General features: G+C 43.3%; 2 protein-coding genes, 1 non-coding gene and 3 pseudogenes across 7 annotated transcripts in view; all 6 read right to left on the bottom strand.

Annotated features, from left to right (window-relative positions):
• The window catches only part of STX12 (syntaxin 12), a 49,182-nt gene extending 36,247 nt beyond the window's left edge, over window positions 1–12,935 (bottom strand). Inside the window, exon 1 of one of the 2 annotated variants that reach the window (XM_032301045.1) lies at window positions 12,670–12,935. In XM_032301045.1, coding sequence (XP_032156936.1) covers window positions 12,670–12,787 — 118 coding nt within the window. In that variant the 5' untranslated portion in view covers window positions 12,788–12,935. The remainder of the gene's footprint in view (window positions 1–12,669) is intronic. The other variant, XM_032301046.1, reaches the window with a different exon arrangement.
• Window positions 12,936–23,441: 10,506 nt separating this feature from the next.
• FAM76A (family with sequence similarity 76 member A) lies at window positions 23,442–58,256 on the bottom strand. Of its 4 annotated transcripts, XM_032301040.1 has the most exons (9): window positions 58,052–58,256; window positions 56,677–56,741; window positions 53,496–53,550; window positions 52,029–52,181; window positions 42,033–42,190; window positions 38,406–38,492; window positions 32,476–32,611; window positions 26,933–27,034; window positions 23,442–26,035 (listed from the first exon to the last, which is right to left on the bottom strand). In XM_032301040.1, exons 1-9 carry the CDS (start codon window positions 58,130–58,132, stop codon window positions 25,949–25,951), a joined length of 924 nt encoding a protein of 307 aa, XP_032156931.1. In that variant the 5' UTR covers window positions 58,133–58,256; the 3' UTR covers window positions 23,442–25,948. The 4 variants fall into 4 exon arrangements, with proteins under 4 accessions (XP_032156931.1, XP_032156933.1, XP_032156934.1 ...); XM_032301042.1 differs by lacking the exon at window positions 38,406–38,492; XM_032301043.1 differs by lacking the exon at window positions 52,029–52,181.
• Window positions 43,714–46,200, bottom strand: LOC116566556 (annotated as a pseudogene).
• On the bottom strand, window positions 46,330–47,466 carry LOC116566557 (annotated as a pseudogene).
• Window positions 51,539–51,645, bottom strand: LOC116566692. Its single transcript, XR_004275974.1, has one exon. It is a non-coding gene; the product is annotated as a U6 spliceosomal RNA (small nuclear RNA).
• A 209-nt stretch (window positions 58,257–58,465) lies between the features above and the next one.
• LOC116566209 lies at window positions 58,466–65,058 on the bottom strand (annotated as a pseudogene).
• Window positions 65,059–71,534: the final 6,476 nt, after the last annotated feature.

Below are 71,534 nucleotides of genomic sequence, written 5' to 3'. Positions count from 1 at the left end.
ATTGTTGCATATGAGCACAATGAGGCTCGTGAGAGTTACAGAACTCACTCACTCATTCATTCATTCATTCATTCATTCATTCTGAGTAGAGTACCTACTCTACACTAGGACACTAAGTGTCCTAGAAGACACTTGTTTCAAGAGTCTTCTAAGGAAAAGAAACGGATAATAAACATATCAGGTAGTGATAAGTGGTATAAAGAGAAATAAATTCAGGTAAGGGCTGAAGTGACAGTGGTGGGCAGAGGATACTAGTAATATAGAGTGGTCAGAGGGACCTCTCTGATAAGGTGACACTGAGCAGAGATCCAAGGGAAGTGAAAGATCAAGCCACACAGCTATCGGGGGGAGTATTCTAGGAGAAGACGGTAGTCAGTACAAGGTCCCCAAAGCAAGAGTGCTTGGGCCAGGATGGCTAAAGCAGAGTGAGCAAGAGAGGGTTGAGAAGTGGCCAAGGAGGTAGTAGGGACACAGATTATATAGGGCCTTGCAAACAATTATTAGGACTTTGAGTTTTAATGAAATGGGAAATCACTGATAGGTTTTGAGAAGAGTGTCATTATAACCAGAATTCAAACCCAGGGCTAATGCCAATGGAATGTGCCACATTATATTCTCTCAAAGGCTGACTCTTACAGGAAAAAGAATGTAGTCACACAGGGCAGGCCTAGATTTCCCAGTGTTCCACTTAGCCCCACCCTACTTATCTGATACCTCCCTAACTTAATAGCTCTCTGCTCCAGATAGGCTGATGTCCTGGCTCTAACCTGCTCCCTTCCCCAGCTCCCTGGCATCTATGGGAATACTCCTCTATACTTACCAGAGTTCAGCAGAGTGCCAGGTACCCAGGTGATACATAATTAATTATTGATTGAGTTAGCCTCCCTTTTACATTTATGGCAATGTCTTTGAGGCAGAAGATTCGAATGAAGAATATAAGCTAGGAATAATGAGGACTGAAATCTAAGCCAGCCTTGATGACTAACTACATGCATGCCTCTAGGCAAGTCATTTCATTTGACTGGGTCTCTTTTTCACCAATTACAGATGATATTCAGATTTCACTGACATTTACTGAATACTTCAACTATTTGTGTCAGGTGTTTATTTTCTCTCATTAAATCCTTACAACTATGTGAAAAACTGATTTCTAAGTAGTCCCACCACTGCTCAATTCTAAAATTCAGTAACAGTGAAATCGCTCTAGTCCCAGAATTATGCTGTGTAACCAAGGAATACTTCTGCAACCCAGAAGTTTGGCTTAGAAAGGTTCCACCTGTGACTTAAAACTTCGCAAATGCAAGGACAAATAGGACTGGACTGAGTATATGCCTCTAGAAGGCAGGGACTGTATTCTACTCATTTTTGTGTATGTATAATCCCTCCTAACACACACATGCCCATCCAGAAAATGGCTGAATATATGATGACACATAACGGTAGATGTGACAAAAAAGTCAAGGAAATAGATCTCTTATTGACTGTCTTTAAAAAGTAGAGCATTCCTTAGAAACTCTCTAGAAGTATGCCAAAGTATCAAGTTATTAACTATATCAAAACTTATTAAATAAGCTACAGAGCTATGGGAATTTTATAGAATATGAAAAAATCAATTAATAATCAGCTGTTCTCTGTGTTTTCTCAGTGGAGCACTCTTCTTCATCTAGACTTTTCTGATTTCCTTCATTGTTGAGATGACCTGAATTTGGGGGGTGGAGATAGAGAGAGGTTGAGGAAGTGGGGCTGTTGGGGACATTATAGGGTCATTTGCTAGCTAAACACCAGAATTAATCTAAGCCTTCATTAACAGTTTCTAAATTCCTAAATACTAACATATTTTCTTTAAAGTTTCCAGCAAGACTTAGGTCAGATACCTTAAAACTCAAATCATAAGGACAACAGTGTCGTAGTTTACTGGAACCTAGAGAAGCAGAACTTTTTGTATTTTGCCCTCTAAAACCACCAACATCAGGGATTTGTTCAAAACCAGTAACTCAACGACTCATATATTTTAAATCTAAGAGATGTAACCTTCAGTAAACTTAAAGCACACAAAGGAACAATGTGTTTGCACATATATTTATTTGCCCTTGAGCATATTTAAAATATCAAAAAGAAAAATGAGGCCAGGCACAGTGGCTCACACCTGCAATCTCAACACTTTGGGAGGCTGAGGTGGTCAGATTACTTGAGGCCAGGGTTTCAAGACCAGCCTGGGCAACATAGTGAGAACCACCTCTACAAAAAATTTAAAAATTAGCCAAGCAAGGTGGCGCACGCCTGTAGTCCTACCTACTCAAGAGGCTGAGGCAAGAGGATCACTCAAGCCCAGGAGTTTGAGGCTGCAGTGAGCTATGATCATGCCACTGCACTCCAGCCTAAGCAACAGAGCAAGGCCCTGTCTGAAAATAAATAGACAAATAAATAAAAATTTAAAAAGTAAAGTGATGTTTTTTGGAAATATGTTTACCAAGATGAGTTGAATCTTCTGGCTAACTTGGTTAATGAGAAAACTCCCTTTCCAAGCATTCTAGTAAATGAAGGTTTTACGTTAGATGGATGTGTTACAAGTTTTTGAATGAAAATAATTGGGTATTTCCTATGAAATGTTATATAATCCTAGAAACCAGATGACTAGGCCAAAGGTAAAGACAAGTCCTTCAGTTCTATATGAGCAATTCTGTTCTTTTTAAAGCTATGCCTCATGGTGGCGGGTATGTGCCACAGGCATGGTGGCTCATGCCTGTAATCACAGCACTTTGGGAGGCTGAGGTGGATGGTTCGCCTGAGGTCAGGAGTTTCGAGACTAGCCTGGTCAACATGGTAAAACCTGTCTCTACTGAAAATATAAAAATTAGCCAGGCATGGTAGCATGTACTTGTAGTTTCAGCTACTCAGGAGGCTGAGGCAGGAGAATCGCCTGAACCCAGGAGTGGAGGCTGCAGTGAGCTGAGCTGGAGGCATTGCACTCCAGCCTGGGCAACAGAGCAAGACTCCATCTCAAAACAAAACAAAACACCAACAACAAAGCTAGGACTCCATTTATCCTATCACTGACCTCTCATTTTAAAAAGCACATCCTGGCTAAAACTTATAAAAGAGCATGAAGCAAATCAAATTGTTATACATTACAGCTAACATCCACACTAGGAACTACTCTAAACTGAGAATTCCTTATGTGCTTTTAGCTGATATCAGCAGAATCTGCATCTCCAAATGAACCTTCATCCAAAGCAAAGTGAAAGCAAAGTCAAATTATATTGAAAGTGACTACCACAGAGGTGGGAAAAAGATTTCTCTTCATTTGACAGGATCTAATGCTCTAATTCAGTATTTAAAACAAAACAAATTCAACAACAAAAAATATTATTTACACCAAATGAGAAAATGATAGCCTATGTGGTGCTTATGAAAATGAAGTCATCTCGGTGTTTTACTCTGAAAATTAGGTTTACATTCTGTTTTTATATCACTACAATGAAAATTATCTTTTTAAAATTTTTTTTATTTTTTTTGAGATGGAATTTTGCTCTTGTTGCCCAGGCTGGAATGCAATAGTATGGACTCGGCTCACTGCAACCTCTACCTCCCAGGTCCAAGAAATTCTCCTGTCTCAGCTTCCCAAGTAGCTGGGATTACAGGCGCCCGCTACCACGCCCAGCTAATTTTTGTATTTTTAGTGGAGATGAGGTTTCACCATGTTAACCAGGCTGGTCTCAAACTCCTGACCTCAGGCGATCCGCCAACCTTGGCCTCCCAAAGTGCTGAGATTACAGATGTAAGCCACCATACCCTGCAACCCGACTTTAAAAAATAGCCACTGTACCATAATAATAAAGATCTAAACTAAAGTGAACATGGATATCAAGTATCAAAAGTATAATTTTCCATTATTTCAGCTTCAGAATATGTAATGGTTCTATGTAATTCAGATCATAGGCTCTGAATTAAGACGGCCTATATGGCCAGGCATAGTGGCTCATGCCTGCAACTCCAGCACTTTGGGAGGCCAAGGTGGGAGGATCACTTGAGCCCAGGAGTTTGATACTACCCTGAGCAACAAAGTGAGCCCCTGTCTCCACAAAAAAATTAAGAATTAGCTAGACGTGGTGGCATGTGCCTGTAGTCCAAGCTACTCAGAAGGCGGAGGCAGGGGGGAATCCCTTGAGTTCGAGGTTGCAGTGAGCTATGATGGCACCACTGTACTCCATCCTGGGTGACAGAGTGAGACCCTGTCTCAAAACAAAAAACAAACAAAAAACCACTTCCTATGCCTATGCTTGTCCTGGTTCCGCCACTTCCTAGCAAAGTGATCTTAAGTAAATCTCCACTCCTCTATGCCTTAGTTTCCTCGCCTAAAAAATGAGAATAAGAGAGTCTTCACATGGTTGTTGCGAGGATGAAATGAGATGATACGAAGCTAAATTTAGAACAATGTCTGGCACATAAAAGCACGCAATTAAAGACAGCTATTATTATCAAACTCAAGACCACGAAAAATGTACTTAGCAGTGACAAAATCAATTAAGTACATATTGAATGCCAACTACATCTCCACTGTTGTTCCAGGCACTGTGGCTAAAGAGAAATGTATAATGCAAGGTCTCTCTGTCTCCACAAAACTAACAGTGATCTCTCTGCTTGGGATGACAATGTCAGAAAGCTTGAATTAATTAAAGAATACGTGAGTAAATGCATAACTGTGAGGGAAAACTGCTTGTATTATACATTCAAAGGAAAAACACCAAAATGATAGCTAACATTTCTTCAGCACTTACTATGTAGCAGGCACTCTACATGAATTATCTCATCTAATCATCACAACCCTATGAAGTAGGTATTATTAATTCCATTTTAACAATGAGGAAACTGAGAAATAGGTAAGGCAATGTGTTTATACAGCTAGTAAAAAAAATCTAGCATTCAAATTCTGGCAGAATGAGTCCTAAGCCTGCCTATCTATAACTACTTAACTATAGTGAGGCTAGGGATTCAACAAGCATTAATCATGCCACCACTGGGGCCAGGTGTGGTGGCTCATGCCTGTAATCCCAGCACTTTGGGAGGCCAAGGAGAGTGAATCACCTGAGGTCCGGAGTTCAAGACCAGCCTAGCCAACATGGTGAAACCCTGTCTCTACTAAAAAATACAAAAACGAGGCAGGGCACAGTGGCTCACGCCTGTAATCCAGCACTTTGGGAGGCCAAGGCGGGCGGATCACGAAGTCAGGAGATCGAGACCATCCTAGCCAACATGGTGAAACCCTGTCTCCACTAAAAACACAAAAAAATTAGCTGGGCATGGTGGTGAGATTGCAGTGAGCTGAGATCATGCCACTGCACCACAGCCTGGGCGACAGTGTGAGGCTCTCTCTCAAAAACAAACAAACAAACAAACAAAAATTAGGCTAGGCATGGTGGCTCACACCTGTAATCCCAGCACTTTGGGAGCCCGAGGCATGTGGATCACAAGGTCAGGAGTTCAAGACTAGTCTGGCCAACATAGTGAAACTGTCTCAATTAGAACTACAAAAAATTAGTCAGGTATGGTGGTGTGTACCTGTAGTCCTCCCTACTTGGGAGGCTGAGGCAGGAGAATCACGTGAACCTGGGAGGCAGAGGTTATAGTGAGTTGAGATGGCGCCACTGCACTCCAGCCCAGGCAACAGTGTGAGACTCCGTCTCAAGAATAAATAAATAAATAAAATAACAATAATGTCATCCGATTGCCTACTATGTGCCAGGCAGTATAGTAGACACTTTCAAATATCCCTTTTTTTTTTTTTTTTTTTTTGAGACAGGGTCTCACTCTATTACCCAGGCTGGAGTGCAGTATCATGATCTCGGCTCACTGCTATCTCCACCTCCTGGGCTCAAGTGATCTGCCCACCTCAGCCTCCCAAGTAGCTGGGACTACAGGCACGTGCCACTGTACCCAACTAATTATTGTATTTTTCGTCGAGCTGGGGTTTCACCAAGTTGCCCAGGCTGGTCTTGAACTCCTGAGCTCAAGAGAACCACCCGCCTCAGCCTCCCAAAGTGCTGGGGTTGCAGGTGTGAGCCACTGTGCCCAGCCTCAAACATCCCTTTTTAATAATTCTACTCATTTTATAAATGAGGTTACAGGGAAAATAACCTGCTTGAGGTTAATACATGGAGGAAGAGGGATTCAGTCACAGATCCGCTGACCCCAAAGAGTCCATCATCTTTCTGACTTCACTTTATCTTTCAAAAGTAAAGGAAGCCTGGGTGCCTGAAATCCCAGCACTCTGGGAGGCCAAGGTGGGCAGATCACCTGAAGTCAGGAGTTTGACACTAACCTGGCCAACACGATGAAACATGTCTCTACAAAAAATACAAAAATGAGTCAGGCATGGTGGTGCACACCTGTAATCCCAGTTATTCAGGAGGCTGAGGCAGAAGAATCACTTAAACATGGGAGGCAGAAGTTGCAGTGAGCTGAGATCGCCCCACTGCACCCCAGCCTGGGAGACAGAGCAAGACTCCATCTCAAAAAAAAAAAAAAAGGAAGACTTACTTGCTATGAGCAGGATTTATGCACAACTCAAAGGATTTGTATAATTTAGATAACCAATGAGGTAGGGAGAGGAAAGATACTTAAAAAAGGAGGAACCAAATGAGCAAAATATAAACCCAAATATAGAGTTGAGGAACGTGAAGAAAATAGCCTGCCTAGCAAAGAGTGAGGAGAGTAGAAAATATGGCTAATTTGTGTTAAAATCACAGAGAGTGAAAGCAAGGTGGAATGTTAAGATCTGATTCAGCAGATGAGAGAGCGCCACTGTAGGCTCTTGAGGAAGTGAGCAGTATAATGAAAACAGGACTTTAGACATATTGCTGATAGCATTATCAGTATAAACTAGAATGGGGTGAGACCATAATCAGAGACACTATGAGTATGCTGTTGGAATACAGATGTTGAGCTGATGAAGATTTAAGAGGATGAAAAAGAAACAAAAAATAAAGGGCAAACATGAAAATAACTTTGAAAGTAGGACCTCAAGGATTTTATAATAATCCGTTTTAAAATTTCACCTCTTCTTCCTTTGGGAGACCGAGGTGGGAGGATGACTTGAAGTCAGGAATTCAAGACCAGTCTGGGCAACACACCGAGACCCCCATCTCTCAAACATGTTTACAATTTGCCAGGTGTAGTGGCATATACCTGTAGTCCTAGCTACTTGGCAGATTGAAGTAGGAGGATCGCTAAAGTCCAAGAGTTTCAGGTTACAGTAGGCTTTGATTGCACCACTGCATTCCAGCCTGGGTGACAGAGTGAGACCTCGATTCTTCTTATTTTGTCAGTAAACAAGATCACATCAATTAGCAACATAAATAACAGAAATGTTGTTTTTTTGTTTTGTTTTGTTTTGTTTCTGAGATGAAATCTCGCTCTGGCGCCCAGCACTCTGGAGCCAAGACCTCAGGTGATCTGCCTGCCTCGGCCTCCCAAAGTGCTGGGATTACAGGCATTAGCCACCACACTCGGCCAGAGATGCTGTTCTTAATCCCTTCAGAGTTAACTTTGAGGCCAATAGGTTTCTAGCTATATCTGCCTCAGCATTACTTGCCCAGATGCTTTGTTCCACAGTAAGTCAAATATTTTTCCTCTGTACCCAACACATACTGATAACCACCACTTGTACCAGGCAGTCAACCTCAGCTGTACCTGTAACAACCCACACAGTGAACTGCCATATCTCAGGCTGATGTGCTCAGCAATTCCAACCCCACATCTGTAGTTGCACAGTTTAGAAAAAAGAGTATTCTCTCAAACTTTTAACGGGTACAATTCCTTGCAGGGCTATATGGGCATGTGGGTATATATATATATATATATATGTCTGTGAGCTTACATTCTAAGGGTATATTTGGGTGTGCTGGCTTCTTGGAGATGTTTGGGGATAGGCACTAGCTTGATAACTGAGTAGATGCAATGTCATCCCATCGATTTCAAATTCCCCATTTCTCACCAAACAATTCCAAGGGGAAAATTTCAACTCACACTGCTTAGGGTCATAGGATATGGTAGATACCACACAGTACAAGGGGAAAGAGGCAGGAAGAGTTCCAAAACGGTAGAAATGCCTCATTCATTCAAATCAATTGGATACAATGTATTATGCATCAAGATCCTATGTGATATAATCCCTGGTTACCTCTCTGGCCTCTTTTCCTATTCTGCCTCCCTTTTCTAACTGTACTCCAGCCACACGAGCCTCCTTCTTGCTTTTCTTTGAACACAAAGTCTTTGCTCTTTCCCTCTACCTAGAATGCCTTCCCCAGCTACTCACACAGCTCTCTCACTCACTTCATTCACATCTACTCACTCAAATGTCACCTCCTCAGAGAGGCCTTCCTTGATCAACTAAAATAGTACACCCACCCTCCCTCTTCCCTCACTCTCTATCCACTTTCCCTGCTTTTTCTTCAGAGCATTTATTACTTATTTTTGTGTGTATGTACATATGTGTGTACACACACAAACACAGAGACACACATACATACGCAGTCAGGAAAGGGATTTTATCTCTTGTTCACTGCTTTACCCCAGCACACAGCAGGTGCTCCAAGAATATTTGTTGCATAGTGGATCAACAGATCTTTCATGTTTGGGACTGAGATAAGTACTGGAAATATAAAGATGAATAAGTCATGTCCCTTGCCTCAAAGGAGCTAAAAATCTGGCAGAGGAGATGAACACACCACAAGAAGAGAAAGCACCACAGCTTCAGGTATTTCCCCCACAGAGTGTCCTCTGGAGAGTGAAAAAACAAGTTATTTGCATATTTGTAAACCTGAAATGTTAACTGCTATATCACTGTTATTTATTTATTTATTTATTTTTAATTTATTTATTTAGAGACAAAGTATTGCTCTGGCACTCAGGCTGGAGTACAGTGGCATAATCATAGCTCACTGCAGCCTCCAACTCCTAGACTTAAGAGATTCTTGAGCCTCAGCCTCCTGAGTAACTGGGACTATAGGCACATGCTACCATGTCTGGTTAATCTTTAAAGTTTTTTGTAGAGATGGGGTCTTGCTATGTTGTCCAGGCTGGTCTCAAACTCCTGGCCTCAAGTAATCTTCTCTCCTCAGCCTCCTGAAGTGCTGGGATTACAGGTATGAGCCACTCAGCACAGCTCAGAACTGTAATAACAATCAAAAATTATAAAAAGAAATTGTTGGTCATAAAAGACAGACTAGTTCCAATCCATATACTGTCGTTTGTTAGCAGGGCAACTATTTAACCTTTCTCAGTTTGTTTCCTAACACATAACATGGAAATGATGCCGGTGCTTCAGAGTTGTTATAAAATAATGCAGGTAAAGCATTTTTCATACTGCGGGCACATAGTATGTACTCAAATGTTAGCCATCAATATTACTCAGAGCTGACTTCAATGATCCCCTTGGGCCCAATGCCCAATCAATAGCTAAATCTTACCAATTCTATCACCAAGGAAACCTATCCTTTCCTTTCCTTTCATTTTCACAGCCCTAACTGGTATCTCTGATTCCGGTCTCTCTCCCCTTGAATTCAATTCACACTTTCCTAAAGAATTAAATCCAAGCTCCTTAGCTTAGCATTTAACATCCTTCATGTTTGGGCCCCAATTTACCTTTCAATTCTTTTTCTTCCCACTACTTTCTGGAATCTACCACTCTAGCCAAATTAAACTACTCTTCTAGATATACCCTACGCTTTCCCACTATGATGCCTATTCATTTTATTCCCTCCTGGAATTTTCTTGTTCTCTTTACCTTCAAAGGTCCAAATCTTTCTATCCTCTTTCCAGACATAACTCAAATGCCACAACGTCTTCTCAATTAAAAACGATCTCTCAGCCGGGCACAGTGGCTCATGCCTATAATCCCAGCACTTTGAGAGGCTGAGGTGGGTAGATCACGAGGTCAGGCATTCAAGACCAGCCTGACCAATATGGTGAAACCCCATCTCTACTAAAAATACAAAAAAAAATTAGCCGGGTGTGGTGGCGCACGCCTATAATCCCAGCTACTCAGGAGGCTGAGGCAGGAGAATCACTTGAATCTGGGAGGCAGAGGTTTAATGAGCTTAGATAGCTCCACTGCACTCCAGCCTGGGCAACAGAGCAAGACTCTGTCTTAAAAAAAAAAAAAAAAAAATCTCTCTCTCCCCAGAATACCTGCATGTTATTTATATCTCTTCTATAGCACCAGTCCCTTTCAACTTTATATTTTGGTTATGTGCTCCACAGGTTCCCTGTTGAAAGATCCATGCCAGTTCCAATACTTACTACATACTCAAATAAATGAAGGTTGAAGGCCAGGCATAGTGGTTCACATCTGTAATCCTAGCCTATTGGGAAGCCTATTAAGTAGATCACTTAAGCCCAGGAGTTCGAGACCAGCTTGGGCAATATGGTGAAACTCCATCTCTTTTTTTTTATTTCTTTTTTTGTAGAGATGGGGTTTCACCATGTTGGCCAAGATGGTCTCGCTCTCTTGACCTTGGAGCTACCCACCTCGGCCTCCCAAAGTGCTGGGATTACAGACATGAGCCACCATGCCCAGCCACTGAGCCACCACGCCCGGCCACCCATCTCTACAAAAAACGTAAAAATTAGCCAGGCATGATGGTGCACACCTGTAGTCCCAGCTACCTGTAGGGCTAAAGCAGGAGGATTGCTTGAGCCAGGGAAGTTGAAGCTGCAGTGAGCTGAGATCATGCCACTGCACTTCAGCCTGAGTAACAGAGTAAGACCCTGTCTCAAAATAAAAATTTAAATTGAAACTGTATGTCGGAGCTACCTTTGGGAGTATTCCGGTTAAAATATATATGTATATGTACATATACAATTATCCATCTATGAAGTGGATAGATGGATACATGTTGAATGAATATTTCAGATATTAAAATTAGATTTAGCTTCAACAAGAAAATTTCAGCCTTGAACTAGAATTTTCTGATCTAACCTGTATTACAGCTCCTTCACAAAAGGAAACTGAAACGAAAAGTAGTGTACTTTCTAACCAGTGGTCATATTAATTTTTTTTACTTCTAGATTTTAACAGGCCACATAGTCTTCCTTTCTTCCAAATCTCCCAGTCTCAATCCCTTTTGATCAGAAACTTTCTACTTCTTAAATTCTACAATATATACATTTAACTATAAAAGCAAAGTGAGCATGGGCCACATAGTGAGACCCCATCCCTACAAAAAATTTAAAAATTAGCCTGGCATGATAGTGCATCCCTGTAGTCCTCACTAGTTAGGAAGCTGATCAGAAATTCAAGGTTATAGTGAGCTAGGATCGTACGACTTCACTCAGATCACTGCACTCTGCCTGGATGACAGAGCTAGATTGTGTCTCAAAAAAATAATTTAAAAATATTTAATTTTTTAAAACTTTCAAAAATTAAAAAAAAATTAGGCTGGGCACTGTGGCTGATGCCTGTAATCCCAGCACTTTGGGAGGCTGAGGTGGGAGAACTGCTTGTGCCCAGGGGTTTGAGAACAGCCTGGGCAACATAGTGAGACTTCATCTCTACAAAAAAGAAAATTTTTTTTTAAAGTTTAAAAACTAAAGCAAAGTGATATTCTTTAAAATATAGAATATAATTGTAATTCAGGACTAACTAGTTCTACCTATTAGCAGAGTATACCAAGCTCACAAAACACAATAATAAACAAGGAGGATGATCACCATTCTTTCCAAGTAAAGCTGCTGTTGATCTCCTGTTTATAAGGCTCTAAGATGAATTTCAAGCACAAGAAACACCCTGTATTTGGCTCATTCAGCTACAGTTTCACTCAGACCCTAATGGGGAGGAGGGAGTTTTAAGACAAGCAATACCATTCTGAATTCCACCAACAACTCTACCATGCCTTACTTGCTATGTGGTTGTGGCTAAGTCTCTGAGCTTCCCTGTGTACCAGATTTGTTCAAGAGCAGCTAAGTATGGAAGGAAAACAAAAACTTCATCTGCCTGAAATCAAAAATATACCCCAATTCTTTGTTAAAAAAGACAAAATAATGTAAATTGAAATGTTGTTGGTGAATTCTCTTTACTAAAACAGAAGTCATCCCATCTCTCAAATACCAGTCATTGTGTCTGATTTCCGAATTCATTACAGGAAGAAATGTGTATGAAGTCACCCAAACACATGCACTCTCCACTTCCCTTAATTGAAAGCTGCTGATTTCCGAGGAGCCAGGGGCTGAGCAGAATGTAAACCTAAAGCCTAAATCAGTAAACAACCCCATCCAAACTGGCCTAAGAGGAAAGCGAGGTGGATAGGGAGGAAGGTGGATGACAGGAGAAACTGGGCTGACCACTGCGCCAAGTCAACGCGCTCACAGCTCTCGAGGTGACACACACACCCCTTCCTACCCTCGGGCTGTCAAGTCGGCTGTTTTGGCCCCAGTACTGTGGGGGCAGAACACAAGAAAAGAAACTCGAGCTTCAACTGAGGCCGGAGACCCTAGAGCAGCACGGGCCTGACAGACCAGGGGATGGCAGCTCATCGCCCCCAGGGTGGACAACCCGAGACAGCCCCAGATGTGGCCTCGGCCGTAGCCCCAGCCGGGTTCCACGTCCCGGCAGCCTAACCCAGGCCTGTCCCCGGGACCGCTCCCGCCCCCCAGCTCGGTGCCCCGGCTCACTGGCTTGGCTGATCCGCTGGATGTTGCCGCTGCACGTCTGGATGATGCTGCTGAAGTCCCGGAGCTGGGGCCCTGAGGGCCCCGGGTTCCGGTACATGTCTAAGGGACCGTATGACATGACGAGGAGCTGAGACCTGCTCGCCCTACACCGCTCTCCTACCGGAAGCAGCCGCCAGCCGGGATCCGCAGGCTGACGGAGAAACCGGGAAGAGCAAGGGCGGGGTAGGAGCTGAAGCTGCGTGCGCACTAGCCCCACCCTCACGCAGCGCGCACGCGTCATCCCAGCCCCGCTCCATAGTGCGCAGGCGCCGCTGGGACTGGGGCGGGGACTGTAGCTTAGAGACAAGACGACTACCGTAGGCCTGGGGATGCAGGCCGGGGCGATGACGTCACCTAGTTGGGGGCTGAGATTGGATGCGCTTGGGTGGAGGTGGTGTTTCTCGCCAGGGCACAGTGACGAGAGGCAAGAATATTCGATTTACATAAAACTGTACCAGATGATCTCAGCCCTTACATCCTATTCTCTTCTGAGAATTCAGGCCCAAATATGGGAGAATTCAACGTTGAAACTCAGACCCGGAATCAAATCATAACCCGAAATTCCTCTCTACTTCCATTCCCCAGGGCTTTGGTAGTAGTTGCGGTTTCCAAATTGCTTTCAATTCTCCCTCCACCCCTCTTCTAATCTACACAATAAAATAATAATGTTTATTGAGCACATACTATATGTGAATCCTCACCGCAATTCACTTGTTCATAAGATCTTTCACAGCATGGGACGATGCTCTATCTATATTTTTATCATCAGACTAGATAACAGAGAGTCGGTTTTTTAAATGTTGAAGTAAAGTAACTCATCAAAGTAAGCATTATTATTTTCCCTATTTCCAATGAGAAAATTAAGACCAGCGAGGTTAATTCACTTTGCTGAAGTTTGACTGCAAAATCCAAATGCTAACCTGACTCTATCCTTATCTCGCTACTTTTCTAAAATTCATTTTCTTCTAAATCTCTCCCAAATAACTTGTTCCTCTCTATCCCAAACCGGGATTTCTTGGAGAACTAGACTCTTTAAATTAAAAAATCATCCCCTTTAGTAATTTGGAATGTATGATCTTAATGTTCTCACAGAAGGCTGTATTTTTGTAAGCGTATGTTAAAAGGAAAGACATAGGATTTTGGTTTGGCAGGAGATCAAGATGGTGAGAAGTGAAGGAGAACTGGCTGCGTTTCTTGTGTTCTACACCCTACCCCACCCCAGCCTGCTTTGGAGTCTTGGGAAAATGCAGAGACAGAAAGCTGCTTGCTTGGGTGAAAGGAGACCCCAAGTGAATGAGCCTGTATTCAGCCTTAGGGTTTTTTCTTTATTTTCTTTTTAATTGAACTGAATTTTTTTGAGACAGGGCCTGGCTCTGTCACAAAGGCTGGAGTGCAGTGGCGCGATCTCGGCTCACTGTAACCTCCCTCTCCTGGGCTCAAGCGATTCTCCCACCTCAGCCTTGGAGTAGCTGGAATTACAGGCATGTGCCACTATGCCCGGCTAATTTTTATTTTTATTTATTTATTTTTTTTGTAGTATTGGGGCTTGGCCATGTTGCCCAGGCTGGTCTCAAACTCCTGGGTTCAAGCGATCTGCCCACCAGCCTTAGGATTTTTTAAGCGTGGCTGTCTCTATTTTTCATTGGAGAATTTATGAGAGCATTTTTTTTTCTCTTTATAAAGAACTTTTGTTGTTTTGTTGTTGTTGTTTGAGATGGAGTCTTGCTCTGTTGCCCAGGCTAGAGTACAATGGCGCTATCTCGGCTCACCTCCACCTTCCAGGTTCAAGCAATTCTCCCACCTCAGCCTCCCGAGTAGCTGAGATTACAGGCATGCACCACTTCAGCCTGGCTAATTTTTGTATTTTTAGTAGAGACAGGGTTTCACCATGTTGGTCAGGCTGGTTTCTCGAGTTCCTGACCTCAGGTGATCCGCCTGCGTCGGCCTCCCAAAGTGCTGGGATTACAGGCATGAGACACCAAGCCTGGCCTGTTTTGGTTATCATTATAAAACCTTACCCTTTCTTAGAATCCATGGTTTTATGTCAAATCTTATAGCAAGTCATGTAAATTACACTTTTTTCCCTATACAATAGTCCTGAGAAATTTTTCATTTACATTTGACACTAAAGTGAAGTTCATTAAAGGTATTTTTCTTTTAGGAATTAAAAATAGTATTTTCAAGCCGGGCGCGGTGGCTCAAGCCTGTAATCCCAGCACTTTGGGAGGCCGAGGCGGGTGGATCACAAGGTCAAGAGATCGAGACCATCCTGGTCAACATGGTGAAACCCCGTCTCTACTAAAGCTACAAAAAATTAGCTGGGCATGGTGGCGCATGCCTGTAATCCCAGCTACTCAGGAGGCTGAGGCAGGAGAATTGCCTGAACCCAGGAGGCAGAGGTTGCGGTGAGCCGAGATTGCGCCATTGCACTCCAGCCTGGGTAACAAGAGTGAAACTCCGTCTCAAAAAAAAAAAAAATAGTATTTTCTTTCTCCATACAAAATAAAAGTGGTTTTTAAGCTGGGTGCAGTGGCTCACACCTGGAATCCCAGCACTTTGGGAGGCTGAGGCGGGGTGATTGCTTGAGCTCAGGAGTTTGAGACCAGCCTGGGTAAAAAGTCAAAACCCTGTCTTTTCCAAAAATACAAAAATTAGCCAGGGACAGTGGCTCAGGCCTGTAGTCCCAGCTACTTGGGAGGCTGAGACAGGATTGTAGCTTAATCCTGGGAGGCGAAGGTTGCAGTGAGCATCTCTCATAGCAGTAAATCTGTGCCTTGCAAATACTGGATGTCAAACAAGCATTTATTAAATTAACATATGAATAATTTTAAAATAATAATTTTATCATTTCCTAAATGCCTATTAGGTGCCAGGCAGTGTGAACACATTTTGTGTACATTATCAGTAATCTCCAAAATAAAGCCCATCTGATAAAGACCACCTGTAGTCTGACAAAGCTAAGTTGATTAACTTGCTGCTGCAAGGGAAACAACACCGAAGGAATCATGGAGCATGTCACAAAACACAGGCAGACAATTAGTTATTCTAGGATTTGGGGGAAAGAAATGTAGATAAAATTTTAAAGAAGCAGTGTTTTGATAGCCCCCAAACACACCAGGCTATGTGTAAACGGATTATCATCAGGCCCCAGCTAACAAGAGGACTTGGGATCTGTTTCCTAGGAAACCATGATGCCAAGATAAATGTAGAATGTTGTGCCTGGAAACCCCTTATCTGAAGCTCTGCACCTGGGTTAGAAATTGAGGCTGCTCTTCTGCATCAAAATAACTGATCCTCCAGGTAAGAGTGGTATATTCCATTCTTAACTGATAATTCAAACAGCAAATTTTCTAAAAATCTATAACTTTAGAGAAAATGTCTCTCAGCACTACATACTTTTGTTAATTAATGAAAGTAGTCTTCATGAGTTTGCACCCATCAAGGTGATATTAACTCCTTGGTATGGATAAAGAAACTGGAAATTCTAACTGGGCACGGTGGTTCATGCCTGTAATCCTAGTACTTTGGGAGACCGAGGCAGGCAGATCACGAGGTCAGGAGTTTGAGACCAGACTGCCCAACATGCTGAAACTCCGTCTCTACTAAAAATACAAAAATTAGCTGGGCGTGGTGCTGGGTACCTGTAATCCCAGCTACTCGGGAGGCTGAGGCAGGAGAATCGCTTGAACCCAGGAGGCAGAGGTTGCAGTGAGCCAAGATCGTGCCATTGCACTCCAGCCTGGGTGACAAGAGCAAGACTCTGTCTGGAAAAAAAAAAAAAAAAAAAGGAAAGAAACTGGAGATTCTGGGTACTTTCCTAATGTCATATAGCTGTTATGTGACAGAGCCAGGATTCACATGCACTTTATGACCCAGTAATTCTATTCCTAACTATATACCCAACCATATGTGTTGTAAAAACCAGGTATAGTTCATAGGAGCATTTTTAGGACCAAGCAGTATTTTTCTATACTTAATTATTTACTTTTTTTTTTTTTTTTGAGACAGGCTGGAGTGCAGTGGCGTGACCTTGACTCACTGTGACCTCAATCTTCCTGGCTTAAGCCAGCCTCCCACCTCAGTCCTCCAAGTACGTGGGACAACAGGCGCGCGCTACTACACATGGCTAATTTTTGTATTTTATGTAGAGATAGGGTCTTGCTGTGTTGCCCAGGCTGGTCTCAAACTTCTGCGCTCAGGTGATTCACCCACCTCAGCCTCCCAAAGTGCTGGGATTATAGGAGTGAGCTACTACACTCAGCCCTTACATTTAATTTTTATTGAGTTATAATTGATATTCAATAGAATGCACAGATATTAAGCATTCAGCTCAATGGATTTTGACACTTGTACACACCCTAACCAAGAGATAGAAAATTTTCATCATCACCCCAGAAAGTTTCCTTGATTTATGCTCCTTTCTAATTCATTTCCCTCATCACTGGAAATTACTTTCTGATTTTTTTTTTTTTTGAGACAGAGTCTCACTCTGTCACCCAGGCTACAGTGCAGTGCAGTGGTGCAATCTCGGATCACTGCACTTTCCACCTCCTGGGTTCAAGTGATTCTCCTGCCTCAGCTTCCTGAGTAGCTGGGATTAGAGGCACCCACCACTGCGCCTGGCTAATTGTTGTATTTTTATTAGAGATGGGGTTTCACCATCTTGGCCAGGCTGGTCTTGAACTCCTGACTTCGTGATTCACCTGCCTCAGCCTCCCAAAGTGCTGGGATTACAGGCGTGAGCCACTGTACCTGGCCACTACTTACAGTTTGATTATCCATTCTCTTATTGATGGGTGCTTTCATCATTTCAAATTTGGTGTTATTATAAAGTTGACAGCAATATTTATTTTCACTAGTTCCAAACTGGAAACATCCCAAATATCCATCGATAGAGGGTTGGATAAACTGGGGTATTATAGAGCACAAAAATAAATGGCCTACTGCTGTGTGAACAACATAGGTGACCTCTTCACAACAATGCATAGCTAAAGAAGCCAGATGCACATTAATCGGGTATGCTGGTGCAAGCCTGTAGCCCTAGCTACTTGAGAGATCAAGGTGGGAAGATCCTTGAGGCCAGGAGGTCAAGGCTGCAGTGAGCTATGATTGCACTGCTGCACTCCAGCCTGGGTGACAGAGCAAGAGACCCTGCCTCTTAGAAAAAAAAAAAGAGAAGCAGCCAGACATAAAATGAGTACAACCTGTATCATTTCATCTTTAGGTTAAAAACTGGCCAAATTATATTTATCTGTGTTATTAAAAGTCGGAATAGGGCCAGGTGCAGTGGCTCATGCCTGTAATCCCAGCACTTTGGGAGGCCAAAAGGATGGATCACCTGAGCTCAGGAGATTGCGCCCACCCTGGACAACATGGTGAAACCCTGTCTCCACAAAAATTAGCTGGGCATGGTGGTGCATGTCTGTAGTGCCAGCTACTTGTGAGGTTGAGGTGGGAGGATGGCTTGCACCTGGGAGGCAGAGGTTTCAGTGAGCCAAGATCATAAAGTATCACTATCACTATCAGTATGGTGAGCTTCCAGGGGACTGGTAGGGAGGAGCTAATGGGGAGATTCACTTAGGTTGCGCATAGTACTGTATTAAAATTAACACTCATCATATATTGCTGGTGGGGATGCAAAATGGTACAGTCACTTTGGAAAATAGTTTTACAGTCTCTTATACAGTTAAGAATAAATTTACCATACAACCCAGCAACCCAGCAGCTCCACTGCTACACATTTCTATTAAAAGACCTGTATGCAAATGTTTACGGCAGCTTTATTTATAATAACCAAAAACCGGAAACAGCTCAAGTGTCCATCAACTGCTGAAGAGATGAATTGTGGTACATCCATACAGTGAAAAACTATTCACCTATAAAAAGAAACTACTGAGACATGGAATAAATTACTGAGACATACAACAACACGAATGAATCTCAAACACAGATGCTAAGTGAAAAAAAATCAGACACAAAAGGCCATATCCTATATGATTTCATTTATATGACATTCTCTTTTTTTTTTTTTTTTTGGCGGGGGGGATGGAGTTTCACTCTTGTCGCCCAGGCTGGAGTGCAATGGCGCAATCTTGGCTCACTGCAACCTCCGCCTCCCAGGCTCAAGCGATTCTCCTGCCTCAGCCTCTTAAGTAGCTGGGATTACAGGCGCCCACCACCACTCCTGGCCTGGCTCATTTTGTGTTTTTAGTAGAGATGGGGTTTCACCATGACCTCAGGTGATCCATCCACCTTGGTTTCCCAAAGTACTGGGATTACAGGTGTGAGCCACTGCACCTGGCAATATGACATTCTCGAAAAGGCAAAACTATAGGAAAAGAAATCAAATTTGTGGTTGCATAAAGGCTGGTGTGAAGGGAAGGGCACCAAAGGATACAAGGGAAGTTTTGGGTTTGATGAATACGTTCCATATCTTGATTATGGTAGTGATTACACCACTGCATACACTTGTCAAAACTCAGTTCACTAAGAAGGGTTATTTTAGTGTATGCCAATTATATAAGCCACACAAACACACACACGTATATGTATACTTAAATGGCACTCTAGAAATCATTGCAATAAAGTGGCAAATATGAGATGGGTAATGTGGAGTTGAAAAATAGGTATAAAAGTTGTGTGTTGCAATAAAGGCCTAGAAGTGACCTAGGAATAAAGTGACTTTGGAAGCAAAACACAAGTAAACATACCTGTTCATTCTAATTTATCCCTCTGTCACCTTCCTTCTTAGGAAACATAAAATGTTGATTCTGTAGAAGTCATAGATAATAGCTTACAAAATTGAGTGCATGCTATGTGCCAAGCACTGTTCTAAAGACTTCTACATGTAGCTGGGCATAGTGGCTCATGCCTGTAGTCCCAGCTGCTCGAGAGGCTGAAGTAGGAGGATTGCTTGAGTCCGAGAGTTTGAGGCTGCGGTGAACTATGATCATGCCACTGCACACTAGCCTGAGCAACAGAGCAAGATCTCACTCTAAAAAAAAAAAAAAAAAAAAAAAAAAAAATACTTCTATATGTATTATTTAATCCTCACAACAACTCTAAGGTAAGTAGAGACAGGAAGTTTCTACTTCAGGCAGTCTGACATCATAGCACCACACAGTCTCACTTTTCAAGTAGGATTGATAATTTGCTGCAGGGACAGCCTGGCAAGCCCTGGTAGGCGGAGAAGTAATGGATTCCAGTAATAGCTAAGAGATATGAACTTTCCCACAAAAGGTAATTTTTATTGCTATCTTCAAAATCCAGAGGTTCACACAGTCATTACTCAATCCTATTGGCCAAAAGTCAATGTGGTAGCTAGCCTCCAAGGTGGACCCTCAATGTCATCTTCTGGTATTAATGCACCTAGACAGTCTCTTCCCACATTAAAATATCAGTAATTTGACCTCTGTAACCAATAGAATATTGCAGAAATGATGGAGTGTGATGTCTGAAGGTAGGACATAAAGGACATTGCAGCTTGCTCTGTCCAATCTGGTTTAGTTCCAAAACCCATTCACTGTGTGGCAGACTGTATTTTATAAGATGGTCAGCACAATAGCCTCCACCTCACATGCTCTTCTACTTTGTTGTCCTCTGTCCTGTGAAGGGGCCTTAGATGCAAAGTGACATCCAAGTGCCAAAGGAGCCGAGAAGCCAAAGGAGGAGGCAGACAAATCCAGTTTGTGGGTATTGGTTGATTGATTGAGGGAATTTACAGACAGAAACATAGTCTTGGGCAGCCACAATAGGTAGATTTCTGTGCTGTTACTCTCCAGACCCAAAGCTTATATACCATAGTGAAAAGTTATATATGTTCTAGGAAGCCAGTTAATGAAAGGCAATCCTCCAAGACAGGCAAAAATTCCATGTGCAGCATAGATGATAATTTGTGCAATTAACATCAAGGTTGACATGTTCTTTTTTTTTTTTCCCCATTTATTTATTTTATTGCATTTTAGGTTTTGGGGTACATGTGAAGAACATGCAAGATTGTTGTATAGGTACACACGTGGCAGTGTGATTTGCTGCCTTCCTCCGCATCACCTACCTCTGGCATCTCTCCCCTTGCTATCTCTCCCCAGCTCCCCACCCCGCACCGTCCCTCCCCTATTTCCCCCCAACTGACCCCAGTGTGTAGTGCTCCCTCCCTGTGTCCATGTGTTCTCATTGTTCAACACCCGCCTATGAGTGAGAACATGCGGCGTTTGATCTTCTGTCCTTCTGTCAGTTTGCTGAGAATGATGGTTTCCAGGTTCATCCATGTCCCTACAAAGGACACAAACTCATCGTTTTTGATGGCTGCATAATATTCCATGGTGTATATGTGCCACATTTTCCCTGTCCAGTTTATCATCGATGGGCATTTGGGTTGGTTCCAGGTCTTTGCTATTGTAAACAGTGCTGCAATGAACATTCGTGTGCACGTGTCCTTACAGTAGAATGATTTATAATCCTTTGGATATATACCCAGTAATGGGATTGCTGGGTCAAATGGAAGTTCTATTTCTAGGTCCTTGAGGAATCGCCACACTGTCTTCCACAATGGTTGAACTAATTTACACTCCCACCAACAGTGTAAAAGTGTTCCTATTTCTCCACATCCTCTCCAGCATCTGTTGTCTCCAGATTTTTTAATGATCGCCATTCTAACTGGCGTGAGATGGTACCTAATAGACATTTACAGAACTCTCCACCCCAAATCCATAAGACATGTTCTTACACCAGGGACAGTAAATAAAGTAGAAACCAGGACACACTTACAGCTCTGGGGCTAATCTGAAGTCAACACGGCAGATTAATATCCAAGGTGGAGTCACTTTTGTCTCCATAACTTCTCATCAAGAGAAGAGATCATGTGTCCTCTCCTTGAGTCTGGGTGGGCTTCTGACTGCTTTGACAAATAGATTATGGCAGAAGTGAGGTTTATGTGACCTCTGACAGGACAGAGGATTTAATGTATTTTCAGCTTTGGCATTGGAACACTTGTGCTTGAAGTCTTGAGTGACCATGTAAGAAATCTGATTACCACCAGTCACAGTGGCTAACATGTGTAATCCCAGCATATTGGGAGGCAGAGGCAGGTGAGTTGCTTGAGTCCAGGAATTCAAGACCAGCCCGGGCAACATGGTGAAACCCTGTCTCTACTAAAAATAGAAAAATTAACCAGCTGTGGTGACAAGTGCCTGTAGTCCCAGCTACTCAGGAGGCTGAGGCAGGAGAATTGCTTGAACCCGGGAGGCAGAGGTTGCAGTGAGCCGAGATTGCACCACTGCACACCAGCCTGGGTGACAGAGCAAGACTCCAACTCAAAACAAAACAAATCAAACAAAAAACAATAGGTCGGGTGCGGTGGCTCATGCCTGTAATCCTAGCACTTTGGGAGGCTGAGGCAGGTGGGTCACCTGAAGTCAGGAGTTGGAGACCATCCTGGTTAGGAGATGGAGGTTGCAGTGACTTGAGATTGCGCCACTGCACTCCAGCCTGGGCGACAGACCAAGACTCTGTCTCAAAAAAACAAAAACATAGCCTACAAAACTGTCTTCAACTTATTTTGAGAAAATTAGCTTTGAGTTTACAGAATGACCAGGATGTAACAGTGACAGTGTCTGAAAGGCACTTCTTTCTCATTTTAAAACCTACTGGCTCTAGGGTTTCGAAGGAAATACATTCCTTCCTGAAATACCACAGGGGGATTAAAAAAAAAAAAAAAGAATCAAAGGAATACATGCCTCTCCTTCTGAGATGACATTTCAAAAAGCTTTCACTCATACTTCATGAAGATTCATTCTGTATTATATTTTGAAAAATGATAGATATAAAAATCAAAGAATATGGCTGGGCACAGTAGCTCACACCTGGGTAATCCCAGCACCGTAGGAGGCCAACATGGGAGGATCACTTGAGTCCAGGAGTTCAAGACAAGCCTGTGCAACATAGTGAGACCTCATCTCTACAAAAAAATAAAATTAGCCAGGAATGGTGGTACACACATGTAGTCCAAGCTACTTGGGAGGCTGAAGTGAATGGATTAATTGAGCCTGGGAAGTCAAAGTGGCAGCCAGCTGAGATCACACCACTGCACTCCAGCCTAAGTGATAGAGAGAGAGAGACTGTCTCAAAAAAATTTTTTTTAAATCAAGGAACAATGGTGGTGTGGTGGTGTCCAATATTCCACTAAATGGAAGCCCTGTAAGGACAATAACTTGGTTTTGTCACTGCTGTAACTGCACTGCCTAGCACAGTCACAACATGAGCACCTAATCTGGGTAAATAAAATCACCAAAAGAGGCTGGGCAAGGTAGCTTATGCCTGCAATCCTAGCACTTTGGGAGGCTGAGATGGGCAGATAGCGGCTTGAGCTCAGGAGTTGGAGACCAGCCTGGATGACAAAACCCCATCTTTACAAAAAATTAGCTGGGCATGGTGGTGTGCATCTGTAGTCCCAGCTACTCAGGAGGCTGAGGTGGAAGAATCCCCAGGAAGTCGGGGCTGCAGTGAGCCACTTGCCACTGCATTCCAGCCTGGACAACTGACTGAGACTGTCTCAAAACAAAGCCACAGAAGAGAGAATGGGAATGGGTTTATCCTCTAATGGACAGGAAATTTCAGTTAGCAGTAATGCTTTTAATTTTTTAAATCTACAAGCAAGACAAACTTTTCTAGGCTGAAGGGGACAATGGGGTATGTCTATTGGTAAATCAGCAAGAAATAAAAACAAAATCCAATAATTACACTTGAGTCAATATGAATTTTTATTAACACACATTTGTCAAAGTCTGTACAAACCAAAACACTCCTGTGTTTTAAAATGTCCATTATTATAAACATACAAAGAAACAAAAGGTGTTACCAAAAGTTAGCTACTCAATTTCATGGTAAAACAGTGTCATGATTTTTAAAAATCAAAATTTCAAGACTGAGGTTTCTTCTTTCCCTTTTTGGAACTTATGGAAAGTTAGAAAATGTGTGAATTTGCTTTATATTAAATGCCAACACCTTAAAAAAAGATTTAGTATAAAACTAAATATGTGTTTTTATATTGTCATACATCATGTAACAGAATTTGTCCCTAAAATAAAATTTAAAAAAAAAACATGACTGTCATTTCCCCCTAGTTTTTCCCCCATAGTCAGTGCAAATGCATCTGAAAAATATTATGACAGTTTATCTTTACCTAAAAGTTTCTCATTCAAAAACTTTACAAAACTATTTAGCACTGCCATTTCCCTTGCTTAGAAGGGAAAATTATATCCCCTAGTAGGTTGATATATAAGCGACATGGTCCACTGTATCTTTTGTCAGAAGAAAACTACCATTTCCACATCTCTGTCCAATTTGTGCATGACTCCATTTATGAGAATGCTATCACAAATTATAGAGCATTTGCTTCCAGGAAATGCCTAGAAGTTAAATTTAGTGCTACAATTTTTTGGTGGACTGAGGTACAAATGTTATCTGCCCTCATTATTATTTCTAACTCTAGTACTCCCTGCATAAATGATTCTAGGGTAGTTGGTTTTGTTGTTTCATGGCATACATGACTTACCCTAATTCGTTTCACAAACATCACATAGAGGACCTGAGAGTATGCCTAGAAATGTAAATCTATCTCCTTTCCTGGAAAAGTAAATCCATGTGCCTACAGGGTTAAGAAGGGAAGACAGGGCACACATAACTCTGGCTGAGGCAACGTGCTTCTAAGAAGCAACTGTTTTTAGTACATTTCCATTAAAAGCAGGGAGTGTACAGGCGCAGGTGGGTGAGGACTGGGGAGAGGGTACAGTGATATCACTTTTCCAAATCAGACTCAGAGTCCTTACATGAGCAGCACATGCTGACCCTAAAAATGTTCTGTAGTTCAATTATTCCTTTTTTTTTTTCTTTGAGACGGAGTCTTATTCCATCGCCCAGGCTGGAGTGCAGTGTTGCAATCTCAGCTCATTGCAAGTTCCGCCACCCAGGTTCGAGCAATTCTCCTGCCTCAGCCTCCCAAGTAGCTGGGATTACAGGTGTGCGCCACCAGGTCCGGCTAATTTTTGTATTTTTTTAGTAGAGACAGGGTTTCACCATGTTGGCCAGGCTGGTCTCAAACTCCTGACCTCAAATGACCCACCCGCCTCAGCCTCCCAAAGTGCTGGGATTACAGGTGTGAGCCACCACGCCCAGCCATCTTATTCCATTTTTAATCTGCTCATGTAAAAAAAAAGTTCTCTGACAGCAGCCCAGTAAAATTGATATAAGCAAATTTTTTTTTTAAAGAACTGGCAGTGTGAAAATTTAAAATCAATCACACAAAACAATCAGGAAAAGGGTGGGGAGAGAAGTGTCCAGTACAACCTGGACAACCTTGCTTTCTGCCCTTACTTAAAAAGACAGACAGTTCAAATCTTTGCTACCTCCCTTAAGTATCTTCATAAATGCTCTTCCAAGAAATCCTCCAAAAGGCACTTAGCTCCATACTTATGCATTGAATTGTTTCACCTTAGCAATCCATTTTTAAGACTCCAAGGTAACAAGAAAGAAAAGATCTGATTCTTTTATTAAAAGCTAGTGAATAGGACTGTTTTTTTTTTTTTTTCAAGAGGCATCACTTTTACAAGAACTAGCTAGGCTACCATTATTCCTTTATCAAGAAAAAGTTTCTTTTTTTAAAAAATAAATAAAACTCTGCCTATACATAGTACAAAGTTCATACATAATATATCTGGAAAAAAACCCAAGAGTATACCCTGAAGCAAAAGGTTTGTTGGAGAGAGAAAGTCTCTTCCATTATACCACGTCTGAAGGTGGCAGTTTTCAAAGTTCAGAAGGTGGCAGTGATATATAATTAATGCCAAACTGTTTGCTCATGGGTATGGCAGGATGCAATGACAGACCAAAAAAAAAAAAAAAAAAATCTGCACATTACATTGAGCAGTGACTACCACAAAAAAAAGAATAGAAAAAAAAAAAAAAAAAAGGAGACCCAAAATAAAGAGAGAAGAGAAAGAAAAAAAGAAAAGTCCTAATAGTGAGAGAAAGAGATCGAGCTTGAAATCTCAAACACTCAAGCATGCAGTCGTAACACAGCACAAACCAGGTGTTTCCATTCAGCCCACTGCAATCACACAAAGGATAACTGTAATAAAATAGAGATTTCTTAAGAAAGCTTGCAATTCCCACAGAACAGCCAGGTCTCCAACCCTAACCCTGGACAACTCCATTTGCTGTTGCTAGGGAGCCTCCTTGAGGTCTGTTATGGAGAGGTTATAGCTCCTGACTTCTCTGACTTCTTGCTCTTGGACAAGGCAGCTGCCTGCTTCAGGAGCTCTCGGTTTTTGGCCTAAAGAAAAAAAAAAATCAGTGCAAGAAGGATGCTTTAAACAGGATAGGATCTGTTTTTCATGCAGATGCTAAGGCAGATGATGTGGAGGGTCAGAAAGAGATGAATAATTCTAGAGATGGAAAACAGGAAGCCCTAGGGCTTGACACTTGGTTCAGAGAAAAAAAAGTATTTGCCAGAGGTTAATCAGTGTAGTGTACCTCAAACTTTTGGGACTCACTGTTACAAAAGAATGCTTTATGCAATACAAATTATAGAGTAACTTCATGAGCTGGATAAACAGAATCTGTAATTCAGACATCTGGAATCACATCTGGTTCATTAAAAAATCGAAGAACATACTTAATAATTCTACTCTTTTTGAGGGGAAAAGATCAGAACACATCCAAGAGTGAAATACAAAATATCTACAGGCCGGGCATGGTGGCTCACGCCTGTAATTGTAGCACTTTGTGAGGTTGAGGTGGGAGGATCGCTTGAAGCCAGGAGTTCAAGACCAGCCTAGGCAATATAGTAAAAGCCTGTCTCTACAAAAAAATTAAAAACAAAATTAGTGGGGTGTGGTGGCACATGCCTGTAGTCTTTGCTACTTGGAAGTTGAGGTGGGAGGATCACCTGAGCCCAGGAGGTTGAGGCTGCAGTGAGCTATGATTGTGCCACTGCTCTCCAGCCTGGACAACAGAGAAAGAATCCGTCTTAAAAAAAAAAAAAAAAAAAAATCTAAAAGGGTAATAACATGATTTGTCAATGCTGTGAGGAAAAAAGAAATCTAAGAGGTTTCAAAGTGAGATTTGGGAAGAAGAAAAAAAATGAAATCTAAGAGGTGATCACTTAAAATACAATCAGCTAGGTATACCAGGTAGGTACACAATTTTAGCACATAAAATAAGCAGTCACCTGCAACTGTTCTGTGACTTCTTTGTGGGTTTTCTCCATCTGGTTCATTTTGGCTCTCATCTGTGATTCCTGGTACTGAAAATCAGCCTTCAACTCTGTAATCTGAGGGAAACAAGGCAGAGTGACCAGAAGAAATTTCTGTGCAATTTAAAAAAATTTTAGTTTCAGAGAGCTAAATGGTCACCCAAATTAATGAAATCCAGGGCTCTCTGGCAGATCCGTATCTAAATCAAAGCCCGGGCGTTCCACACCCTCTTTTTCTAAAGCTTTCCTGAAAATTAAACAAAATCCTGAACTAACATTTCTGAATACTTGAGAGTTAATAGCTGCTACCAATTACTGAACTTTTACTATGCTACAGAAAAACTGACCATATTACTTTAGTCAATCTTTATGATAACATTGTGGGGGTAGTAGTCCCATTTTATAGAGGAAAAAACTGATCTTTAGAAAGGGTAAAGTAATGTGGCCAAGATCATATATACTGTTAGCAAGGGGCAGAGCTAGATTTCAAACCCCAGACCTCCTTTTGTTGACTGCTATTCCAGGAAATTCTAAATCAGAGAGGTGATGTCTGAGCTGTGCTTTGAGGCAAAAGAGCCTGTATTCCAAGTTGAGGAGTGCTGATCTTGATCCTGAAAGTTTTGGTAAACAATCTATTTGTTTTTTGCTCTTTTAAAAACCCTAACTCTGGCCAGGCGCAGTGGTGTGTGCCTGTAGTCCCAGCTACTTGGGAGGCTGAGGCTAGAGGATTGCTTGAGCCCAGGAGTTCTGAGCTGTAGTGCGATATGCCGATCGGGTGTCCGCACTTAAATTCGGCATTAATATGGTGACCTCCCAGGAGCAGAGGACCACCAGGTTGCCTAAGGAGGGGTCAACTGGCCCAGGTCAGAAACGGAGGTCAAAACTCCTGTGCTGATCAGTAGTGGGATCGTGCCTGTGAGTAGCCACTGCACTCCAGCCTGGGCAACATAGGGAGACCCTGTCTCTTAAAAAAAAAAATACCCTAACTATGGGTCAGGCGCAGTGGTTCATGCCTGTAATCCCAGCCCTTTGGGAAGCCAAAAGGGCAGAATACTTGAGCTCAGGAGTTTGAGACCAGCCTGGGCAACATGGTGGAACCCCATGTCTTAAAAAAAAAGACAAAAATTAAATTAGCTGGGTGTGGTGGCTATCGCCTGCAGTTCCAGCTACTTAGAAGACTGAAGTGAGAGGATAGCTTGGGTCAGGGAGGTTGAGTCTGCAAAGAGTTGAGATCGCACCACTGCCCAACAGCCTGGGCAACAGAGTGAGACCCTGTCTCCAAATAAATAAATAAATAAAACCCTAATTCTGCAAAGCAGTAGAAACAAGTGTCCATCTTGTCCCTGTTTTACAAAACTCCTTTTATGTGCCATTCTGATCTAGTCCATGGAGAGAATATACTTGGGCCATTTTCACTTGACAGTCATGTAGTTAAGTGGAAAGAACACAGATCTCTTCCTATTCATCTCCACCTTCCTAGCAGAAGAAAGCATAGCATAGTAGAAAGAACAGTAGAGCCAGAAAGAGATCTGGTCCCCTTGTTCTGCCATTTACTAGCTGTGTGGTTTGGACATATTAACCTCTTTGGGTCTGTTTCCTCATCTATAAAAAATGAGATAGAAATTAGGAATGTGCGCTGGGCGCGGTGGCTCACGCCTGTAATCTCAGCACTGTGGGAGGCTAAGGCAGGCAGATCACCTGAGGTCAAGAATTTGAGACCAGCCTGACCAACATGGAGAAACCCCATCTCTACTAAAAATACAAAATTAGCCAGGTGTGGTGGCGCATGACTTTAATCCCAGCTACTCAGGAGGCTGAGGCAGGAGAATAGCATGAACCTGGGAGGCGAAGGCTGTAGTGAGCAGAGATCGTGCCATTGCACTCCAGCCTGGGAAACAAGCAAAACTCCGTCTCAAAAAAAAAAAAAAAAAATTTACATGAATGCAAGTAAATAATTTAACATCAATGTCTTAGCTATTTAGACTGAATCACAGCATTCTGAATTTGGTACAAGACAACATAAAGAGCTAGAGGAGGGGATTAGAAACCCCTAAGTGGAAAAATACTGGCGGCATCCTTCATCTATGAAATGATTTTAACAATTCCCACCTCAAAGGCTTATTATAAGAATAAATGAGTTGGGCATGGTGGTTCACACCTGTAATCCCAGCACTTTGGGAGGCCGAGGCAGGAGGATCACTTGAGGTCAGGAATTTGAAATCAGCTTGGCCAACGTGGTGAAACCCCATCTCTACTAAAAATACAAAAATCAGGCTAGGCGTGATGGCTCACGGCTGTAATCCCAGCACTTTGGGAGGCCAAGGCAGGTAGAGCACTTGAAAATACATATTACACAGTTAATACAAATAAAGCACTTAAAACTGAGACAGGCACCAATGTCTTGAGGTCAGGAGTTCAAGACCAGCCTGGCCAACATGGTGAAACCCTTAGCTCTACTAAAATACAAAAATTAGCCAGCCACGGTGGCACGAGCCTATAATCCCAGCTACTCGGGAGGCTAAAGCAGTAGAATCACTTGAACTCGGGAGGCAGAGGTTTCAGTGAGCAGAGATTGTGCCACTGCCCTCCAGCTTGGGCAACAGAGCAAGACCATGTCTCAAAAAAAAAAAAAAAAAATCAGCCAGGGGTGATGGTGTGCACCCGTAGTCTCGGCTACCCAGGAGGCTGAGGCACAAGAACTGCTTGAACCCAGGAGGTGGAGGTTGCAGTGAGCCGAGATCTCAACACTGTACTCTAGGCCTGGTGACAGAGCAAGACTGTCTGGGAAAAATAATAAACAATTGAGTTAATACATATAAAGCACTTAAAACAGAGCCAGGCACAAAATTAGCACCCAATAAAAGTTAGCACCCAACAAAAATTATTATATTAAGGCAAAAATGAGATTTTTTTTTTTTGTTATTGTTTTTGGAGACAGGATCTGGCTCTGTCACCCACAGGCTGGAGTGCAGTAGTGCGATCATGGCTTACCACAGCCTTGACCTCCCAGGCTTAGGTGATCTTCCCACCTTAGCCTCCCAAGTAGCTGGGACCATAGGTGTACACCACCAAGCCCTGCTAATTTTTGCATTTTTTTTGTAGAGATGAGGTTTCACCGCATGGCCCAGGCCGGTCTTGAATTCCTAGGCTTAAGCAATCTTTTTGCTTTGGCCTCCCAAAGTGTTGGGATTACAGGTGTGAGCCACTGAGCCCAGCCTAAAAATGACATACTCTTTAGAAAACTTGAAAATAAGGTAACAGACATGAATCAGAGTAAGGATGTAAAAAAGGAGGATAACATCAGACCAGAATAAGATAGGTCTTATTCTGAAGATATTAATGTGAAGAAGGCCGGGTGCGGTAGCTCACGCCTGTAATCCTAACACTTTGGGAGGCTGAGGTGGGTGGATCACCTGAGGTCAAGAGTTCAAGACCAAGACCAGCCTTGCCATCATGGTGAAACCCCATCTTTAAAGAAAAAAGTTAAAAAAAAGAAAAAGAAAAAAGATATTAATGTGAAGATATTAGAAATATAAGATAGAAGATATTCTTTTTTTTTTTTTTTTTTTTTTTGAGACGGAGTTTTCACTCATGTTACCCAGGCTGGAGTGCAATGGCGCGATCTCGGCTCACTGCAACCTCCGCCTCCTGGGTTCAGGCAATTCTCCTGCCTCAGCCTCCTGAGTAGCTGGGATCACAGGCACACACCACCATGCCCAGCTAATTTTTTTTTTGTATTTTTTTTTAGTAGAGACGGGGTTTCACCATGTTGACCAGGATGGTCTCGATCTCTTGACCTTGTGATCCACGCGCCTCGGCCTCCCAAAGTGCTGGGATTACAGGCTTGAGCCACCGTGCCCCGTAGATAGAAGATATTCTGATGTGAAAATAAAATATTAACGCTGAGGACGGGCACAGTGGCTAACGCCTGTAATCCCAGCATTTTGGGAGGATGAGACGGGCAGATCACTCAAGACCAGGAGTTTGAGACCAGCCTGGCCAACATGGCGAAATCCCGTCTCTACTAAAAATAGAAAAATTAGCCAGGCATGGTGAGTGGGCACCCGTAATCCCAGCTACTCAGGAGGCTACGGTAGGAGAATCACTTGTACCCAGGAGGCAGAGGTTGCAGTGAGCCGAAATTGTACCACTGCACTCCAGCCTTGGTGACAAGAGACCCTGTCTCAAAAAAACAAAAAAAGAGAAAAAACAAGGCTGGGTGTGGTGGCTCATACCTGTAATCCCAGTGCTTTGGGAGGCTGAGGTGGGTGGATCACAAGGTCAAGAGATCGAGACCATCCTGGCCACCATGATGAAATCCCGTCTCTACCAAAAATACAAAAATTAGCTGGGTGTGGTGGTGCGTGCCTGTAGTCCCAGCTACTCGGGAGGCTGAGGCAGGAGAATTGCCTGAAGAATCCGGAAGAAAGAGGTTGCAGTGAGCTAAGATTGCAGCACTGCATTCCAGTCTAGCGACAGAGTGAGACTCCGTCTCAAAAAAAAAAAAAAAAAAAACACTGAAGATACTAAGATATTAAAATATTAACATATTAAAAATGGGTCACTTAGTAAGAGAGATGTCAGCAGTGGAAGCACAGTGACATAAGAGTCATGTAGAAGGCTTACTGAACGCTGTTCAGGGAGGGGAGAAGGGAGACCTGGCCCACGAACTTTGAGTATTACTATCCCACAGACATAGCCATTCCCATAAGAGGAGACATTAGGGTCTTTTAGCTGGACAGCATTGAACATTCCAGTCACATAACTACCTCCTCTTGTCCCAACTCTATGCTTATTCAGCACCTTCTGATTACAGCCTCTCCAGGTAGCTCATGCTAAGAATAGTGTGCTGTTACATGCTTCACTATGAACTGAGATGTGAACACTGGTTTTTTTATACATTGTCTCTGTAAGCTCAGTTAACAAATGTCCTCTGTGAGTCTAGGCACAGTGGCTCACATCTGTAATCCTAGCGCTTTGGGAGGCCAAGGTAGAAGGATCACTTAAGACCAGGAGTTCAAGACCAGTCTGGGCAACGTAATAAGACCATGTCTCCACAAAAAGTTTTTAAGAACGGGCCAGGTGTGGTAGCACGTGTCTATAGTCCCAGCTACTCAAGAGGCTGAGATGGGAGGATTGCCTGAGCCTGGAAGGTAGAGGCTACAGTAATCCATGATTGTACCACTGTACTCTAGCCAGGGCAACACAACTGAGACCTTGTCTCAAAAACAAAATAAAACAAAACATCCTCTCTGAGAAGTGGAAGCTACAAGTACTGAGAAAAATCAGCTTTTTGAGCCCAACTGACTGGAGTGGACTGACTAAAGCAATGCCATCTCAAGAGTCATCTTGGCAGATGGCCAGCCTCTCCCCAAGATATCCCAATCTTGAAACAGGCTCTCAAAGTGTCAATGTTAAGTACCCAACAAACATCAGTTAAAAAGAGTTATTATCATGTCCCATACCACATATCTCCCCCTTGTATCATTCCGGTCAGAGAGTAATTAACTAAACCATACCTTCTTCTCTTTCTCTAAAATCATTTGATCCTTTTGATGCAACATCTTCTTTAGGGTAGCTACTTCTTCCTTCAGTTGAGCAATGATGACAAAGTGGTCAGTGCCTGGTGAGTCCAGAGCCACGTCTGGGGAGAAGCTAAATTTAAAAATCAGGGGAAAATATTGTAACTTGGATGGATAAACTTTTCTTTACCTGAGGATGCATCCTAGGCCACTTGACTGCAAGCTCCTCAAAGGTAGGAGTAACTATTTGAATCCTAGCATCAAGCACATTGCACCATGTATGCTGGGCTCAACGGCATTTGTTGAAATGCACAGGTAAGGTGGCCATCAGATAACTCTACCAACCGAAGTCACAACCAGGCAGCATCCCTGCAGCATCTTCTCACATTTAGGACTAAAATAAATGCCACATCCCAAGAGCTAAGGATACTGTTTCAGGTTCCTTAAAGATCCCCGATGATGTACTAAAAAAACAGTCCTAACTTTTGTGATTAAATCAATTCCCTAGAATTCCAGATGAATTATAAACTGTGGCTCATGCATTTCTCTGTAATGCTCCCCTCAGAGCTCATCTTTCAGGGCCTTGTCTTTTGTTCCAAAGCACCATGATGCAGTATATCTGCCAAGAAACTGCTGCATTCCCATCCAAGAGCAGTCAATTCTTTTTCAAAAAAGGTGAAACAGGAATAAAGCCAGCTTCCCCTACACTACAATTAGACTGCAGATTGTCATTTCCAATATCAAGACTTCTGTAACATTGCATTAGGAAAGCAACAAAGAGGTAGCAAACTCTAGAGTCATACCACAACTTGGGCTTTGAACAGATTCCTCCCAGTAACAGCATTGGAGCACTCCATTTTGTTGAAGTGCCAGGTGGACTCTATGTCCTTTTAGCAGAGCCTCTTAAGAAGGGATAGTTTCAGAGAATCTGTAAATCCCCCAAAGTGTATGTACAATCTTGTCTACACATATAATGGGTGGTTTTTAGAATGAGGGTCCATAGCTTTCAATGGCCAGTCAGAAGTGCCTCAGACTCAAGTTTAGGAATCAGTGCCAAGAGGGTCAAATCCTGTCCTCTAGAGAATTCCCAAAGAACACTCTTTACTTTTCCCAGGACAATCTTTAAAGTAAAACACAAACAGTTTTTCCTAAGCAGACACTGGAATACTCATTCTCAACTCCCTGTATATAGCAACAACTCACAGTTCTTACAACCTAAACCACATCTAATAACCAGCATTTCTCTACACAGGAAGAAACTCCAAATAGCAAGCCTAACCAATGGACAAACTTCCTCATAGTTACCAAGTCAAACATTTCTACAGCTAGAATTGGAAGACACAGATAATTGACAAGAATATTCCTACCCTCCTCAGTCTACATGAAACATATGAGAAGACTGTCAGAGGAAGAATGAATCAATGCTCTCATAACTAATGAATGGGTGGAATTACTGCATAACAAAAATATATGCAAAATCATAAAACAAGCCATGCAGGAAAAAGTACTGAAAGGACCTATTACAGTCTCCACTAGTTTCAGATCTGGAAGCACCCTTATAGCTGCAGTCTCACATCTGTTTCAATACCTGCTAAGGACCTGTCTTACTTCAACAGAACAGAATCTATTTAAACCCATAACTGGAGTAATGAGCTAATATATGTAACTTTTGCTGTCCCCAAAGCTCCTAATGCTCTACCCTTCCTGCTTCTTGCGAGAGGATTCCCCCCATACCAATAAATTGTTGACAAAAACCATCCTTTCTATCCTGTGTTAGGGCCGGACCTCACTAACTCTCTAATTCCTGGTTCAATAAGAACTGCTAGAAATGAAAAAAGGTGACTAGGGTAACAAGGCAGAAAAACCTGTTTCTTTCCTAATGGCTCCAATAACAGGATACTACTACTTCTCCAGAAAAATTATCATTTACAAAAGCTTGTAATGTAAAAACAATCTTCTTGAGGTTGAGTCAAAACCTGCCTCTCTATAACCCTACATATTGGCCCTGAGTCTGATCTCAAAGGCTATACAGAGTTAAGTCTAATCTTTCAGGCACATTTCAGAGGGAGAATAAAATGAAACTATGAGTTAAAAAAAAGAATGTCCTTTAGAAACAATAAACCACAAGGTGTGCCTGAATGCCACCAGCTGTTGAGATTGCTTTTTTGATTGCCTATGGAACAATAAACAAACATGATTAAAAAGCAGTCAGTGTGTTTTCTAGAGGCAGAAAAACTTGAAATTAACTTCGATTTTTCTAAAATTGAAAAGTTTTTGTTATAATTTCAACAAACAAATTAGAAAATATTGAGACAGAGGCTGTGGATTTTGCAGGATACTTAGGAAAAAAAGACCAAAGTATCTCATAAAGTCATTTTTGTTTATTTTTTCTTTTAGTATTAAAATTTTTTTTTCTTTCAGTATTTATAAAGCCATTTTTGAAAGCTAGTATGTGTTGTCTGTACAAAAATGGAAGGCTAATGAATAAAGTAAAAGAGGAGGGAAAATAATCAAATATGCCTCAATATTAAATAAGTAAGAGAAGAGAATGTGGTAGTACAGAAAGGTCAGTGGAAAACCACTGGGCAGCAACTTGCAGAAAACATGAGGAATAAAAAGAGTAAGAGCATAAATTTAAAAGTATATGAATATTTTAGGGGCTGAGTGCAGTGGTTCAAGCCTATAATCGCAACATGTTGGGAGGCCAAAGCAGGAGGATCACTTGAGGCCAGGAGTTCAAGATCCCATCTACAAAAAATAAAAAATTAGCTGAATGTGGTGGCACATGCCTATTGTCCCAGCTACTTGGGAGGCTGGGCAGGAGGATCATTTGAGTCCAGGAGGTCAAGGCTGCAGTGAACCATGATTGTGCCACTGCACTCCAGCCTGGGTGATAGAGTGAGACTTTGTCTTAAAAAAAAGAAAGAAAGCAAGCCAGGCATAGTGGCTAATTCCTGTAATCCCAGCACTTTGAGAGGATCACTTGAGCTGAGGAGTTCAAGAGCAGCCTTGGTAACATGGCGAAATCCTGTTTCTACAAAAAACACAAAAATTAGCTAGGCATGGTGGTGATTGTCTGTAGTCCCAGCTACTTGGGAGGCTGAGGTGGAAGGATCAGCTGAGCCCAGGAGGTCGAGGCTGCAGTGAGTCAAAATCGTGGCACTGCATTCTATTCCAGCCTGGGAAACAGAGTGAGACCCTGTCTCAAAAAAAAAAAGGAAAGAAATAGGTAGACACTGAAATTTTGGTTTGCATGACATTAGAAAAGGACTTCAAAAAAAAAATGTCAGAATGCTTTTCTCAAAGTAAAGTAAATGCAGAGAAAAAAATGCCACAGAAAGTAAAGAGGACAGCAAAATGTAATTTATCTTATGCTATGAACATTTAAAAAAAAGAAATGCAAACAAGTAGAATAGAATGTTAAAAATGCTAATGTAGGAATATTCAAATGGAATTTATGTATGTATGAAAATAGTTTTTGTGACAGCAGAAAAAATTTCCAAATTTTCAAATTATAAGGCTAAATTACTTTGAAAAATAAATTAGCATGTCATTTTAAGGAAAAAATTATCTCCCACCTTTTTTTTTTTTTTTTTTTGAGATGGAATTGCACTCTTGTTGCCCAGGATGGAGTGCAATGGCATGATCTTGGTTCACCGCAACCTCCCCTCCCAGATTCAAGCGATTCTCCTGCCTCAGCCTCCCAAGTAGCTGGGATTACAGGTGCACGTAACCATGCCCAGGTAATTTTGTATTTCTAGTAGAGACAGGGTTTCACCATGTTGGTCAGGCTGATCTTGAACTCCTGACCTCAGGGGATCCATCCACCTCGGCCTCCCAAGGTGGTGGGATTACAGGTGTGAGCCACCATGCCCCGCCTGCCCCCCCCACTTTTTTGAGACAGAGTCTCACCACCTAGGCTCAAATGCAGTGGTGTAATCATAGCTCACTGCAGTCTCAGCTTCCCTAGGTTCAGGTGATCCTCCCACTGCAGTCTCCCGAGTAGCTGGAACTATAGGCACATGCTACCATGTCCAGCTAATCTTTGTGTGTTTCGTAGAGATGGTTTCATCATGTTGCCCAGGCTGGTCTCAAACTCCTGGGTGATTCACCAGCCTTGGCATCCCAAAGTGCTGGGATTACATGTGTGAACAACTGTGCTGGTCAAAATGACCATTTAATATCTTTTCTGGAGGACATCATGAAAGACCATGTACCTATGTCAAGAATCAGCTCCAACCTGAGAAAAACAGCATAGCTGATGACTGGATGCAATAAAACACTGAACAGAAAACTTGAGTTTTTAGCTTCATGTATCCATAGCAATGGACAGCAAGAATAGTGGCAGTATCTCAAGAACAAAATAAGCTAATAGAAAGTGAACGTTAAGGGCTGGTCAGTTAACCTGGAGGATACGAATGAGCTTTTTCCAGGTCATTCAAACACAGCCTGGATCATAAATGAGCACAAAACAGAAATGAATCTAAAGGGATAGGTCTTGACTTAGGCCTTTATAAAGCAGAACATTCAAAAAGTTCATTCCTTGAAGTAGTTTTTGCAGGGACACACACCCTGGTAGAGGTGATGGACAATGTGTGTGACATCTTTCTTTACAATGGCCAGACTAGCTTCTGAGAGAACAGTAAAGCTGGCCAGAAAGATGCTCTTTATGGTTCCTTCCCCCATGTAATCTGACTACCTAAATTATGCATTCCAGAAGGTTCAATTCAAGAAGTTTAAAATCATTGAAACTAGTTCTAAAAACCTTGTAGTGTCTGAAAGCAAGTTAACAAAAAAGGCAATGGGAAAGAACGTTTTGTATCTTTCTAAATAAACAAAATCAGTCCTGGTAAGCCTACATGCTGGTCTGCTCCTATAGCCACTACTGGCTGGGAAGGAGAACTGTGAATGGGAGGAGTTTTCAGAATGGAGATGATTTCCAGGATCTTAGGGAAGTGTGTCAGGTGGTATCACTTTAGGATGGCCAGGCCTAGAGGAACAGGAAAATGGCTGGTCCCAAGACTCTGTTGGGAAGCAGCCCACTGTACCAATACAGATGGGACACTCTGGATATTACGACCCAAGCAGCTCACAAGAGGAAGTATTACTGAGGAGGGGAGAGGAAAGTGAAGACTAAAAGTATGCTTGAAAGACTGGCTTGAAAGGAAACAAAAATATGTAAATACATCTTATTCTCTCCTGATCCAGAATCTGTACTGGACTGGCTTTCTGAATGCTAAGGAAGTGTGGATTATCCCTCACAAATTTGGCAACACTGTCTTAATCTCAACTTGTCTTTACCTCTCAAGATCAACTCCTCTCCCGCCTGGAGGCACAGATCACAGAGAAAAGCATCCAGCTGTGGACTTCTTAGGATTAGTGTAGGGGAGGCCAGGCAAGGTGGCTCATGCCTATAATCCCACCACTTTGAGAGGCTGAGGTGGGCGGATCACTTGAAGCCAGGAGTTCCAGTCAACATGGCAAAACGTCGTCTCTACTAAAAATATAAAATTAGCTGGGCATGCTGGCACGCCTATAATTCCAGCTACTCGGGAGACTGAGTCATGAGAATCGTTTGAACCCAGGACGAGGAGGTTGCAGTGAGCCAAAATCACGAAGCTGCACTCCAGCCTGAGCAACAGAATGAGACTCTGTTTCTTAAAAAAAAAAAAAAAAAAAAATAGAATTAGGAATTAGTGTAGGGGAGTTATTTAATAGACTGCAGAATTCAATTGCTATTAAATCAGTTGCAAGTTCTTATCATTTAATGACAAGATTAGATTTATAAACAAATATCAGTACTGCTTATTTATAAGGTTCACTGACAGCCACAGACTAATTCCAAGGCAGACCCTAAAATGTATTCCTGTTTCAGGAACTGTGTATGCATTTCAAATGTGTGCGCACACATACTCCAACTGGCTCACCTGTCTCCATTAGTTGTGATTGACTCAAACTTGGACTTTTTCTTTGGGATTTCATTTTGAATTGAAGATGTAGAAAGTGTTTTCTGGCTTTTAATGGCAAAAATAGAGAGACACACATTAGAAATCAAAGATTAACAAAACATCACAATGAAAGTCTGTCGAATAGACCAATGTAAGATAGCAGCTCGTCTAAGCAAAAGCTAATAATTCTTGATTAATAAAGAATCTACCGAGGTGATGATTTTGTAAGGTCCTGGATGGATGGATAATTTCCACAGGATCAAAAAAAATTCTTGGCCTTCATCAATTAAATAGAACCTGCCTTATTAGTGACCATGAAATAAAACTTCAATAACAAGTATAATCTGTCTTCTGGTTTAAAAAGTACTTTTACAGTCACTGTCTCACATGCATCGTATAATTCTGTGAGGTATAGAGAAGTTATTATTTCTACTGTGCAGAAATAGCTCAGGATCAACTTATCTACCAAAGGACATACAGCTAGTTAGTCGTAAAGCTGGGACTAGAAACCAGGCAAATATATTTGAACTCCCAGTCTCGTTATTTATTTAGTTATTTTTGAGATGAAGTCTCACTCTGTCTCCCAAGCTGGAGTGCAGTGGTGTGATCTTGGCTCACTGCAATCTCTGCCTCCCAGCTTCAAGTGATCCCTTCCACCTCAGCCTCCCAAATAGCTGGGACTACAGGTGCATGCTACCATGCCCAGCTAAATTTTGTATTTTTTGGTAGAGACGGGGTTTCACCATGTAGGCCAGGCTAGCCTCAAATGCCTGACCTCAAGTGATCCACTTGCCTCAGCCTCCCAAAGTGCTGGGATTACAGGCATGAGCTACCATGCCCAGCCAGTTTAGTTCTTCACATTTGTGTTAACTTACTGGTATCTCAGTCCCATTATAAGACTAAAAATCAGTTTTAGCCCCAGTAAGTTCACTCAAAACTAGTCTTGAAACAAAAGTTGGAAGTCTGTCTCTGCTATGCAATCCTTTCACTTTGATGGATGTTCAACTGCCAAGTCCAAAGGATTCTTCAGACCTTTTCTTACTTGACCTCTCTTCAGTATTTGATACCACTGATCACTGCATCCTTCTTCAAATGTTCTCCTTGTTTGGTCATCCCACTTTTGTGACAGCTGCATCTTAGTTCCTAATCCTTAAATACTGAATGCTTCTAGAGTTCTGTTCTCAGCTCTGAACCTGAATTCTGAATTATAGCATTTAAGAGCATGATTTTAACAACTACCTAGCACAGTGGTTGGAAACGATTATTACCTACATTAGAAGCATCTGGGATCTTTATAAAACAATGTAGATTCCTGGACTCTATCTAGGTCCTACTGAATTAAATTCTGGAGTGGGACTGCAGCAGGAATCCTTTTTTTTTTAATTATTTATTTTAAAGAAACAGTGTCTTGCTCTGTTGCCTATGCTGGAGTGCAATGGCACAATCATGGCTCACGGCAAGCCTCAAACTCCAAAGCTCAAAGTGATCCTCCTATCTCAGCCACCCAAGTAGCTGGGACTACACCTGGTTAATATTGTTTTTTGTAGAGATGGGGGTCTCACTATGTTCCTCCAGCAGGTCTCAAACTCCTGGCCTCAAGCGACTCTCCTGCTTCGGCCTTCTAGCATGTTGGGTTTACAGGTGTGAGCCAGCCAATGTGTCCGGCCAGAATCTGCATTTTCAAATAACCCCAACCCCGGTGATTCTTTTGTTGTTGTTGTTGTTGTATTTGACACAGAGTCTCGCTCTGTCACCCAGGGTGGAGTACAGTGGCATGATCTTGGTTCACTGCAACCCAACCTCCCTGTCCTGGGTTCAAGCGATTCTCCTGCCTCAACCTCCTGAGTAGCTGAGATTAGAGGTGTGTGCCACCACTCCCGGGTAATTTCTGTATTTTTTTTTAGTAGAGACGGGGTTTTGCCATGTTGGTCAGGCTTGCCTTGAACTCTTGACCTTGTGCTCCGCCTGCCTTGGCCTCCCAAAGTGCTGGGATTAAAGCTGAGAACCATCACGCCCAACCAGATTCTTTATGTGCTACCTATGGTCCATGTCCAAACCTCTCTTCTAAGTTCTAGGCTAGCCTCCTGAAAGTAATTCTTCATGCTTCAAACTCAACTTTTCAAAACTAAACATTTTCTCCACTTCCTACATTCTGTCTCAGTTAAAGATCTACCTGTTCATCTAAATATCCTTCACTTACTCAGTTCTTGCTCATGTGTCTGTTCATCAGATTATCTAAGTTTCTCATAATTCCCCGACCAAAGCATCTTCCTGAATCAGCCTTTTCAATCTTCCACTGCCACTGCCTCAGGTGAGGTTCTTGTTTTAACATCTCATTCCCAAACTCTTACAAAAAAGCCTTTTAATTAGCCCCAGTCCCTTTTTCTTCCAATGCATTCTCCAAACTAGTCAGGGTTAATTTTTTAAATGAAGATTTGGTCTCTCCTCTGCATAGATCCCTTCAATAGCTTCCCACTAACCACTCCCCTCACCGATCAAGTTTACTTTCCTTACCAGGATGCAGAACCCCTTTTCCCTTCCATTCCCCAGCTCCCAACCATAAGTTCCAGCAATACAAGAGGACTTACAGTTCTCCAGGGTTCCATGTGGTCTCATACCCTCCATGCCTTTCCAAATGCTTTTCTCAGCCTAGAATGCCTCTGCCCATTCCTTCCCTGAGGATTCCAACTCATTCTAAGATACAGCTCTAATACCAGCTCTTCTGCAAGTCTGCTTGCCTGACTTCTCAAGGCAGTTAATTACTACTCTCATGTCTGCATTCCTGACATGTTTCTACTGTGGTACCCATTACATTACACTAAGATGATCTGTTTATAAGTCTGTCTTTCCTACCAGACTGTATACTCTTGGAGAGCAGCATGACTTTTACTCAGCTCTTCATTCCCACCAGCATCCTTGACCCATAATAGAGCTTGCTGATTAAACAAAGTCATAACGGTAATAACAAAAAAAACCTGAAATGTATTGAATATTTCCTATATGCCATTATAAAACAATCACCGTGCATGTACTATCTAATTTATCTTCACAACAACCCCATAAGGTAATACTATTACTTCCCTCATTTTATAGATGAGAAAACTTGCCGAAGCTCCCCACAGAGAACCTGACAGACCCAGGATTCCATCCAGAGCCAGAACTCTTAACAACACCAGATACTCTGAAAAGAAGCTTAAAACAACAATGAAAAGACATCTTTTTGACTAGGTGCCACCAGGACAAACCTAGAACATCTATCAGCCTCCTGGCTAAATATGCATTGAAAAAGCTCTATCTCTCAGAAAGTGAAATGTCCAATCTTCTAGAGAGAGAATCCACTCTAAGGGTGAAAACAATACATACGAAAGTAGAGTAAGTTCCAAAACATTTCAGACACAATACAAAGTCAGGAAATCCTGACACTTTATGGACATCTCTCTGGTCTTTGGAAGATATATGAATTATAAAATATGACAAATGAGCTTCCTCCCACAGACTACCTACAGAGAATACAGAAAATTTATATGAGATGATATGTTTCATGATGATTGTGTGAGTATTACATCTGAAGCACTTCTAGTCCTATCTTACGCATCTTGAAGTTACCTGTTATAATGGCCACCACCACTCAGGCGACTATACTGCTCCTTCTCCTGGTGGCCAGCACGAGAAGAGCTACTCAGGTGTTTCCTCTGCTCTTTGGTCTTCTGAAGGACCCGCTTGTATGAAAGTGTGCACAGCCAGCACAGCAATTTCCCATCTACCTGAAAGACGAGGAGACAAAGATAAACAAGAGGGAATTTAGTACAGTGGCTACAAACGTGGTATTGGGAGCCAGAACCTCTGGGTTCAGTCCCAGTTCTCAAACTTTTGAGCTGTGACTTTGGGCATGTCACAAAGGGCTGCTAGAAGAATCTAGTGACATAATGTAGGTAAAGTACTTAACATGATGCCAGGCACATAAAAGTTCCTTAATAAATTTCAGCTGCTAATTTTATGTCTTTTTGTTTTGTTTCTCTTCAACTTAGCAAACACAGACAAGAGTAAAGTTCTCAGAAAACCATGGTTCTCATTAAGGAAAACTCAGCAGGGAGAAGACAGATGAATGATGAAATTCATACTTCAGTATTTTTGATTTTTTTTTTTTTAGCAATGGGGTCTCACCCAGACTGGAATGCAGTGGTATGATCGCAGTACACCACAGCCTTAAACTTCTGGGCTCAAGCAATCCTCTTGCCTCAGCCTCCTGAGTAGCCAGGACTACAGGTACATGCCACCATGCTCACCTAATCAGTTGTTGCTATTTTTTCTAGACAGGGTCTTGCTCTGTTGCCCAGACTGGAGTATACTGCAACCTCCACCTCCTGGGCTCAAGCAATCCTCCCACCTCAGTCTCCTGAGTAGTTGGAACTACAGGTGAGCACCACCATGCCTGGCTAATTTTTCTATTTTTTTGTAGAGACAGGGTTTTGCCATGTTGCCCAGGCTAGTCTCAAACTCCTGAGCTCAAGTGATCTGTCTGTGTTGGCCTCAAAAGTGCTGGACTTACAGGCGTGAGCCACTACACCTGGTTGTTTTTTATTAATGACAAAATTTGTATATAATTTGTGTAAAACATGTTATTTTGAAATATGTACACTTTGGGAGGCTGAGGCGGGTGGATCGCATGAGCCCAGGGGTTCAAGACCACCCTGGGCAACATGGCAAAACCCCATCTACAAAAAGAAACACAACAAAAATTAGCCAGGCATGACGGTACACGCCTGTAGTCCCAGCTAACAGGAAGGTTGAGGTGGGAGAATCACTTGAGCCTGGGAGGTCAAGGCTGCAGTGAGCTGTAAGCATGCCACTGCACTACATACAGCCTTGGTAACAGAGCAAGACTCTGTCTCAAAAATGAATAAATATTTAAAAAAAAAATATATATATATATACACATTATAGAATGGCTAAATCAAGCTAACTAACATTATTACCTCATATTGTTTTTTGTTTCTTTCTGAGACAAAGTCTTGCTCTGTTGCCCAGTCTGGAGTGCAGTGACACAGTTTTGGCTCACTGCAACCTCCGTCTCCAGGGGTTCAAGTGATTCTGCTGCCTCAGCCTCCCAAGTAGCTGGGGTCACAAGCGCCTGCCACCACGCCCAGCTAATTTTTTTTGCATTTTTAGTAGAGATGGGTTTCACCACGTTGGCCAGGCTGGTCTCAAACTCCTGACCTCATAATCTGCCCAGCTTGGCCTCCCAAAGTGCTGGGATTACAGGCGTGAGCCAACACATCCATTCTAGTCGTGTGTGTGTGTGTGTGTGTGTGTGTGTCAGAACACTTAAAATTTTCAAGAGTACATTTTATTTTAAAAAGTCACCATGTTGTACAATCGATCTCTTCAATTTATTCCTCCTATGTAACTGAAATCCTTTGGCCAACATCTCCCCAAACCCACCCTCCTATACCTCAGTTTTAATACCTTAAAAATGGTTCACAAAATGGTATGCTGGATACCATCTCTCAGATAGAAAGAGGGTCCCCAGAGAAAGACAAATGAATGAGTAGCTTCCAGGGCCCAGTCCCTGGTGGTAGCCTGCCATGGCACTGTTTGAAGTAGAAAAAGTTGACTCCTTTGAGCAGAAGTAACTGCACCAGGGAGCAGGGCACAAAGCCAGGAAAACATAATGTGGCTTCCGCCACCCTCTGAAGCTATGGTGTCTCTGTGCAGCATTCAGACTGAAAAACCACTGGAGGACATACTAGGACAGGTGACAGGGCAGCAGGGCTAGTTGGAATTTCTCAGGTTAGGCAGGGAGTATGCTGATACATTATGGAATTTTACAGTTTTCATTTCTTATTCCTGAAATTAGATCTTGTGCCTCATCTTGAACATGGGTAAGCCACATCATCATTTACCTGAAGTGTTTTTCATCTCATCTACAAAGCTTCTTTGTTCTCCATCCCCCAACCCATCAGCAAGTCCATCAGTCTGAATCTACTCACTTCTTGCTAACTCCACTGCTTCCACTCTACTAAATACATTCTCATCTCTCACAGATGTTAAAAGCTACCCAAATGATCACCCTACCTCCAATAAGCCATTTCTCCATAGCTGCTAAAGGGTTTCTTAAATGATTATATCCTCTTTTAAGAAATACAGAAAAAAAAATTTTCTTTTTCTCTCGACTGTAAAATGGAAAATTTTTTTTATAGTGTAGTTAATATGCCCTCCTTAGGCACTAAGACACATTTCTGTTTGTAACCTTACTGCAGCCATATTTTACTTTTTATAAAAATGAAGTTGGCTGGGCTCAGCGGATCACACCAAAATCCCAGAACTTTGGAAGGCTGAGGTAGGCAGATTGCTTGAGACCAGAGTTGGAGGCCAGCCTGGGCAACATGGAGAAACCCTGTTTTGACAAGAAGTACAAAGATTAACTGAGCGTGGTGGCGTGTGCCTGTAGTTCCAGCTAGTTGGTAGGCTGAGGAGGGAGGATTGGCTGTTTTGAGTCTAGACTGTACTACTTGTACTCTAGCCTGGGTGACAGAATGAGACCCTGCCTGAAAACAAAACAAAACAAAAATTAAGTCTCCCAATAAAAACTGAGCATTTCATCACACTAATTGTTAAATTGCTTCACTAAAACTGTAGTTCGACATGCCAATTTCTAACCTCTTAGAATATTCTGCACAATCAATTTTAATCATTAGAATGAATAATTGCTCAGCGAAGCAGTACCACCTCAGCTATAATATGATTGGTAGTCAATATTCCTGTTTTCTGGTAAAAAGGAGATCTCATGAGCAGCAACAATGGACTCCTTGTGGTCTCACTGATCAAGTGAACGTTTCTGAGTGGCATCTGAACATATATTTCTTAACGAGTCAATCACAGATCTAGGGTCTTCACTCCTCATAACAATGCTTCCAGGCATAATCATGTTAGCTCCTGCCTCTGCACACTTGTGGACAGTGTCAGGACCTACTCTACCATCAACCTCTTTTCCAAAGATGAGAACTGGGTCTTCAACCAGTGAATGTTTGGCATCTCATCTTCCATGAATTTCTGGCTTCCAAATCTAGGTTCTACTGTGATAACCAAGGCCATATCTATTTGATTAGTCCATGGTGCCAAATACTCAACTGTATAGCTCCTGATTTGATGGCAAGGCCAACCTTCAACCAATTCTCCCAAATGTCTTCAATCAAAGCCTCTGAGTTCTTAGTAGCCTCAAGATGAAAGGTGTACTGGCTGGCTTCTGCTATAGCCATTGGCTTTACTCACTGTTCCAGCTTGGATACCATCACATGCATGTCTAAGAAATGGTCCTGGACTAGCTGCTTTTGAAGGCTTTCTACCACAGGATAACCAAATGTGATGTTGAGAACAAAGCAGCCATCCATTACATCCAGATGGTCCTAGAGTCTATCATATGGAGGCACTTGATGCCTAAACTGGCCAGACTGCTGTTGAGGATGGACCAGCCAATCTTGCAGCCTAACGCCATAGCAGTGGCCCCCAGAAGTAAGTTACCCTATGAGTCCATCTTCTCTCCTTAAAACCCAATGGTTTTTCATTATAGTTAGCATAAAATTCAAACTCTGTACCAAAGCCTATTTTTTTTTAACATCATCATTTATTTATTCATTGCTAACATGAATTCAAAGCAAGTATGCAATTTTGCTTTGCAACAGGGTCTCACAACCTCCCCCAGGCAGGAGTACAGTGGTGCAATCACGGCTCATGACAGCTTCGACTTCCCAGGCTCAGGTGAGCCTCCTACCTCAGCCTCCCAAGTAGCTGGGACTACAGGCGTGCATCACCACTCTCTGCTATTTTTTTGTATTTTTTGTAGAGACGGGCTTTTGCCATGTTGTCCAGGCTGGTCTCCAGCTCCTGGGCTCAAGTGATCCACCTGCCTCGGCCTCCCAAAGTGCTATGATTACAGGTGTGAGCCACCACACTCTGCCTATGCAGTCTTTTTTATACTAGAACAAATCAGAAAATCAAGACATAACTGCCATCATGAAATCTTAATCTTTAGAGAAAAACATTTCCACAAGGTTGGCCTTAAGACACTTAGATTCTACCAGTTTTTGACGTGTCTCATATTTAAGTAGTGTAGGTGCTGTGGTTACTTCCAAGTTTTTTTCTGAAATCATTATCTGGATCTTTCCAACAAGGCTTTTCTTCTACTTGGCAGTAGATGAACATACACCCTTTGCTAACATGCTTCAGCCCCTCTCATACGACTGGTTTAGCATGCATGCAATAGGGGCACCAGCTTTTCCCTCCAGCATCCTTAGAACCAATAAAGTAGGTGAAAATGGACTTGCCATTGTGCCACTGCACAGCCCAGGTGAACTCCTCAAAGCTTCACACACTCACCTCCGTGTAGTGTAGTGGGCTATCTGCAGTGTGCTTCATGGCCTAGGTTGACTTAAATATAGCCCCTTACCTGCCTCTATTGCCTCGTTTCCTTCCTCTTCCCCATGTTCACTCCACTTTATTTCTGTTCTAATCATGTGCCAAGCTCATTCCTGCTTTAGGGTTTTTCCACAGCTGATCCTTCTTTCTGGAATTTTTGTCCTACAGAGCTTCCCATGGCTACCACCTTTTCATCATCCTAATTTCCAATCAAATGTTATTTCCTCAGAGGTTCTCCTGATTGCCCAATATAGGCTGTTGCTCCCTATCATATTCTTAATTCTTTATAGCACTAATATCTAAAATTTATGTTCATTTATTTTTCTCCTCATCCATTTCTCTTTCACACATATAATAAGCTCTGTGAGAATAAGGTCTTGTCTATTCAGTTTATTGGTGTATTTCCAATACCTGGAACAGTGTCTGGTACATGATAGGCATTTAGTTTTTTGTTAATGAACATAAAAATGAACTTTGAAATCAAAGCTCAATCTGGTTAATTTCATGGTTATAGGATACAACCTGAAAGTCTGATTTTTTTTTTTTTTTTAGAGACAAAGTCTCACTATGTTACCCAGGCTGGACTCAAACTCCTGGGCTCAAGTGATCCTCCCACCTCAGGCTCCGGGGTAGCTGGGACTACCAGAGCATGCCATCAGGCCTGGCTTGATGGCCTAATTTTATTTATTTTATAGACAGGGTCTCATTCTTTCATCTACATTGTAATGCAATGGTATGATTACAGCACACTGTGGACTTGAACTCCTAGGCTCAAGTGATCTTCCCAGCTCAGCCTCCCGAACAGCTGGGACCACAGGCATGTACTACCATGCCTGGCTCATTTTCTTTTTTCTGGTTGTTTTTGTTTTTCTGTTTTTTTGTTTTATTTTGTTTTGTTTTTGAGATGGAGTCTTGATCTGTGCCCAGCCTGGAGTACAGTGGCACAATCTCAGCTCACTGCAATCTCTGCCTCCCAGCTTCAAGAGATTCTCCCACTTCAGCCTCCTGAGTAGATGGGATTACAGGCGCTCCCTACCACACCTGGCTAATTTTAGTATTTTTTTTTTTTTTTTTTTTGAGACGGAGTTTCGCTCTTGTTACCCAGGCTGGAGTGCAATGGCGCGATCTCGGCTCACCGCAACCTCCGCCTCCTGGGTTCAGGCAATTCTCCTGCCTCAGCCTCCTGAGTAGCTGGGATCACAGGCACGCGCCACCATGCCTAGCTAATTTTTTGTATTTTTAGTAGAGACGGGGTTTCACCATGTTGACCAGGATGGTCTCGATCTCTTGACCTCGTGATCCACCCGCCTCGGCCTCCCAAAGTGCTGGGATTACAGGCTTGAGCCACTGCACCCGGCAATTTTAGTATTTTTAGTAGAAACAGGGTTTCACCACTTGGCCAGGCTGATCTCAATCTCCTGACCTCAAGTGATCTGCCTGCCTCAACCTCCCAAAGTGTTGGGATTACAGGCATGAGCCACTGTGCCTGGCCAAGTTTCTTGTATTTAATAGTGACAGGGTTTTGCCATGTTTCCCAGGGTGGTCTTGAACTCCTGGTCTCAAGCAATCTGCCCACCTCAGCCTCCCAAAGTGCTGGGATTAGAGGCATAAGCCACTGCGCCTGGCCTTGAAGGCTTAATTTTAAAACACCCTACAAGACCTTGCCCAGGTAAGAGCTTTCACTAAAGAAGGGTCTGAAAACAATACAACTCCACTAAAAGAGAGCAAATAATGAACATTAAAATTGCACATAGATCCATAGGACATTTTTCTCAGATCTCTCTCTTAAAAATAAACTTTAAAAATAGAGCATTGGGTGGACGTGGTGGCTCATGTCTGTAATCCCAGCGTTTTGGGAGGCAGAGGCAGGCTAATCACTTGAGGTCAGGAGTTCGAAACCAGCCTGGCCAACATGGTGAAACCCCATCTCTACTAAAAATGCAAAAATTATCTGGGCGTGGTGGCATGCACCTGTAATCACAGCTACTCTGGAGGCTGAGGTAGGAGAATCACTTGAACCTGGAAGATGGAGGTTGCAGTGAGCTGAGCTCATGCCACTGAACTCCAGCCTGGGTGACAGAGTGAGACTCCTTCTCAAAAAAATAAAATAGCATCCTCTGAGAATTAAACTATCAAAAACGAATCATCATAGGTAACGTTCAGTATTTATCGTGTACCAGATTCCATTCTAAGAGCTTTACTAATATCTTGACCTTTGCAGCAACACTGAGATCAGCGCATCCCCATTTACAGATGTGGAAACTGAGGCACTGATAGATTAACATGCCCAAAGTCACATAGTTAGTAAGTGACAGAACCAAGATTTCAATCCACACATTCTGAGTTCAGATCTCCCACTCTTAATCCCTAAACTTAGCTCTCTCCTAAAGTTTATGAATGTATAATTGTAGATCTCTAAAAATATCCAAACACTCTTAGACAAGGTTGTAACTAATAAAGCAGAAAGGTAACAAATTCTAGTAAAACCAAATTAATAAAAATGAACTATTCCAATCAGTAATAATACAGGTACTATTTACTGAGTTCTATTATGTGCCAGGCTCAATATTATTTTATATACCTATGTGAATTACATTTCCTCATGTTTTTGTGAAGTAACTATTGTTATTTCCATGAATAAAGATGAAGAAAGTTGGCCGGGCGCGGTGGCTCAAGCCTGTAATCCCAGCACTTTGGGAGGCCGAGGCGGGTGGATCACGAGGTCAAGAGATCGAGACCATCCTGGTCAACATGGTGAAACCCCGTCTCTACTAAAATACAAAAAATTAGCTGGGCATGGTGGTGCGTGCCTGTAATCCCAGCTACTCAGGAGGCTGAGGCAGGAGAATTGCCTGAACCCAGGAGGCGGAGGTTGTGGTGAGCCGAGACTGCGCCATTGCACTCCAGCCTGGGTAACAAGAGCAAAACTCCGTCTCAAATAAAAAAAAAAAAAAAAAAAAAGAAAGTGATGCATAATGAGGGTAAGTAGCTAGGGTCATTCAGCTAGTTCCAGGAGTCAGATGGGACCCAGGTTTGGGGGGCTGCTGCTTGTGCTGCCTCCTGATTACTAATTCAGACCCTTCAATATCTTGATACAAGGAAGAGGTGCCCTGGTTGGCAGGCAGGAGTATCCTGGTCTCTGGAAAGTTATATCCTCGTATTGTAAGTTAATGAATTTGGTAAGCAAGGGTTAGCCCTTAAGCCCTAGCACCTCTTTTTTTTTTTGAGATGGAGTTTCACTCTTGTTACCCAGGCTGGAGTGCAATGGCGCGATCTCGGCTCACCACAATCTCCGCCTCCTGGGTTCGGGCAATTCTCCTGCCTCAACCTCCTGAGTAGCTGGGATTACAGGCATGCGCCACCATGCCCAGCTAATGTTTTTGTATTTTTAGTAGAGACGGGGTTTCACCATGTTGACCAGGATGGTCTCGATCTCTTGACCTCGTGATCCACCCGCCTGGGCCTCCCAAAGTGCTGGGATTACAGGCTTGAGCCACCGCGCCCGGCCCTAGCACCTCTCAAAAGCATTTCTAGCCACTGAAAAAGAGTTTCTCGACTGCAATCTTTTATTCAACAAATACTTATTGAGTACCTACTATGTGCCAGGCCACTGGAAATAAAGCAGAGTACAAGATGGACAAAGAACTCACATTCTAGTGGGGGTGGACAAACATGTAACCACATAAGCAAGACTAGTTTCAAGATGTGAGATGCTATGAAGACAATAAAACGATATGATAAATAACTGAGGAAGTCAGTAAAAGGTCACTGTGAGCAGGTGGTATCTGAGCTGAGACCTGACATGAGGAGCCGGTTATGAGACTCTAGAAAAGGATGCATTAGGCACAAGGACAGCCAGTGCAAAGGTCACAATGAGACCTGCATGTCAGACAGAATACAGGGTGGCCAGTGTGCTAGAGCAAGGTAAGAGGTAGGAAGCATGATGGAAGATGAGACTGAGAGCTGGGTATGGGCCTTGTGGGCCATTGAAGGGATCTGAGTTTTATTCTAAGCACAACTGGAAACACCTGGAGGGTTTTAAGTGAGAGTAATATGAACAAACTCTAAATCATTCTGTTTCTATAAAGGTACACCCTTCCACATAGAGCTTCCCTCTAATGTAATCTTGTAATCTTTAATTTCAACAGATAGAAACATTTAAATTGCCAGATAGTAAAACTGGTAATGCCACTTCATCTTGATTAAGTTACAGTCCCTTCTTTACAGAATTCTATAGAATTCTGCCAAACACCACTTTATTTACATGATGGTCCACATTTTACGAATGAAGAAAACAAAATATGAATATCTTCTTTAAGGTCAATAATAGAACCAGGAAAGAAACTGAGAAATCTTTCTTTGTTAAATGTTGAGTGTGTAAGGTTTTTTTTATTATTATACTTTAAGTTCTGGGGTACATGTGCAGATCGTGCAGGATTGTTACATAGGTATACACATGCCATGGTGATTTGCTACATCTATCCCCCCATGACCTACATTAGGTATTTCTCCTAAAACATCCCTCTTCCATCCCTCCACCCCCTGCTGTCCCTCCTCTAGCTCCCCTACCACCCAAGAGGTGCTGGTGTGTGATGTTACCCTTCCTGTGTCCAGGTGCTCTAATTGTTCAACACCCAGTTATGAGTGAGAATATGTGGTATTTGGTTTTCTGTTCTTGTGTCGATTTGCTGAGAATGAAAAATATGGAATGCTTCACAAATTTGCATGTCGTCCTTGTTCAGGGGCCATGCTAATCTTCTCTATATTGTTCCAATTTTAGTATACGTGCTGCCAAAGCAAGCACTGGTTTTTTTTTTTTTGAGTCATAGTCTTGTTCTGTGGCCCAGGCTATAGTGCAGTGGCACGATCTTGGCTCAGTACAACCTCCACCTCCCAGGTTGAAGCGATTCTCCTGCCTCAGTCTCACAAGTAGCTGGGACTACAGGCACTTGCCACCACGCCCAGCTAACTTTTTGTATTTTTAGTAGAGATGGGGTTTCACTGGGTTAGCCAGGATGGTCTCAATCTCCTGACCTCGTGATCCACCCGCCTCAGCCTCCCAAAGTGCTGGGATTACAGGTGTGAGCCACTGCACCTCTGCACCTGGCCTGTTAAATGTGTTTTTAACACAGTTAGCCCACCTTAATTTCTCTAAAAGGAAAAAAAAATTAAGAAAAACAGATTTACCTTCTTTCTATCATCTTTCCTGTCAAATGCACACTGCTGCTTGCACTGTTCACAAGAATAGGGTGGTCCATACTTCTTCTCTGAATTTGTGCAGCGCTGGCATTTATTCCCAATAAATGCTGCAATTATGTTGCAATACTGACAAGGTTTGGGCTTAAAGAGGGGGAAGAAAGGGTCAAATATGAATTACTATCATAAAATACTACTGCATTTAAAAAAGCAATAATTTCTACTTTGTAGTTCATTAATCATGGTACAAATGTATTGCCAACTTCATAAATCTGCTTTTATATCGACCAAATGAAGCCCAATTCTTTTTTGGGCTGCAGTGCAGTGGTGTGATCTCAGCTCAATGCAACCTCCGCCTCCCCAGTTAAAGCAATTCTCCCTGCCTCAGCCTCCGGAGTAGCTGGGATTACAGGCGCCAGCCACCATGCCCAGCTAATTTTTGTATTATTTAGTAGAGACAGGGTTTTGCCAGGTTAGCCAGGCTGGTCTTGCTCCTGACCTCAGGTGATCTGCCTGCCTCAGCCTCCCAAAGTGCTGGGATTACAGGCGTAAACCACCCTGCCCAGCCTGAATCCCAATTCTTAATACTATGTGAAGTATTTTTCTGCACAGAACTATTGATTTTTAAATAAATAAATAAACACATAACAAAAGCCCATTAGTATGTATGCAGAGACTTCTATGAGACATTCAACAGAACCAGCTCTTTGGAGAAACTAGCAAGGGCTTCCAAATTTCTGAAAAGGCCTCTTTGCTATTATCAGTATATAAACACGTTGGGAGAATGCCTACAAGCACATAACATCCTGAACTCTAACACTAAGACCAAAAAAAACAATAATTCATCAAAATGACTAGTCAACTGCTACCAAACAAAAAAGTCAAGTTATAAAAATTCATCTTGTCAGCTGTGGTGGCTCACACCTGTAATCTCAGCACTTTGGGAGGCAGAGGTAGGTGGATCACTTGAGGTCAGGAGTTTGAGACCAGCCTGGCCAACATGGTAAAACCCCATTCTCTACTAAAATACAAAAAATTAGCCGTGTGCAGTGGTGCGTGCCTATAGTCCCAGCTACTTGGGAGGCTGAGGCAGAAGAATTGCTTGAACCTGGGAGGTGGAGGTTGCAGTAAGTTATCTTGCCATTGTACTCCAGCCTGGGCAATAGAGCAAGACTCGGTCTCAAAAAAAAAAAAAAAAAAATCATTTTTCCCTTTCTTTTTCCATACTGGTCACTGAAGCCTCTCAAGGAAAATTATAATAATAATCCTGGCAGTATGACTTTAAACACAGAATTCCTTAACAATAAGCATTAGCTAAATTTGAAAGCTGAAATCAGTACCAGATACATTACACATAACTATCTCTTACAATAAAAATATTGTAATGACATTAGTAGGTCACAGAAGCTAAGGTTCCACAAGACCCTCACTGTTAGGTTTAAAAAAAATCCTACTTACCGTTCCATACAACTGCACATTCTGAGCACATTTCTTGCATATTGTATTGGTTTTACTGTTAAGGAAGAAACAGACACAGGCTTTTCTTAGAATATCTGAAAACTGATTCCTCCTGAAGCCCAAGGAATTTGCTCATTGCCAAGGGCCAAGGTGAATTATGGTCTGGATGCTTGGTTAACAAGTTTGAGTATCTTTCTAACAACTTTTTTATTTTTATTTAATTTTTTTGAGACAGAGTCTCACTCTGTTCCTCATCGCTAGAGTGCAGTGGCGTGATCTGCTCACTATAACCTCTGCCTTCCACATTCAAGCAATTCTCATGTCTCAGCCTCCCAAGTAGCTGGAATTACAGGCGCATGCCACCAACCCAAGTAATTTTTGTATTTTTAGTAAAGATGGGGTTTTGCCATGTTGGCCAGGCTGGTCTCAAACTCCTGACCTCAAGAGATCCATCATCCTGGCCTCCCAAGTGCTGGGACTACAGGCATGAGCCACCACACCTAGCCTCTAATAAGTCTTTTAGTTATTACATGGTTATGGATTTTATTATCTCAAATAAAGTGAGACTTTGGCTAAAATGGAGAGTGAGTTATTTCTGATTATGACATCCGCAAGTATCAATAAATAAAATTATCAGATACAGAGAAGACCCTCAAAATATTATATTAAAATGGACTGGCAGGGGAAAAAATGAATTCTCCTTAATTCAGATGAATAGTTGAGAAATTTCAGGTGACAAATAAAGTAACTTTATTTGGAATATAAACTCAGATATTCTATCTTTGTTGACCTCACTCTCTGTTCTCCTTCCAAAGTAAAGGCATATGAAAACACCAGAGGTGGGAAAAGAGACACTGTGATCAAATATTTTGTTAATATTTAGGCCAGGCACAGTGGCTCACACCTGTAATACCAGCACTTTGCGGGGCCAGGACAGGTAGATCACCTGAGGTCAGGAGTTTGAGACCAGCCTGGCCAACAACGCAAAACCCTGTCTTTACTAAAAATACAAAAAAATTAGCCAGGTGTGGTGGCATGTGCCTGTAATCCCAGCTACTCAGGAGGCTGAGGCAGGAGAATCACTTGAACCTGGGAGGCAGAGGTTGCAGTCAGCCAAGATTTCAGCCACTGCACTCCAGCCTGCTCAACAGAGTGAGACTCTGTCTCAAAAAAAAAAAAAAAAAAATTAACCAAATTTTTCCAAAAAAAAAAAAAAAAAAAAAGGGTAAACAAACATTTAACGCTAAATAAATCTGTGTATGCTGAAATGTTTACGGATCATGTATACTGATGTCTGCAACTTTAAATACATCAGAAATAAAATGGATTCATACAGTGATGGATAGAGAAATGAACAGATGGACAGGTGAATATATAGTAAAGTGCATATTACAGAATTTAGGTAGAGGGTATATGGGTGTTCACTAATTTTTTTTTAATTGCATTTTAGGTTTTGGGGTATATGTGAAGAACATGCAAGATTGTTGCATTGGTACACAGATGGCAGTGTGATGTGCTGCCTTCTTCCCCATCATCACTAATTCTTTTAACCTTTTTTTATGTTTGAAAACATCCATGATAGGCTGGGTGTGGTAGCTCACACCTGTAATCCCAGCACTTTGGGAGGCTGAGGAGGGCAGACTGCTTGAGCTCAAGAGTTCTAGAGCAGCCTGGGCAACATGGCAAGACCCCTATCTCTACTAAAGATACAAAAAAAAAAAAAAAAGGTAGGCGTGGTGGTGTGCACCTGTGGTCCCAGCTGAGATCATCTCACTACACTCTAGCCTGGGTGACAGAGAGACAGAGTCTTGCTCTGTTGCCCAAGCGATTTTCCTGCCTCAGCCTCCCAAGTAGCTGGGATTACAGGCGCACATAACCATGCCCAGCTAACTTTTGTATTTTTAGTAGAGACACGGTTTCACCATGTTGGTCAAGCTGGTCTCGAACTCCTGACCTTGTGATCCACCCGCCTCAGCCTCCCAAAGTGCTGAGACTACAGGCTTGAGCCACCATGTCCGGCTTGGAGAAGATATTCTTATAATTCAAATGACTAACTAAAACTAGGCTTCTAGGTCTATGGATGAATTAACAAATAGACCCCCCTTGCTCAAAGCAAGATCACCTACACTTACAAAAGTTTCACAAAAGTCAAACTTGGTATACCAAAAAATCACTTTGTTGCTATGGAAATGTCCCTTAGAGATGTCTGACCACTCATACCTGCATTTCACACTTTTAAAAATTCAATTTGGCCAGGCATGGTGGCTCACACCTATAATTCCAACGTCTTGTGAGGCTAAGGAGGAGGGATCACTTGAGCCCAGGAGTAAGAGACCAGCCCGGATAACATGGCAAAATCCTGTCTCTACAAAAATAAAAAAATTAGCTAGGCATGGTGGCACCGTGGTGCCAGTTACTTGGGAGGTGGGAGGATCACTTAGGCCTGGGAGGTATAGGCTGCAGTGAGCTGTGATGGCTCACTGCACTCCAGCCTGGCTGGCAGACAGAGACTGCTTCAAACAAAAAAAAGAGATTTGCCCAAGGAAAGTGTAATGGCAGGTGAGTTTCAAATGTGACTGGAGCTAACAAACTCTTTTTTTGGTAGGGGACAGATTTTCATTCTGTCATCCAGGCTACAGTGCAATGGCTCGATTTTGGCTCACTGCAACCTCCGCCTCCCAGGTTTAAGCGATTCTCCTTCCTGCCTCAGCCTCCCTAGTAGCTGGGAGCTAACAAACTCTTATCAGGGTTGTCACATTTCCAAAAGTATCTTCTTTGGGCTCATAAATTCTTTAATCTCTGTATATGTACATATGGAAACATGAGGCTCATATTTTCTGTTGTGGGATTGGTTTCTTCTTGTCAAAGATTATAACCACAATATAAAATGATCAAGGGCCTTAAAAAGAACTTTAACTTAAGCAATCAATGGATAATAACTAGGAAATAATATATGTAATATACACCCTTCATTGTATATCTCACCCCACATACAAATTAACTCAAGATGTATCACAGACCTAAATATTTGGCAATTACAGAGTCTGTATATAATGCGATTAATTACAGATCTGTATGTTACAATGCAACTGATTACAAATCTGTACATAAAATGCAACCAATTACAGATTTTAAGAGGAAAGAAGCCTATTAATAGCTTTCATGGTCAACAAAACTCTACCTCTCTTGCTGGTACTCAGTCCTGCAGTAGGTGCACTTCACAACAGGGTGTGCAATCCGACATTCCTGAAATGAAATGAGGATATAATTTTAAAAGGCAGTCACAAATGGAAACAGCCTTCAATAGGAAGCCGACCTGGGTACTATTTCTAGCATAGCTACTATGCTTGAGTGAGTCACTTAAACTTTCTGGGCCTTATTTTAATATTGGCATTACTTCTCTACTGTTGATGTGAGAGTTAAGTAAGAACTTATATGGATTATATGGAACTAGCCATAAATTATAAAACAAACATATGTATGAATAAGCCCCAGACTGGGAATCAGAAGCCCTGAATTCCAGACCTGATTCTTCTGCCACTGTGTGATTTTGAGGTTTACTTGTAAAATGAAAGTGCTGGATTAAAATTATTAGTAGTTATATATACATAACTTCCTTAAAATCATAATATGCATATTTTGAGGCCAAAAAGCGCACTCAAGCACTTGCATTCCCTCAGACCTGGTATCCAAAGACTGGCAAATGAAAAGTGATGACTTTCTGAGGCAAAAATGACAGACAATTATGAGTTACTCAAATCAAGAGACACAAACTCTGGATTATTGGGAATACCTCAATATTATTCTTCAGCCGGTTTGCTGACTTTTTAACTGTTGCCTCACAGCATCTCTAGTCACTTAAAAAGGCAAAGTGGGATGAAGCAACTTAAAAGAAAAAGAGAAGTTGGACCTCCAGGAGTAAAAACTGATCAGCAACTAGTTAGGCAAGAACGAATACTGTATACTGAGAAGTGATCCCTCTGATCTCTGAGCCTGACTGTGGGGCTTTTTAAAAAATAAAGCCTTGCTGCCTCCGATTCTGCGACCGGCCGAAAAGTGTGGGTCTCTCTTAAAAAAATCAATCCTTGCTGCCTCCGATTCTGAAACTAGTCGAAAAAGTGCCTGTGAGGAGCCCGAGTTCGACACACTCCTCCCAGGCAGCACCTTAACTTTGGAGTTCAGTCCCAGGAGGGGCAGGAGGTCCTCTAGTCTGTGACGAGGGAGACCGCGGCAGCAGGAGAGGCAACGTAAAGGGATCCGGGGGCGACCAGTCAGGGCAAGCAGGGGGCCCGCTGTCCCTCCCCCGACCTCACGGGGTCCGAGAACAAGCCCCGCCGTTGCTAAGCACCCGGACACGCCGGCCGCGAGAACCTGGACCGGGCCCCGGCTCCCGCACGTGCCCCGTCGGCCCCCCAGCGGGGTGGGTGCGGCTCCTCAGCCTGGCGGGACTGCCACACCCTGCTCCAGGGACCCCGCCAGACGTCCCCACAGAATAGGGAGCTCCGGGCCGCGCCTCCTGCGTCCCCAGTTCCCGGCCGCCGCCCCAGCCCGCGCACCTTGCACAGCTGCTGCCCCTGAGACAGCGCCTCGAAAGGGAAGCGCTGGTGGCACTTGGTGCAGGCGTAGAGCGCCGCCATGTCCGGCCCCGGCCGCGCTGACCGGCCCGCCGGCCCGGCCCGCCGATTTATCTGACAGTCTGAGGCACAACCCGGCGGCGGCGGCAGGCTGCTGGCTGCAGCAGGCGGGCGGGCGCAGGCGGGTCGGGGCGGACCCGGACGGGCTTGGGCGGGCGCGACGACTCTAGACGCCTGTTCACTGGTGCGCTTTGACGTCGATCAAGTGGGAAGGGGCGGAACACGGAGCTTTCGCCTACTCTGATTCGGTCTGGAGTGGAGTACGCCACTGTGACGCTCGAGGCCGCGATTATGTAAAGCGCAGTCACGCGGGGGCGCCGCCTAGAGGGACAGGCTCTAGGCCCGGACCTCGGAAGCGCTCAGGCTCCGCCCGCTTTGCTCGGCGTTCCCGCCCTTGCTCCGCCTCTCCCCGGCCTCAGGCGCATCCGCGCTTCTCGCGATACTTTCGGGGATTTGTGATGTTTTGGTTTCCATGGAGCTGCCCTCTGGGAGCACTAGGGCTACAATTGGAACAAGGGCGGCGCACGGTTAACTGGAACTCTGCAGCCGCCCAAGCCCAAAGAAGGTGGGGAGTTTGGGAAAGAAGTTTCCCATCATCGGAGCAGAAGGGTCCCTTCCAGCCTCACGCAAGGGAGAAGAGGAAACTATGACGGACAATTTAAAAGTGTGCCCTCAATTTAAGATACCTAAATTGGGAACTGAAGGGCCGTGGGCCTTCAGAGAGAAAAAGAGAGCCCCAGAGAGGGAACCCCTATGTTGCAGAAGAGGGATTCTAGACAGATGGCCGTCCTTCCAGGAGGGATTGGACAGTTACTCAGGCGTCTCCTACTTTGTTTTCTCCGGTTTCACCCCTAGCTTCTCTCGCAAGCAACCAGCTGGTGATTCCTGGCAAGGCCTGGCTTCTGGAAGGCAAGCCACGCCCTCTGGGCGCCTCTGCCTCTCTTTGGCTCCAGCTTGGCACGTACCGGAGCTGCCCAAGGAATGACAGACTTTTTGTTCTGGAGGCGTTGGCAAAGCTCCTTGCACTGCTGACCTATCCAAGTCCTGCCCTGTAGCTGCTCTTGGGCTTAGGTTACTCCTTGGCTGTGCCAACCACCTGTACAGTACTAATTGCAGTTTTACCTCAACGTGGCCTTTTTACAATTAAAAGCTAACTTATAGCTTCTATTTCCCTGCCTCAACAAAATGTACTCTCTCTGAACCCAAAGAAAGCCACCTGCTTGTAGGTTCGCCCGAAGATGTGCATTCATCAAACATTTAGGATCAGAAAGCAAAAGTTCAAAAATCACTGCTCCACCTATCATTGAACTTCTCACAGCCTCATTTTTCCCAATCGAACAATTAGGCCATTGTGAAAATCAAAACCAGTACATGAGGCGGGATGGAATGGTTCACTACTGTAATTCCAGCACTTTGGGAGGCCGAGACGGATGGGTCACCTGAGGTCAGAAGTTCAAGACCAGCCTGACCAACAAGGTGAAACCCCGTCTCTACTAAAAATACAAAAATTAGCCGGGCGTGATGGCAGGTGCCTGAAGTCCCAGCTACTCGGGAGGCTGAGACAGATTTGCTTGAACCCAGGAGTCAGAGGTTGCAGTGAATCGAGATCATGCCACTGCACTCCAGCCTCAGTGACAAAGTGAAACTCTGTCTCAAAAAAAAAAAAAAAAACAGCCTGTGTAGTGTAATACAGCGTGGCCCCATTTTTAAAAAAAAAAAAAAAAAAACTTTTCAAAATTAGCCAGGCATGGTGGCACATGCCTGTAGTTCCAGCTAATCAGGAGGCTGAGGCAGGAGGATCTCTTGAGCCTAGGCAGTCAATGCTTCCCTGAACCATGATTATGTCACTGCACTTCAGCCTGGGTGACAGAGTGAGACCTTGTCTCAAAAAAAAAAAAAATCTATATAGATATAGATATAGATGTAGATATAGATATATAGATATATGCAAATACAAATAAAAACACTACATGGAGGAAAATATGGGGAAGTTGTTTAATGGGTAAGGGGCTTTTGGAGTGATGAAAATGTTTTGGAACTAGATAGAGGTAGTGGTTGTACAACATGGTGAATATACTTTTTTTCTTTTACTTTTTTTTTTGAGACAGAGTCTCACTCTGCTGTCCAGGCTGGAGTGCAGTGGGGCGATTTCAGCTCACCGAAACCTCCTCCTCTGGGTTCAAGCGATTCTCCTGCCTCAGGCTCCCGAGTAGCTGGGATTACAGGTGTGTGGCGCCTCGCCAGGCTAATTTTTGTATTTCTAGTAGAGATGGGGTTTCACCATGTTGACCAGGCTGATCTTGAACTCCGACCTCCAGGAGTTCCTGGATCAAGTGATCTGCCTGCCTTGGCCTTCCAAAGTGCTAGGACTACAGGCATGAGCCACTGCGCCCGGATTTTTTTTCTCTTTGATACAGAATCTCCGTCACCCAGGCTGGAGTGCAGTGGTGCAATCTTAGCCCACTGCAACCTCCACCTCCCAGGGTTCAAGACATTCTCCTGCCTCAGCCTCCTAAGTAGATGGAATTCCAGGCACACACCACCACAGCTGGCTAATTTTTATATTATTTTTTCCCCTCCCCTCCAATTTTTATATTCTTATTAGAGATGAGTTTTGCCATGTTGGCTAGGCTGGTCTCAAACTCCTGACCTCAAGTAATCTGTCCACCTTGGCCTCCCAAAATCTGGGATTACAGGCATAAGCCACTGAGCCCGGCCTCAGCATGGTGAATATACTAACTACCACTGAATTGTTCACTTTAAAATGCTTAATTTTATGTTATGTGAATTTCATTTCAAATTATTTGTATTATGACTTGTTGAGAGAGGGTCTCACTCTTGTCCAGGCTGGAGTGCAAAGGCACAATCTCGGCTCACTGCAGCCTAAGCTCAGGTGATGCTGCAAACTCAGCCTCCTGAGAAGCTGGGACTACAGGCATATACCACCACGTTCTTCACTCCAGGCTAATTTTTGTATTTTTTATAGAGGTGGAATTTTGCTGTATTGTCCAGGCTGCTCTCCAACTCCTGGGCTCAAGTGATCCTTCCACCTCAGCCTCCCAAAGTGCTAGATTACAGTTATGAACCACTACATCTGGCCTCAAATTACTTAAAAAAAAAAAAAAAAAAAAGAATGTAAGCAGGCCGGGCATGATATCTCACTCCTGTAATCCCAGCACTTTGAGAGGCTGAGGCGGGTGGATCACCTGATGCGTCAGGAGTTCGAGATCAGCCTGACCAACATTGTGAAACCCCATCTCTACTAAAAATGCAAAAAATTAGCAGTGGAGGGTGGTGGTGGGTGTCTGTAAACTGAGCTACTTGGGCAGCTGAGGCAGGAGAATCGCTTGAACTCAGGAGGCAGAGGTTGCAGTGAGCCGCCGAGGTCGTGCCATTGCACTCCAGCCTGGGCAACAAGAGTGAGACTCTGTCTTGGGCAACAAGACAGAGACTCTGTTTAAAAAAAAAAAAAAGAATATAATCGGACAGGCTTAGTGGCTCATGCCTGTAATCTTAACACTTTGAGAGGCCAAGAGGGGGATCCCTTGAGGTCAGGAGTTCGAGATCAGCCTGGCCAACAAGGTGAAACCCCTGTCTCTACAAAAAATATGGAAAATAGCAGGGCATTGTGGTGGGTGCCTGTTATCCCAGCTACTTGGGAGGCTGAGATGTGAGAATCACTTGAACCTGAGAGGCATAAGTTGCAGTGAGCCGAAATTGCGCCACTGCACTCCAGCCTGAGCGACAGAGTAAGACTCTGCCTCAAAAAAAAAAAAAAAAAAAAATGCAAATGGAAGCTCAGAGCCAGACTGCCTAACTTTGAATCCCAGCTCTACCACTTAGAAGCTGTATGACTCTGAGCACATTAAAAACAAAACAAACAACAAAGAGTACATGGAAGTTGGCACACTAATACATTAGTATTAGAACAGGAAAAATAACTGCATTTTTTTTTTTTTTGAGATGGAGTCTTGCTGTGTCACCAGGCTGGAGTGCAGTGGTGCACTCTCGGCTCACTGCAACCTCCGCCTCCTGGGTTCAAGCAATTCTTCCGCCTCAGCCTCCTGAGTAGCTGGGACCACAGGCAGGTGCCACCACATCCAGCTAATTTTTGTATTTTTAGTAGAGACGGGGTTTCACCATGTTGGCCAGGATGATCTCGATCTCTTGACCTCGTGATCCGCCCACCTCGACCTCCCAAAGTGCTGGGATTACAGGCATGAGCCACCACACCTGGCCAGAACTGCATTTCTCTTAGAGAGATGCTGGCGCACTGAGTCGTGTAAACACAGGCTCTCTTTTCACACACAAGCCCTGCACTGGGGTAAGAGCCTCTCTGTGTTCCCACTGCCTTCAGTTCTGATCTCCACTCTATTACCAGTTTTACAATTACATATTGGTTTTCATCAGACTATGGGCCATCATATCTGGGTCATCTCTATAAAACCCTCACTCAGTGCAAGGCTAAGTGGTCCATTCAGTCAACCAATCTTCATTTATTTTTATTTATTTATTTATTTATTTTTAGGAGGGAGCTTTGCTCTTGTCCAGGCTGGAGTGCAATGATGCGATCTCAGCTCACTGCAACCTCTGCCTCTTGGGTTCAAGTGATTCTCCTGCCTCAGCCTCCCAAGTAGCTGGGATTACAGACCTGCGCCACCACGCCCAGATAATTTTTGTATTTTTGGTAGAAACATGGTTTGGCCATGTTGGCCAGGCTACCCTCAAAGTCCTGAGCTCAAGTGATCTGCCCCTGTCAGCCTCCCAAAGTGCTGGGATTGCAGGCCTCAAGCATCCTCCAGCCTTGGCCTCCCAAAGCACTAGGATTACAGGTGAGCCACAGTGCCTGGCCGTATCTTGTCTCCTTTTTTTTTTTTTTTTTTTTTTTTTTTTAAAGGCAAGGTCTGGCTCTGTCCTTGAGGCGGTAGTGTGCCTACACCATTCATTCAACAAAACTCTATAAAGCATTTGTGCCAGGCTCTGGGCTAGGCACTGGGGATACACTGATGTATAAAAAAGACATGAGGCTCAAGTCTCTATAAAAAAGACAGTGGCTTAAGCCTGTAATCCCGACACTTTGGGAGGCTGAGGCAGAAGGATCACTTGAGCCCAGGAGTTTGAGAGCAGCCTGGGCAACATGACAAAACCCTGTCTCTACAAAGAAAAAAAAATTAGGTGGTTATAGTCACACGGGCCTGTAGTCCCAGCTACTCGGAAAGCTGAGGTGGGAGAATAGCTTGAACCAGGGAGGTGGTTACAGTGAGCTGAGATCACGCCACTGTACCCCAGCTTGAACGACAGAGGCAGACCCTGTCTAAAAAAAAAAAAATAAAAAATAAACAAGGCATGATATGGCCAGGCATGGTGGCTCACCTGTAATCCAGTGCTTTGGGAGGCTGAAGTTGGAGGATTGTTGAGGCCAGGAGTTTGAGACCAGCCTGGGCAACATAGCAAGACCCTGTCTCTGCCACCTGGTGCACACCTGTAGTCTTAGCTACTCAAGAGGCTGAGGCAGGAGGATCACGAGAGAGAGAGAGAAAGAAAGAAAGGAAAGGAAAGGAAAGGAAGGAAGGAAGGGAGGGAGGGAGGGAAAGGAAGAGAGAGAGAAAGAAAGAAAGAAGGAAAGAAGGAAGGAAGGAAGGAAGGAGAAAGAGAGAAAGAAAGAAAGGGAGAGAGAAAAGAAAGAAAAGAAAAGGCATGATCCCAGTCCTTATGAAGCCAACAATGCAATGGCAAAGACGGCCAAAAAGGAAGGGCTGTGAATTAAAAGATATGCCACAGGGACAGACAATGCTAGGATAGAGGAGAAGGCAGGGGAACTCATTTAGATAGAGCCGGTCAGGGAAAAAATTCTCAGAGAAGGTGCCGAGACTTGAAGGTCAAGAAGGACTTAGCCATGTGACTTAGCCAAGAATGTTCTGGGCAGAGGAAAAGGGGAAGACTTTGAGATGGAATAGAACATGGCATATTCAAGAAATGGCGAAGAGGCCAGTATGGCTGAGGGTGAGTGAAGAGGTCGCCAGGGACAGCAGGGGCCAAACATGTACCAAACGTGCAGAGCTGGTAAACCCTTCTATAGATATGGAGTTTTTTCAAAGTACAATGGGAAAGAAGCCAGTGGCAGGTTTTGTTTTGTTTTGTTTTGTTTTTCAGTGAGGACATGTGTTTATCATGCGTTAGGGTGGATACAATGAGCTCTCTATTCAGGTAGGATTGGGAGCTGGCTCAGAGCTCATCCAGTCCAACCTCCCACAGGTATAGACGTGCCCTGATAAAATTTCAGAGCTGGCTGTCCAGTCAAGATTTGTATGCCTCCAGAAATGGGACTCTCACTACCCCTCAGAGTAGCCTATTCTGCTGTTGGGTACCTCCAATGGTCAGCAATTTCCTTCTGGCAACCTCTTTCTTGGGTTGGGGGGTGGGCAGATACTGTCACTCCAGCCTAACCCTCAGGACAAGAGAAGTAGCTGGGGTGGAAACAGAGGCAGAAAAAGCAATAAGTTAAATTTGAGAATGAACAAAGACATGGCAGGATGGGCAGGGACATTCCTGGGGTGCCAACAGTCTCTAGCTTGATCCAGGGGGCACTAGGGAGGAGGCTGCTGATGGCAAGATTCCAGGCAGGAGGTGACTCAGAAGGCCAGTTGTCAATGCCCCTCTGGTCCCCAGTATATTCTTCAAGCCTGAAGCTGTAGGGAGGGGGTGGCTCTTAGGAGTTGGACCCAGGATGGGCTTCAGAATCATCTTCAGAATCCCCAAGGGGCTGGGGAAGAACTTGTTCTACTGGTAGCGGTTGTCACCACAGCATTTGAGTCTTTTGGGGCAGGTGAAGGAGAGACCACATTTGGCTGCAGCCTTTTGGGGGCTAGCTAGCAGGCTGAGCAGCAAGGTGGGTGCAAGTCCAGGAATACAAGCTTGGGACATCTCCAGTGGCAGTTTTTAAGCAGGCAAGTAACATTATTGGGAAAAATGTTATTTTTTTTTAAAAGAAAAAACATTATTTTCTTTTTTCTTTTCTTTTTTTTTAGAGATGGGGTTTCACCATGTTGCTCAGGAGGCTGGTCTCGAACTCCTGACCTCGTGATCCATCCACCTCAGCCTCCCAAAGTGCTAAGATTACAGATGTAAGCCACTGTGCCCAGCCAAATATTACACACAATATGTGTGTAGTAGAGATGGGGTTTCGCCATGTTGGCCAGGGGTGGTCTTGAACTCCTGACCTCAGGTGGTCCACCTGCCTCAGGTGATCCACCTGCCTCAGTCTCCCAAAGTGCTGGGATTACAGGCGTGAGCAACTGCACCTGGCCTTTTTTTAAGCTTTTATTTTATTTTATTTTATTTTATTTTAGAGATGGGGTTTCTCTCTGTTGTCCAGGCTGCTCTTGAACTTCTGGGCTCAAGTGATCCTCACCTCAGCCTCCTAAAGTGCTGAGATGTACAGGTATGAGCTACCGTGCCCAGCCTGGATTTATATTTTTAAGATTTCTTTGGCTGCTAGGAGGAGAAAAGACTACAGAGGGGCAGAGTAAAGGCAGAGAGATCATTTAGGAGGTTATTGCAGGCATCTAGATGAGAGATGATGGTTAAAAGATTGCAGTAGAAAATGGTGGACAGATTCGACATCTATTTTGGAGGTAAAATCAACAGGACTTAGGAATGGATTGAATTTGGGAGGTGTTGAGGAAAAGGAAGAAATTATGGTCAATGTGTTCAGCTATGTGTACCGTGGTAGCATTTCCAGCAAAAGGGAAGACTAGAGGGGCAGGTTTCAGAGACAAAACCAAGAGTTTTGTTCTGACATGTTAAGTTCTAGATACCTGGGGTCATCTGGCTGAGACATCACGTGGGCACCAGGCTCTATTCTGTAGATCTCTTAGAAGTGAGTTCTGGGATGAAGATAAGAGTTTTGTGGAGAATGTCAGCAGGACTGTGGTATTTAAAGCCCTGGGGATGATATTATCTTGGAAGCCTAGAGAGAGAAGAAAAATGCCCCCCCCTTTTTTTTTTATTTGAGACAGAGTCTTGCTCTGTCACCCAGGCTGGAGGTCAGTGGCACAATCTCAGCTCACTGCAACCTCCACCTCCCAGGTTCAAGCGATTCTCGTGCCTCAGCCTCCCAGCCATCTTTTTGAGTCAAGATCTCCATCCAACAGAGGACTGGTGATATGGTTTGGATCTGTGTCCCCACCCAAATCTCATGTGAAATTGTAGTCCCCCAGTGTTGTAGGTGGGGCCTGGTGGGAGGTGATTGGACCATGGAGGCCATCATTCTGTGAATGATTTCACAGAAGCCTGAAGAAGAAAGAGCAGGAGACACTAGCAACAGTGTCATCAGCTACTGGGAATCTAAAGTGAGGACCGTGACTGATGTTTCCTGAACTGTCTTGAGCATACCTGTGTTTTCTGAATGTCTACACTGTCAAAACTTTTCCCTTCTGCTCTTATGGAGTCTTCCTCCATGTGTCTTTGGCAGCAGCAGTTGGGTGTGCTGCTGGAACAGTGGGAGAAGAGAATGTTTCTGGGAGTATTGTTCATAGTTGCAAAAGAAAAATAAGGTAAATAAGTAGCTGGCCAATCGAGGTGACTCACGCCTGTAATCCCAGCACTTTGGGAGGCAAAGGCAGGCAGATCGCTTGAGGTCAGGAGTTCAAGACCAGCCTGGCCCACATGGTGAAACCCCATCTCTAATGAAAATACAAAATTAGCCAGGTGTGGTGGTGGGCACCAGCTACTCAGGAGGCTGAGGCAGGAGAATCGCTTGAACCTGGAAGGCGGAGGTTGCAACGAGCCAAGATCACACCACTGCACTCCAGCCTAGGCAACAAGAGTGAAACTCCGTCTCAGAAAAACAAACAAACAAACAAACAAAAACAATAACAAAGAAAAGTAGATAGCTATCCATTGACAGAATAGTGGATGAATGAATTGTGCTGTCCACTGAGATCATGGAAGTTCAGAGAGGAGACAATTAGCTTCAACTGGGTCAACTCTTCCAGATTGTCATACTTGCCTGCTTATTCACAATTTCCTGAAAATCTCCATGCAAAGAGGATGGCATAGGTCCAGGTTGGAAGAGGGGAAGTTGATAACCGGCTTCTGTTGCAGGTATGAATTCTCAGTCCACAAACTCAGAAGTAAAACTTTTTTTTTTTTTTTTGAGACGGGGTCTCACTCTGTTGCCCAGGCTGGAGTGTAGTAGCACAATCCCAGCTTACTGCAACCTCCACCTTCCGGGTTCAAGCGATTCTTCTGCCTCAGCCTCCCAAGTAGCTGGAACTACAGGCAGGTGCCACCACACCCGGCTAATTATTTTGTATTTTTAGTAGAGACGGGGTTTCATCTCATTGGCCAGGCTAGTCTCAACCTCCTGATCTCATGATATGCCTGCCTCAGCCTCCCAAAGTGCTGGGATTATAGGCGTCAGCCACCACACCTGTACGAAATAAGACTTTTTTAAAAACTAGATTTAATTTCTAATTTATTTATTCAATAAACTTGCATTGAACATCTACTAAGTATCAGGCATAGTGCTAGGTCCTGGAAGCACAACAATGAAATGACTAAGACCTTATCCTCCTAGAGCTTCCATTTCTGGGTGAGGGAGACAGATTATATGTGAGCAAATTTATTTATTTATTTATTTAAATATAAGTATATATATAAATAAGTAAATATATTTATTTGAAATTGAATAATGCAATTGCAGGTGATGCTAAGTTCTGAAAAATAAAGCAGGGAGGGCTGGGTGCGGTGACTCACGCCTGTAATCCCAGCACTTTGGGAGGCCAAGGAGGGCAGATCACCTGAGGTCAGGAGTTCGAGACCAGCCTGACCAACATGGAGCAACCTCCATCTCTTTAAAAAATAAAATAAAATAAGAAAAAATAAAGCAGGGAAAGGAACATGGGATGATGGGAGTGGCTCTTATTTATTTATTTGGATTCACGGAGTACACGTGCAGTTTGTTACAAGGGTAGATTGCATGATGCTAAGGTTTGGGCTTCTATTGTCCTGTCACCCCTGTGTTAACATAGTACCCAATAAGAAGTTTTTTTTGTTGTTTTTTTTTTACATGGAGTCTCACTCTGTTGCCCAGGCTGGAGTGCAGTGGTGCGGTCTTGGCTTACTGCAACCTCTGCCTCCCAGGTTCAAGCAATTCTCCTGCTTCAGCCTCCCAAGTAGCTGAGATTACAGGCACGTGCCATCATACCTGGCTAATTTTTGTAGTTTTAGTAGAGATGGGGTTTCACCATGTTGGTCAGGCTGGTCTCAAACTCCTGACCTTCTTATCCACTCGCCTTGGCCTCCCAAAGTGCCGGGATTACAGGCCTGAGCCACCGAGCCCAGTCTAATAGGAAGTTTTTTAGCTTTCATTCTCCTGTAATCTCAGCGCTTTGGGAGGCCGAGGCAGGTGGCTTGCGTGAGCTCAGGAGTTTGAGACCAGCCTGGGCAACATGACAAAACCCCATCTCTACCAATAATACAGAAAATTAGCCAGGCATGGTGGCATGTGTGCCTGTAGTCCCAGCTACTTAGAAGGCTGAGACGGAAGGATGGCTTGAGCACAGGATGTCAAAACTGCAGTGAACAAAGATCACACCACTGCGCTGTGGATAACGTAGCAAAACCAGCCTGTGGGCAATAGAGCAAGAACCTGTCTCAAAAAACCCCAAAAAACTCTGTACCCATTTAGCAATAACTCTCCTTTCCCCTCTACCTCCAACCTCCAGCCCCTGGTAACCTTTATTCTGCTTTCTCTATGAATTTGCCTATCCTAGCCAGACACAAAGGGACAAACATTATGATTTCAGTTACCAAATGATTTCAGTTATCTTTGCCACCCTTAAGCAGAAGGAACAGTCAACTGTTCCTTCTCTTCTTCTGGACTATCTTGGGTGCGGGAACCTCTGTAAGTTTTGTCACCCAGGATAAGGTTGGGCTGCCATAACAAAATGAACAATCATTCAGTGGCTGGAATGAGTTAGAAGTTTACTTTTGCCTTATATCATGGTCTAAGGGCTAACGTTCCAGGTCTGCTGGTGGCTGTGCTCCATGTTGTCATCCAGGTACCTGTAAGAATTAAAGAAAGAGGAAAGAAACAAGAAAAAATGGCTTGCCAGTCAAGAAAGATTTTTTATTTATTTATTTATTTTTGAGACAGAGTTTTGCTCTTGTTGCCCAGGTTGGAGTGCGATGGCGTAATCTTGGCTCACTGCAGCCTCCACCTCCCGGGTTCAAGCAATTCTCCTGCCTCTGCCTCCTGAGTAGCTGGGATTACAGGAACCTGCCACCAAGCCCAGCTAATTTTTTGTATTTTTGGTAGATTTGGGGTTTCACCATATTGGCCAGGCTGGCCTTGAACTCCTCAGGTGATCCGCCCACCTCGGCCTCCCAAAGTGCTGCAATTACAGGCGTGAGCCACTGCTCCCAGCCTTTATTTTTTATTTTTTTGAGATGAAGTCCCGCTCTGTCACCGGGCTGGAGTACAGTGGCGTGATCTCAGCTCACTGCAACCTACAACTCCCTGGTTCAAGTAATTCTCCTGCCTCAGCCTCCCGAGTAGGCGGGATTACAGGCATGTGCCACCACGCCCAGCTAATTTTTTTTTTTTTTTTTTTTTTTTTTTTTGTATTTTTAGTAGAGATGGGGTTTCACCATGTTGGCCAGGATGTTCTCAATCTTTTGACCTCAGGATCCGCCTGCCTCAGCCTCCCAAAGTGCTGGGATTACAGGCGTGAGCCACCGCACCCTGCCAAGACAGATTTATTTTAGAGAAAAACCTGAGAGGTGACTTTTGGCCGAGTTAGGTCAGAGGCACACTCTTACAGACTACGAGTTTTGAAGGATTCAGGGTGGGAGAGTTTATCAGAGGCTTGGACTGCTTCTGTGTCTCTTTGTTGTGCTTATCTGGGAGGGAGAATTGTGTGCCTGTTCTCCCATACATCTTTCTGCAGCTGCAGGCATATCCCCGAAGTCTGCTTTTAGCTTCCCTTTCTTAATGGACCTGAAGGGAAAGGAATGTGCTTATTAAGGCCCACTGTTTTACTGGGGACCATTGTATGAGGGTGAAGTTTGGCAGTTACCCAAAAGACTTTCCCCCCACCTCTCTCTGTGCCCGAGCTGTTTTATCAGTTTGCTCTTTCTGCCTGCTTGTAGTGAGAAGTGATTTCCTGAAATGTGTGAGGCCACAAAGGGAGCTGGAATTTAAAGTGGTGGTGTTTGTCTGCTCCTGCTCTGTCAGTATCCACATTCCTTCCACCCTCTGCACAGTTGAGGCTAGGTCTTGTGGAGTTCAGCTAGGAGGAACAGTAAAAGCCCTTGGACCTCTTCTTTCTTTTGACTCATCCTAGGTGATCTCATCCAGTTCTTGGCTTCTGTATCACTGATGATTTTTAAATTATTATTATTATTATTATTACTTTTTGAGACTGAGTCTCACTCTTGGAGTGCAATGGCTCAATCTTGGGTCACTGCAACCTCCACCTCCTGGATTCAAGTAGTCTGCCTCAGCCTCCTGAGTAGCTGGGATTGCAGGCATGTGCCACCGCGCCCCGGTAATTTTTTTATATTTTTAGTAGAGACAGGGTTTCTCCATGTTGGTCAGGCTGGTCTTGAATGCCCGACCTCAGATGATCCACCTGCCTCGGACTCCCAAAGTGCTGGGATTATAGCCATGAGCCACTGCACCTAGCCTCATTAATGATTTTGTAATTTGTCCTTAGTCTGGCCTCTCCTCTGAACTTAACATCTCCATTTGGAGGTTCATAGCCATCTCAAACTTGATATGTCTAAAAATGGTCAGTTCCTTCTGTTGTCCTCCCTCTTTCAGTGAATGATAATTCCATTTTTCCTGTTGTTCAGACAGAAAAGCTTGGTGTCATTTTTGACTTCTCTTTTTCTCTCATAACCCACATCTGGTCTATCAGTAAATGCTTTTGGCTCCATTATCAAAATATTGGTATCTTTCTCTAGTTGAACTCCTGTTATCCAAAGTCAGAAACCAAAGAGATGCAGATAAAATGTTTCAAATACCCCTCAGTATCTGAGTCCTTACTACTACCATTATCCTTAGACCTAGATCCTGTGTTTTAGAAGACGCTGCATAGCACAAACACAGGAAAAATAAGGATGACGTGAGTGCCTCTATCACCTGGGATCTGAAGCTCAGGGCTGATTAGCACAACCCATAATAATAAACATCTGCTCCAGGACTTGCACCATTCAGGCTCCAGGGAATGCTTCTAAAATGTCTTGCCCTATGTTCTAGAAACAAAAATGGACTGTGTTGATTGCTGTAAAGGTTTACAGGTTGTTATCACTACCAACATCAGAGATGGACACCGCTTTGGAGCCTGGAAAGAGCAGAGACGTAGAAATGCTTAGGTAAGAGAAAAGACAAATTAAT

This window comes from Sapajus apella, unplaced genomic scaffold (genome assembly GCF_009761245.1).
Source record: "Sapajus apella isolate SASKATOON/1434 unplaced genomic scaffold, GSC_monkey_1.0 scaffold43, whole genome shotgun sequence".
Classification (NCBI taxonomy): domain Eukaryota; kingdom Metazoa; phylum Chordata; class Mammalia; order Primates; family Cebidae; genus Sapajus; species Sapajus apella.
The sequence above is the reverse complement of the archived record's forward strand: the minus strand, read 5'-3'. Positions and strand labels throughout refer to the sequence as shown.

What these genes read in the sequence shown, in the direction of transcription:
- FAM76A (XM_032301040.1), bottom strand. Translation starts at nt 58,132, where the DNA reads ATGGCGGCGCTCTACGCCTGCACCAAGTGCCACCAGCGCTTCCCTTTC. An exon ending in ATGTGCAGTTGTATGGAACG is followed by an intron (nt 52,182 to 53,495) that starts GTAAGTAGGATT and finishes CCCCTCTTTAAG; the next exon opens with CCCAAACCTTGTCAGTATTG. An exon ending in GGAAAGATGATAGAAAGAAG is followed by an intron (nt 42,191 to 52,028) that starts GTAAATCTGTTT and finishes CTCGTCTTTCAG; the next exon opens with GTAGATGGGAAATTGCTGTG.